This window comes from Lasioglossum baleicum, chromosome 10 (genome assembly GCF_051020765.1).
Source record: "Lasioglossum baleicum chromosome 10, iyLasBale1, whole genome shotgun sequence".
Classification (NCBI taxonomy): Eukaryota; Metazoa; Arthropoda; class Insecta; order Hymenoptera; family Halictidae; genus Lasioglossum; species Lasioglossum baleicum.
The window spans coordinates 17,305,717-17,377,805 of record NC_134938.1 but is presented as its reverse complement, the minus strand read 5'-3'; the positions used below and the strand labels follow the sequence as shown (position 1 = coordinate 17,377,805).

The window sequence follows — 72,089 nt, the reverse complement described above, 5'->3', positions numbered from 1 at the left end:
CTACTCCAAATTACACGATCGGTACCACTTAACACGTTGTCTTCAACAAACCGTCGGACATATTTCTTGTTTCGCTCGTTTCTTTTGTTTAGCATCAGCGATTCGTGTGAACACTCTTCCAAAAACATTTATTATATGGCCGATTGCTCATTCGATAGGACAGGGAATGAAGAAAAAACATAATATGCAAAATTTCAATCCTATATCTCGATCGGGAGAGTACTTATGGGGTAAATTCGGAAAATCAGTTTTTCGCCTATTTTCCCTAGTTAATCATGTTTAGAAATTCGGGGAAAAATCTCTGGCACATGTCAGGCACCCAAATACACACTCTGCAATTTGTGCTAGAATTTTAAATTGAAAATCCTGCCTGTGAAAAATCAAAAACCTCGAAAAAAATGCAGATTTCACGTGGGAGTTCTAGAGCGACAACTTTTATATTTTTACAGTACAATTAATGATATTTAAAATTTCTGAGAAAAATCTGGGACATGTCAAACACTCAAATACACACTCTGCAATTTGTTTCAGATTTTTAAATTGAAAATCCTGCCCGTGAAAAATCAAAAACATCGAAAAAATGCAGATTTCACATAGGAGTTTTAGAGCGACACCTTTTATATTTTTACAGCACCGACATATTGTTATAATTATCGTTCATAAATTTTTTCAGATTTTTAACTTGAAGATCCTGCTTGTAAAAAATGAAAAACATCAAGAAAATCAGACAAATGCAGATTTTACATTAAAGTTTTAGAGTAACAATCTATAGATTTTTACAGTACCAATATATTGTTATCAATACTGATCGTGAATTTTTTCACATTTTTAACTAGAAAACCTGCTTGCAAAAAATTTTAAAAATTAAAAAATACAGATTTCATATTAACCAATTTCAATGAAATGTTCAGAACGGATATAATTTATACGAGTTTACAAAACACATCTTTGAAATTTTCGTTATCGGCCCAGCTAAAAAAGTTGTAAAATTACATTTTTTTTATTTAATGCAATTTGAATCTCCAGGTAGATCAATTTTTACTATTGTTTTGCACAATTCCGACCAAATGCATTTTTTTAAAACATATTTATTAGACGTCATTCACTAAACTAATTCTTCTAGCCTTACAGAGAAATTGAAGTCGTTTGGTCCATTGATAAAATAGTTATTCTGATTTAAAGTGTGTGTGCGATCAGTTATGGTCCAAACTGTAATTTCCTCGACGTTTCTTGAACTTGTTCCGCTGTCTCGATTTATTGCTTATCATCCTATTGCATATTTAACAGCACCTAACGCACGGACAACGGACAACGGATGATAGAAATTAGAGTGAAACAGAAAACGACTGCCGAGTTCTATCAAATCCCGTAACCGATTCGCTTTCTAATCGTTGCGTCATCGGTGCTAGAAGTGTTGTAAACGTATAATTATCATCTGACATTCACGTTTTAATCTTCAAAAAAGATTCCGTTAATTTCCCCACGTCCTCTATACGTATGTATATTGCACATCATTAAATTTCACTTGTCACAAAAATTAGTAGATCAAAGAAAAAAGGTGAAAAGTTTGAAGAAGGTGTAAAATAATATTACTTTGAATTCGTTAAAATTATTTCAAATAGAAACGGATGAAAAACTATTGTTGTTCGAAAAAAATTCAGTAGAAAAAGTTATACTGCTTTTGCCAGCAATGCAATGGTGTCTGTATTATTTTTTCGGAATTGAAAGAGACCTTCAATCTTTCAAATGGGGTACTATTATTAAATTAAATTCACTCGTATACGATATAATGTCCTTCAAGGTCACGCAAGGTCATCGAGAAATTATGTATACTATGTACATTATTATGTATATTATTCTTGTAGACTCTAGATTGACTATTTTGAAGAGAAGTGTTGTTACATCTCCAAATATTTCCATGTTTCTAATGAAATATGATTAGACGAGCATTTGGGAAATGAAGCATTAAACAAAAATATAAGATGGTGAAAAGTGTCCTTGATCGAGCATCACAAGAAACAACGTACTGTGCAAAATTTCAACCCTATATCTCATTCTGGAGGATAGTTATGGGGTAAAATCGAAAAATCAGTTTCTCGAATGTTTTCCTTAGTTAATGATGTTTAGAAATTAAGAGAAAAATCTGACACATGCCGAACACTCAAATACATACTCTGCAATTTATTTCAGATTTTTAGATTAAAAATCCTGCTTTTAAAAAATCAGAAACCTCAAAAAAACCCAGAAAGTGCAGATTTCTACGGGTTTTTCATTTTTCACGAGCAGAGTTTGCAAACGGAAAAATCTGAAAAAAATTCATAATATGTGGCTTGGTGTCAGAAATGTCACATTTTTCAATTGTTACTCAATGGGGGAAATGGGTAGTAAACTGGTTTTCAAAAATCTCGAACAAATCGGAGAAATACAGATTTCACATGGAAGATCTAGAGTGTCCACATTTATATTTGTACAGTACTAACATATTGTTATTAGTATTGTTCATGAATTTTTTCGAATTTTTAAATTGAAAATCCCCCCCCCCCCTCTACCTGTGAAAAATTATAAAACCTCAAAAAAATCGAAAGAATGCAGATTTCAAATGGAAGTTCTAATGGTTATGAATGGGTTATTGTTCGAAAAAAGGATGTCCACGCGCGTTGCGTGGGATAAATAACAGTGTTCCCAGTTGGAAATAAGAGAAAGAGTTTGGTCTGGTGTTGGCGTGACCTTGGCTGGAATACTTTTGCGTAATGAAAACAAATATTCTTGCGAGGAACAATGCTAATAACCTGCAATGCAGTTCGTTTGTGCTGCAAACTGCTCCAATTGTGAACACCACAATGCACACATGTGCGTCACGGTCTGTATACCTCGTAGCACTATTTCCGAACAGTGTCGGCACGAAACTTTTCCATTCGAATGTATCCAGGTATAATAATTATGAGCGTTTCGCAATCGAAAATTATCAGTCCCCTATTTGTTTTATTCAGTCCCTTAGATCGTATACAGTGAACCACGAACGTATTTGAACGCACTTTTAAACAGTATAACTTTTTCATAATTGTACCAAACAACCGGATGTTTTGTAAGTATTTAAAAGCATTGGTTTATTAAACGATCTGCAAAATAGATTTTACAAAAATTATAATCCACAAGGTTGCATGCAAAAATAACAAAAGCATTTCTTAAAACTTTTTATCAAAATTTTATTGAAATCGACAACATACCCAAGAGCTACAAGTGGTTAAATGTGGCGGAAATCATCCAGTCTAGTCAATGAATGCTCATAAAGGGGGCGTAGAGGCAAATGGAAGGGACACAATTTTTAACTTCGGGACTTTGTTTGGACTAGTTAGGAGGTAAACATACTAAAAGTGCCTACTCCTAGGAGGTGAACTGGCTACAGGGGGGCACGTAGAATCACCTTTTTCGGTTTTCCACTTATATCTCGGAAACTATGTGTCCTAGCGATAATACCATTCCATACAAAATTAAAGCTGACAAAATGAACCACAAGATTGATTCCACTCAGTTTTTCGCTATCTCGCATAGTTTCCGAGATAACCGAGCTCAAAATTCACTAATTGTGAAAAAGAAATTTTTGCCTCATTTGACTAGCTAACTCTTCAGCACAATTAGTGTACTTTGAGCGCGGATATCTCGGTAACTATGCGAGATAGCGAAAAACTGAATAGAATCTATCTTGTGGCACATTTTGTCAGCTTTAATTTTGTATGGAATGGTCTTATCGCTAGGACGCATAGTTTCCGAGATATAAGCGGAAAACCGAAACAGAGGACCTTCTACGTGCCCCCCTGCACCCCGCTCACCTTCTAGGAATGGGGACTTTTAGTATGTTTACCTCCTCACTAGTCCAACCAAAGACCCAAAGTTAAAAATTGTGTTCCTTCCATTTCCCTCTACAACTTTTCGTTGACTGGACTAATAGTTTTTCCACAGAATCCACAGATTCTTACATCCTTCGATGCGTTATTATTGCCAATGCATTTTCGAATCTTTCATTAACACGTTACCGACCGGTGATTATTGCATAATTTTGAAAAATCTATGGTGCTCGGATAAACACTTTTGAATGGAACCTTCAATAGCAACAGCAGTTTTCATTATGAACTAACAAGTCACCCGCAATAACGTCATCTAATAGTTTCATTTAAGATTGCAATGTAAAAGAAAATTTCTATGCTTTCTTTTGGTACAGCACACTTATTGAAAATCCTATTAATAGGCTTCCGGTAGGTTTAGTGTTAATCTGCACCCTGCCGAGGTCCTTCAATCATTTACCAATTCAATCAATTACACATTCTCAACAAAGCAAGTATTTATTGTAATAAAAATCGTCGGAATTACAAAAATGACGCGCACTCACCCAAAACATGACATTAAATCCAAAACTTGAAATTTCCCTCAATTTAAACTTGAAATTTGCCTCAGATTACTCTTGAAATCTCCCTAAATTCAAAACTTTAAATTTCTCTCAATTTAAATCTTACATTAATTGTCTATAAAAGTTGACTTAAATCAAATTTAATACAAGAATTTTGCTTGACTTCTAAAAATTAATTTAAACTTGAAAGAAGAATTTCTTACGAAATAAAATTCTATTTTCATTCGTAAAAGCATATGTAGATTCAAAATAAATAAAAATCGTACTCGATTCTGTTGAATTTTTACAAACCATAAATGCATCACGATCCAGTCTATCTGTAAGTATATTCACGCATTTTCCAATTTTTTCTAGACAAATTTGAAGAAAGTGATACTAAATAAAATTCTATTTTCATTGGTAATAGGTAGTAATTAGTAATTTTCATTACTAATAGCACTTGTAGGTCCAAACTAAGTAAAAATCGTACTAAATTCTGTCGAATTTAATACTCCCAGCATTTTTTGAATATTTTCAAGCATCAAGGTCGAGTTTATTTGCCTGTAAGTATTTTGACGAATTTTCCAATTTTTATAGTCAAATTTTAAGTAAAGTGAATCGAAATAATATTCTATTTTTATTGGGAACAGCCTTTATATACCCAAAACAAATCAAAATTGTGTACAAAATTCCATCAAATCTTATAAATTAGCCTTTTCCAAAAATTTCCATAAACCATAAACGCACAAAGCTCCGCAGTCCAGCCACTAGAGTCCTCCATCCGAACTAACAATTATTTCTAATTCATTTTCGTATCTTTCAACCGTCATTGTGCCGAGGTCCTTCAGTTATTTCTATACACATTCTCAACAAAACAAGTAATCGACTAAAAACCGCAGTTACAAGATTGATCTTCACTCACCCAAAACATGACGTTAAATCCGAATATCACGTACTTCAGGCAGCAGCTCACTTCGCTGGTGTCCCTTCTGTACTTGCGTACGGCAGGCATGGCGACCGCACATCTATCCGTCGCTGTTTCGAATCATGCGTGCACACAACACAGCCACAGAACCGACAACCACCTTGCACACAATAAGAAAAAACAAACACTCTCCTCTTTTGGAGGCGAAGCCTGTCACAGGTGCGACGTCATGGCCATCGAAATTCAATCCTTCCGTTCACTTGCGCGTACTTTTCTCGTTCTCTGAAGAAAAACACCGGCTCTTATACTCGTTTTTGCTGGTTTAAGTGACGGAGTCGATCAGCTGATCAGAATAACGCGTCGTTTCACAATTAAAGGAACCGTCATCGTCACATCACAATGTGTAGAATCACTCTACCCGTAGCTGGCTCCAGACTGGAGCGGGCTTCGGGCTTCCTCGGGCTTTCCAATTGCTCCCCTCTACGCCCCTACAGCGGAATAAATGCCCCACCATCGCTCGATGCCTCCTTCCGCCCTTCCATATTATTTCCCTCTCTCCCTCTCTCTCTCTCCCTCTCTCCCTCTCTCCCTCTCTCTCTTTCTCTCTCGTGAGATTGACGATTTTCGTTGAACTGGAGTCCTTTTTTCCCTTTCTACACCTGATTCTTTTTAGCTTGTGTTGTACACCTGTGTAGAGAAAACTTCTGTCCTTGTCAATCGATACTGTATACTCTCTCCCTCTCTCACTCACTCACTTTCTCTCTCTCGCTCTCTCTCTCTCTCTCTCTCTCTCTCTCTGGCTCTGTCCCTCTCCTTCCTTGCGTTTATTAGCTAGCAGTAGTACCCTCTGTGTACTTCGCTTAGAAAACTGTGATAAGTAGACTGCGGATCTTTATGTAAAATAAAAAATGTATGCATTGATTGCAGGACACAGGAGCCAAATAAAAATTGTATTCTTCTTTTAATTATCCTATTAAGCTGAAACTAATACGTTGATGTCCTTAAATATTTTTAACATTTCCACTGCTTTAAATTGTACGTGTCCATTTTTGTCATAAATGCATAAAATCCGCAGCCTATTGATAAGACTAAGAAACAGAATTAACCCTTAGCAGTTGAATGGTGGCTCTGAGAAAGAGAGAGAGAGCGAGAGAGAAAGGCGCCACTACAAACTGCTGTACCATTATTCAAAATATTGTTTATATTATTTTTACCCTTAGCACTGCAGTACTGACTCTGAGGTGCCACAAAAGATTGCAAAATATTGTTTACATTATTAACCCTTAACAGTCGAATGGTCACTCTGAGGCGCCACTAAATATTGCTCTAACATTATTCGAAATATTGTTTAGATTGTTAACACTTAGCACTCGAATGGTGATTCTGAGGCGCCACTAAAAATTGCAAAATATTGTTTATAACAATTTTAACCCTTAGCAATCGAGTGGTACTTTGAGAGGTGCGACTACAAAAATTTTGTTGACATTATTGCAATATTTACAACATTCACAATATTCATAATATTCACAATATTTACACCATTCATAACATTCACGACATTTACAATATTCACAATATTTCAATTACTCGCAATATTTGTAATATTTACAATATTCACAATATTCACAATATTCATAATATTCACCATATTTACACGATTCATATCATTCACCATATTTGCACCATTCATAACATTCACAATATTTGTAATATTTACAATATTCACAATATTCACAATATTCATAATATTCACCATATTTACACGATTCATATCATTCACCATATTTGCACCATTCATAACATTCACAATATTTATAATATTCAAAGATATTTCCAATATTCACAATTTTACGTAATATTCAAAGGTATTTACAATATTCATAATATTCACAATATTTGCATTACTAGCAATATTCACGATATTTATAATATTCAAAAATATTTACAATATATATTCACAATATTTATATGCACTATTCACAATATTTGTAGTATTCAACGATATTTACAATGTATACAAAATATTCACAATATTTATAATAATCAAAGTTATTTACAATATTCAAAGATATTCATATACAATATTAACAATATTCACAATATTTTCATTACTCGCAATATTTACAATATTCACAAAATTTATAATATTCGTAGATATTTACGATATTTACATAATATTTAAATGTATTTACAATATTCATAATATTCACAATGTTTCCATTACTCGCAATATTCACAATATTAATAATACATATTAAAAAATATTTACAATATATATTCCCAATAATCACAATATTTGTATTATTCAACGATATTTACAATATTGAAAGATATTCACAATATTGAAAGATATTCACAATATTTATAATTTCAAAGACATTTAGAATATTCAAAAGTATTTACAATGTTTATAATATTCAAAATCATCTAAAACATTTATAATATTTATATAATATTCAAAGATATTTACAATATTCAAATGAGTGTTGATTCTGAGGTGCTGCTGAAAATTACTGTACCATTATTCAAAGTATTATTTAGATTGTTAAAACTAACCGTACCGCGACCGTTCAAATGACCACTTTCACATTCTTTATTCTTGAATTATTGACTTTATAAAGTTGCTTCCATTAGAAATTATTCAATTTTCTTTATTTGAGAACGTATTATACAAACTGTGAAAAATCTAAATAAATTCGGTCTTGTAATTTTTATAAAACAATTTATACATATGAACGACACATTTTGTACCCAGTACGGTTAGTATTGTTAGTGTTCAATATGCCGGATCTAGTCAATTACTAAAAATTTGGTTATTGTATGAGGTATCCCAGATAGCACAGTCTGTTCTCGTCTGTTCTACGTCTTTACGTTTACGTCTCAGTAAGACGCTTTTTGGACGACCAAAGAGGCATCTTTTCTGGGACATCGTTTTGACGCACGAAGTAAGGTGCCTTTTATGCATCTCATTTCTGCCGTACAAACGTCGTCCCAGCAAAGATGCCTTTATGGACGTGTAAAAGTTGCCTCTTTCGAGACGCCGTTTTCACGTCAGAAATGAGATGCATAAAAGGCATCTGTCTTCAAACGTCAAAACGACTGCCCAGCAAAGATGCCTTTACCCAGATAGCACAAAGACATCTTAAAGTACGTCTGAAAGTTGCCTGACGCAAGACGTACGTTACGTCTATGGCATGTTGTTTTCACGTACTTGGTACGTCTTTAACAGGTCTTTGTTACAAAACTGTGCGACTTAAAGACATCTCGCACAGGTCTTTTTGACGTCTTAAAGATGTACGTAAAGACGTAAAAAAAGTTGCCTGAAAGACGTATCTTTAACACGTCTTTTTGGACATCTTTTATGCATCTTTTCAGAGATCTTTCAGGCATCTTTTATGCATCTTTTTCAGACGCACAAAATCTTCAAATTTAAGAAAAAGTTATAAAAAAAATTAGAATCTACATTGTATATATATTAGTACTTTCATGCACTGCTTGAGAGAATATTCCACTCTCTTTGTCTTTGAAAAAACCTTATTACAATGTAGAAATTTGTATGCAGTTGGGCGGGATTCGAACTCTGGACTTACCGTTTAACTTCATGATGGCTTCCTCGCTGATCCATGCTTTTTTTTTTAAATATGTTTATTGTATAAAATTTGTACATTCTTATAACAGGTAACAACAAACAATTAAAAAAAGTACCACTTAATATTGCATAGCTGCCTAAATGTTCGCTGGCTTGCGAATCTCTTAAGCGGATCCTACACGGTCAATCGGAATGACAGTCACGTCGAAGATTGACATTCGGATTGATCGTGAAAGATTAATACTGACGGACTGATGAAATGGACTGACGGATTTCCAGATATTTCGAAATATTCCTTCGTGATTGAAGTAAGGATTGACAGTTCAATAAAAAAAAAATATATAAATATATATATATGTATATTATTTATTTTTATTGCACTATTCAGGTACTTTTAAAATTTTTTTTTTGTATAATTCATGCCGAGCTACCTGGCTGGCCGGGGGATCGCCCGGCCGTGTTTATTGCACCACTCGGCCTAGGCGCCCGAGGCCCTCGTCGCTTCGTCGCCCTAGCACAGATGATGGGCAGAAAATGTATTTGAATAAAAATTTCGAGGATACTTTCACGGATAAAACCAATAGAAACAATCCTAATTCTATCGAGTTTAGGCTTTTCTTAATCGGCAGAACGCCACAAATTGGCTCGTGTCACTTTCGTGATGGCGCGCAGCACGGAAAATAAATAAGTTCAGCATTCACTCCTTAGCGGTTTCATGCCGAGCTACCTGGCTGGCCGTCGGGTTACCCGTGTTTATTGCATTACTATTGTGTTCTGGGCTGAGGCCTCGGAACGTGTTCATTCAAGCCTCGAGCTGGCCAAAAGGATCTTGAAGGATCCGAAAGGATCTTTGAATAAGATACAGATACTATTTACAAATGTATCCATCGCTTCGAATCCTTCTGCTGCAGATAGAAAAGTATCTAATTAAATTTTGAAATCAAAATACTTTTGTATCTAAATCCTCGAGTAACTAATTACAATTTTCGTATCTATTATTCGTGATCCGAAATTTATATTTAATTACATATTTTGTCCAACTCTGCTCCAAAAGACGTCCTTTTGGGACGTATGACGTGCAGACTAGGGCTGCAGGCGAGCCGAGCTAAGCTCGAGCTCGACTGGTCGAGTCGAGTCGAGACTCGATTGGTCGAGCCGAGTCGAGTACTCGCACGAAGCGAGCGGCTCGCACGATGCGAGTAGCTCGCATCGATGCAAGCTACCCGCATCGAAGCGAGCTACTCGCGTCGACGTCATCGGCTCGCATCGGTGCGAGTTACTTGCATCGATGCGAGTCCAGTCGAGCTTACCGCGGCTCGCAGCGAGCGTGTGATTCGTACGAAATGAACGGCTTGCATGAAGGAATCGACTCGAAATAAATTCAAACGTAATACGACATTGAAGTTCTCGCAGTGCCACGTTTAAATTATTATGTTGGATGTGTCTTATCATGATTATTAATGTATATTTTTTCAGATTTTACAGACTTTGCGAACAGGTTTTAAAAAATTGGAAATTACCAAAAATTCGGAAAAATGCATATTTCCTATTGAAGTTTGGGAAATATCAGGTATATAAAAATTCAATAATGAGATATTGTTAAAACAACCGTTTTTAATTTTTTCCAGAATTTTTTATGTAGTGCATCGTACTTAAAAAAAATAAAAATAATCTTTTCCGATATTTCTTTACCTTTTGTAGGTGTATTATGTAATAGTGAACATTCTTGTATTCAGAAAAATAAAGTACAAACTTTAAAAAATGCAATGCTCTTAAAAAAATAATTTTAAAAATATTTTATTTGCCTATATTTCAATTAATATGAACAATACTTCCAGCAGATACAATTAGTGCAGACGGCAAGGTCTCCCGCTGCGAATCGAATCCCGCTTTTTTTCTTTTTTGTTAACCATATAATTGTTGTAGAGATATATTAAATATATTTTTCAAAGCACCGATCTCACCGATGCAAGAAGATAGCTTACTCGCACCGAAGCGAACGGCTTACACGAAACGAACAATGTATACAATGTATCTGATGTGTAGCCGTGAAATGAGTTTTATTTTAAAGTTTCCAGAGTACATAACTCGTTTATTTATATTAATATGTTAGTTGTGTCCCATCGTGATTATTAATGCATATGCTTTTCAGATTTTCGAATTATGCGAACGTCTTTAAAAAATTGCATATTTTAAAACATTCGAAAAAATGCATATTTCCTATTGAAGTATGGGAGATAACAGTTTTATAAAAATTCAGTAATGGGATATTGTCGAAATCATTTTTCTTAATGTTTTTCAGAATTTTATATATACCATATATATATAGTGCAATGTACTTAAAAAAAATAAAAATCAACTTTTTCGATATTTCTTTACCTTTTGTATGTGTATTATGTAATTTTGAACATTTTTAACAAACGTAAAAATGCAATATAAATATTGCTTTGACAATATATTTGAGAAATATCACTACAACAATTATATGGTTAAGAAAGAAGAAAAAAAAGTGTTTAACGAAAAAGAAAATCATTCGGTGTGGGATTCTAATCGTATCTGCTGGAAGTATTGTTCATATATTGAAATATAGACAAATAAAATATTTTAAAAATTACACTGTCCAACACCAAATTTGATTTCAATATACTGTTGGGTCCTTCTTATAGAGTTTTTTGCGCTGATTCCGAATCTGGTTTTAATTTTTTTCCTATACGTCCAGTTTTTGAGAAAATGGAGTTTTAAAAAAAGACATATTTTTCAACTTTAAACAAATATTGCGATGTTATTATAAAAGATATTGAATTGTTGTTTACAGAAAAAGATTCTGTAGACTTTCCCGAATACAGTGATATCCAATATTAATACATTATGATTGTTTAAACATGTTTAAACAATGATTAAAGACGGAGATGCACCACTTTTGCACCAATTTTTGCGGATATTTTCGAATTTATCTCAAAAAATAAGGGTCCAGCGAAAAATTGAACTATACCACGCGAAAGAGCAGACTTTTATCTTGAGAAACCCCCCTGTGAAGTTTGCATGGTCGACGTTTTTACCGAACCAGAAAGCAAAATATCTTCGCCCGACATGCGTTGACGCCAGTGGTGCTCTTCCACTAGCGCGGTCGTTCGTCGGGATACGGCGCGGCGCGCTGCGGTGAAACGGCGCGTGGCTATAAGCGCGCAATTATGTCAGCTTACTTAAATGTAATATTTTATTAAATGTGTTATACTATTGTTATTTATTATTTATTAGTATATTTATTCTGTATAAATTATTTTATGTATTTTTTAATGTTAGTCTCTCGTTTGTTACGAGCCAGGGCCGCGAGTAGCACGAGTGGCCGGCGAAGGGTTATTACCCTAGGAATATGATATAAATTTGTTAGTTAAGGAACGCGGACGAACCCAATGCGAAATTGGGGAGCCGCTAGGATTATTGACAGCGAGGACGAACCTGACGCGAAGTCAGGGAGCCTCTAGGAATGGAGTCAAACGCAGACGAACCCGATGCAAAACCGGGGAGCTGCTAGGAGGTTGTATAATAGCACAGACGAACCTGATGCGAAATCAGGGAGCTGTTAGGATGCGGACGAACCCAATGCGAAACTGGGGAGCCGCTAGGTTGGATAAATCTCTGTTCGGACAATTGGAATGTCGCGAAAGAACCTGATGGTTAATCAGGGAATTGCTAGGATAATTAGTAAGCCTCGTAACTAGTATAATTTAATTGATACAATCCGAGCGGTAAGATTGTATCATGTGGGGACGTTCAATTACTTGGTTAGGATATTGGACGATAATTATGGGTTTAATGAATTTGAGTTAATTATCAAAGAAGACAAATATATTCTTACTATAGAGTTTCGTTCTACAAGTGTACTTGTGTCGCGAATGAACTGAATTTAGAATAGGAAAGAAATTGAAAGGTGATATTACCTAAGCTAAGACGCACGGTGTTGACGCACTGGCAATGCGGGGGACTCGAAGCAACCTTGTCACTGCCTAACAGATTTTAGACCGAACTCGCGGAATCTGTACGGTTAAACTTTGATTCAAAAGGAACGAACGTCCGATCTCACTGGTAGTTGACTTCCGAGATGCAGCACGACGCGACACTATTCGTGATTACGACAGTACTAGCCCACGAGAGTAGAAATGTAAGGGCTTATATAGCCCTGCAATGACGGGTGGTACTTGTCAGTACCCTTCAAGTGAACATTCGTATTTTCTCAACGACCAGTTGGTCGTGCGTACGTTTGGGCCCTAAACTAACCTAAACAATTATGTAGATTTATCTAGGGAAAAACTCTGTTCGTTTATCTAGGACGGTTCCTGCCAGAGATGATATTGAACACCTGTTCGTCATCCGTAACATCTCCCCACCAAGAAGAAACATCGCGGTTCCCGTGATGCTTTCTCATCAGGAAGGAAACGTCCTAGATACAATAGACTTTAAGAAAAAAAAAGAAAAAAGTGGCGTGAAAAAAAAAATAAACTGAAGAGAAAAAATTTTTAACGAGTGTAGTGTAGGTGTAAGTGTACTTATTGCTAGGTGGTGCTCAGGTAGAGACTGCTGTCGGTGGAGGTAGTCCTGCTCCTTAGAAGATCGTTATGCATGGTTTCCATTTGCTGCTATATTACGGATTCGGACTATATTTGTTATTAGTTCCGATAAATAGTCTCCATATGTCTTCAAAATTGTACCGGTTGGAAATGAGGTTGGCTCTCGAGCCTGTTTACCAAAAATTAATTCATATGGTGTGAAGTTGGTAGCTTCATGAACAGACGTATTATAAGAGAACATTGCAAACGGAATTAATAAATCCCAATCCTCGTAGTTCTCCATATAGTGTTTGAGGTATTCTGTAAGAACAATATGGCTTCGCTCCAATGATCCATTAGTTTGTGGTCGGTATCCGGAGGTGGTGATTTGTTTAATCTTGAATATTTCTGACAGATTTGTCATAAGAGTTCCAACGGTGTGTCAGTGATCAACATAGGTTGACGAGTTTTCGTTCTGACTAATTTTTGCTCCTGACAACTTTTACATTTTCGGATGTAATCCTGAATTTCGTTGCGCATGTGCGGCCAATGAAATCTTGATCGAATGCGATTGTAGGTTTTTGTAACTCCTTTATGCCCTCCTGTTAGGCTATCATGTGCTTCATGGATGATTTCTTGCCTGTCTTCTACGGAAGGTGTAGTAATAACACAGTTACATATTGTAATTTGATAAGTTGAATCTGTAAAGACTTCTTTTAATGCTTTGAAAAGTTCATCAGGCGATGATTTATGATGATCTCCGGTGGCGGATATTCGAAAAGATTTGCTCCTATTTTGTTCTAAAGCAGATTGAAGAGTTTTCAATCCATTAATTATATCCAATCTTTTTGGTTTATCATAGAAGTTATCGGAAATTACAATGCTGAAGGTTTTAAATAACCCATTGTTTGAAATTATGACCTGTCCCTTTTTCGGTCGTGCAGCTAAAAGTTCTTGCTTATTTATCAATCCCGTGTCCAGTAACAGTTTTCCTACGGGGGTTATTAGGTTGCGATCAGCTGATATGAAATGTACATAATGGTCTTCCTTTGCGGTAAGGGTGTTTGAAGAAATGCTAATCCTCTGTTTCGGTTCCGGCGGCGCTTCCAGGTCAGTTTCGGTAGAAGAACCATCGGTATCGGCGTCAAAGAATGGGTAAGGGTCGGCTGTGCGATCAGGCAGTTGCCGTGCCCTTGCTTCGCGTATTATATTGTTTGGAAATCGAATCACGTTGCGTTGCAAAATTCCACCTATTTCAGGAAATGGTACCTGCGGTATGTAGGGTACATCCTGCTGTAAATTGTTCCTATTCTCTATAACGGTGTTTTCCAGTGGCTCCTCAAACGAAATTAAATCACCAGATAAGGTCGTATTCTTATCCGTAGAAAAAATTTCTGTGGAGTTTGCTGCGGGCAAAAAATGGTGTGCGTTGTCCTGATCTTCGTCTGGCATCACTATCTCTTTAGATAAACTCGGAAGAGTTCTATTTATGTTAATAATTGGTGAGCGTTGAACCTTCCCCAGGGCGGGTTGTTCCGTCTCATCTGAACTGCTGCTTGTTTGTTGATATTTCGGCCGTTTTTCTCGGTCTCGATGTAGTTGTCTGACGCGTTGTCCTATTGAAACAGCGTCGACAGCTGTTTTCGGTATTTGGATTTTAAAATCGGGGTCTTTGACTTCCCTCGGGATGAGTGGTAAACAGGTGGAAGTAGGATTACGTGATAATGCATCAGCATTCTTATTTGTTTTTCCAGATTTATGGACAACCTGATAATCATATTCTAATAGTCGGAGCTTCCATTTCATGAGTCTTGATGTCGGATCTTTCACAGAATGCAGCCAAACTAATGGTCGATGATCTGTAACCAATGTGAATTTTGTTCCGTACACATACGGTCGGAAATATTTGACGGCGTATACCATTGCTAAACATTCTTTTTCCGTGGCTGAATAATTTCTCTCTGCTTTGTTGAGGCTGCGCGATGCATAAGCGATCGGCAGATCATTTCCTATTTCGCCTTGACTAAGCACGGCTCCAACGGCATATTCGGAGGCGTCTGTTGTAACGACGAATGGTTTGCTAAAATCTGGATATTGTAAAATAGGCTCTCGACAGAGTTCTTCACGTAACTGCTTAAAACTGTTTTCCTGTTCTTCAGTCCATTTGAATTTTTTGCCCTTTCCTAGAAGGTCAATTAAAGATTTTGCTTTTGTAGTGAAATCTGGTACGAATCTTCGGTAATATCCTACTAAACCCAAAAACTGTTGTATATTTTTCTGTGAGGTAGGCGTTGGGAAATCCTTGACAGCCTTTAATTTTCGGGGATCAGGTTTTACTCCCTGTCTTGAAATAATATGTCCAAGGTATGCAACTTCTTTTCGTAAGAATTCGCATTTATTGGTTTGAAGAGTTAAACCATGTTCTCGCAAACGGTTTAATAATTTCCTGACTTTAATGTTGTGTTCGTGTAATGACGCAGCGTAAACCACGATATCATCCAGGTAAATGAAAACGTCCGTTTCCTGGAGTCCAGTTAATACCTGATCCATGAGGCGTTGAAAAGTAGGTGGTGCATTTTTCAAACCAAACGGCATTCGTGAAAATTCATAATGTCCATTAGGGGTGGTGAAAGCTGTCTTCTGTCTGTCTTTCGGATCCATTTCTATTTGGTGAAACCCACTGGCGAGATCGAAAACGGAGAAGTATTTGGCTCCTCCGAGACGATCCAATATTTCCGTAATTTGAGGCAGTGGATATTTATCGGAAATGGTCTTCTCGTTAAGCGCACGAAAATCTATTACCATGCGCCAACGTTTGTTTCCTTGCGCATCTGGTTTTTTGGGTACAATCCACAAGGGTGAATTGTACGGAGATTTCGACGGAGTAATAATACCATCGGATAATAAGCCATTGATTTGCTTTTTTATTTCCTCTTGGTGTACAGGAGGGTAGCGATACTGTCTCGTGTTAATCGGAATCTCATCAGTTGTATGTAAGGAGTGCTTGAAATCAGATGCCTTCCCTAATTTATCTCCGGGGAGATAAAATCGATCGGGAAATTCCTTTATCAATGCGGTGATGCTACACCGTTCTTCTTTGTTCAGGTGACTCAAATTTAGCGTTTCGGAGATTCCCTGTATCCTATCTTCTCTAGTTTTGAAATTACAATGTTGACGTACCTCTGAATAAATATCTTCATCTGATGTGCTCAAAATGTCGTAAGGTTCCACGATTTGTGGCTCTATTTCTACGTCTATGGCTTCCTCGCTAGTGTTGGTTGCCATAACATGACATTTTCCTCCGTCGTTCAGGACGGCGGCTTCTCCTATGTAGAGTTGTTTGTGCGTTTTTATGCGTGGTAAATAGCCTTCTTTTATCCTTGGATTAGCTATTCTTATGGCAATCTGTTGAGATGTTCGGGCATCGATGCGATGTTTGGTCCGTACATCTGAGTCCTGCTGGTAATTTGAAAATCGAATAGGCCTGATGGGCTTATTTTTTAATACCAGTGTCCCATGGTAATAAGAAATTTCTGCTTCTTCCTGTTTTAAAAATGGGCTTCCTATAAGTCCATCTGCTTCTATTGCAAGACGCTTCACTACGTAGAAAAACGCAGGAGCTTCGTGTATGTGAAGTATCGTAGTTCCTAGAGTGCGAATTGGATTTATAGTAAGACCAGTTATTTCAATTTCTTCGCGTGAAACAATTTCTGCTCCTTCTCCTAAAACGTCAAGAACGACTAAATTTACGGATGCTCCACCATCAATTAGAAATTCTCCCGTGCCTGATTCCAGTTCTGGGATTTTGATTTTGATTCGTGGTGCTGGAGCTTCCTTGATGAGGGTTTTTCCTCGAAGCGGACAGTTCTTTGGCGAACTTCTTTGTTTTCGCTCATCGTGTCGCCTGTACGGTGAGCGCGATCGAAGTTTAAAGATTTGTTCGATTCCACGGACGAATCTCGCGAATCTCTTTGGAATCGCGGACTACGCGGTCGATTCTTGCAGAATTTTCCATCGTGTCCGGATGTTCCGCAATGCCAACAATACGATTTTGACATGCGATTCCTATCGGAATTTTTTAAAATTGTATACCGTTTCTCTCCGTCTCTCACAATTGACGAATCCGAACGGTTGGAGGGGGAACCGGAGGGGCTCCTGTGACGCAAGGTCCAGGCAGACGCTCGTCCTTCTCTCTCCTCCTCAAAACCAGATGGTCTCGTGCGTTGATCCCTGTGTCGGTCATATTTGCTTGGAGATAAGGGATATGACACTTCACGATCGCGGTAGCGAGAGTCCTGGTCATATGAATCTCGGCGGGACCACCTTGATGGTGATTCACTCCGAGGCGACTGTCGTCGATTCCTTAATCTTTTATCTATCTGTAGCACGGCGTCGTAAGCATCCTCCAGATTTTTTATATCCTTCAAGATAGCCGACACCTTCAGGGAAATCCGATCCGGTAATCCATCGATGAAGTTTTCAATGACGTCCTTTTCCATCAATTTGATAAATCCTTCAGCATGTGCCTCGTATTTTTCCCTCATGGCTCCGCGCGTACAGTAGACCAAGTGGCCTGTCCTATCGATGTATTGTCGTAGGCTCTCTCCTTCGCGAATATGTAGTTTCGCGATTTCCACTTGATAATATGATAGGCTCTTGCCGGGAGCGAACCGTTTCTTCAAATGTTGAATTAACGCTTTTACGGTAGTAAACTTGTGCTCTAATGTGCATCTACGTGCTGGCCCGACGAGCTTAGTAAGAACAATTGCCAGATACTCGGTTTCCGTACCCTCCGGAATCAAAGTTAACCCGTCCTCTAAAGTTTGCGCGAAACGAATCAAAGAGGGGTCTTCCCCGTTAAAGGTCGGAATTGTCGAAGTAACATTCTGTAAGCATGTCTTTTGCGTCAACAGCGACATAGAGTTTGCAAGCGAAACCGTCAAGTTCATTATGTCAACGAAAGAAATATTTGCAGCTGAATTCGGCATTTTTAATGAATGTAACTAGAGAAAACTAGTATATTATCGAAACCTTTTAACTAGGAAAACTAGTATATTATTGGTATAAAAGCGTGACTAGCGAAAACTAGTATATTGCTAATAATATTGAGACGTAACTAGGAAAACTAGTATATTGTCAATACTCAGGTACGAGTAATTTAACGTAGTAAACCCAAAATTAAAGTGATCCTAAAATAATTGAACTATCCCACCGCTGTCACCAGTTCTGTTACGAGCCAGGGCCGCGAGTAGCACGAGTGGCCGGCGAAGGGTTATTACCCTAGGAATATGATATAAATTTGTTAGTTAAGGAACGCGGACGAACCCAATGCGAAATTGGGGAGCCGCTAGGATTATTGACAGCGAGGACGAACCTGACGCGAAGTCAGGGAGCCTCTAGGAATGGAGTCAAACGCAGACGAACCCGATGCAAAACCGGGGAGCTGCTAGGAGGTTGTATAATAGCACAGACGAACCTGATGCGAAATCAGGGAGCTGTTAGGATGCGGACGAACCCAATGCGAAACTGGGGAGCCGCTAGGTTGGATAAATCTCTGTTCGGACAATTGGAATGTCGCGAAAGAACCTGATGGTTAATCAGGGAATTGCTAGGATAATTAGTAAGCCTCGTAACTAGTATAATTTAATTGATACAATCCGAGCGGTAAGATTGTATCATGTGGGGACGTTCAATTACTTGGTTAGGATATTGGACGATAATTATGGGTTTAATGAATTTGAGTTAATTATCAAAGAAGACAAATATATTCTTACTATAGAGTTTCGTTCTACAAGTGTACTTGTGTCGCGAATGAACTGAATTTAGAATAGGAAAGAAATTGAAAGGTGATATTACCTAAGCTAAGACGCACGGTGTTGACGCACTGGCAATGCGGGGGACTCGAAGCAACCTTGTCACTGCCTAACAGATTTTAGACCGAACTCGCGGAATCTGTACGGTTAAACTTTGATTCAAAAGGAACGAACGTCCGATCTCACTGGTAGTTGACTTCCGAGATGCAGCACGACGCGACACTATTCGTGATTACGACAGTACTAGCCCACGAGAGTAGAAATGTAAGGGCTTATATAGCCCTGCAATGACGGGTGGTACTTGTCAGTACCCTTCAAGTGAACATTCGTATTTTCTCAACGACCAGTTGGTCGTGCGTACGTTTGGGCCCTAAACTAACCTAAACAATTATGTAGATTTATCTAGGGAAAAACTCTGTTCGTTTATCTAGGACGGTTCCTGCCAGAGATGATATTGAACACCTGTTCGTCATCCGTAACACGTTTATGGTATATTTAATACAAAAAATACCTTTTGTAACAAAAAAATAATTTATTCACACACTACACTATTACACTATTTACAATGCTAATATATATGTGTACACTATTCAGATATAATACACTATATCGATTTAATATGGAGCAAACTATTTTAATTATGTATTTAAGTCAATAAAAATAGTCCCGTTTATATTGTGTTTGGACTTATTTTACTCGGAAGAATCTCGAGTGTTCATTGGCACTATAATTACAATACATAGATAAGACGACAATTACTGAAAATAAAATTTTTCAGTCACCGCATTGCAGACTTTCCTTACATTGTATGTATTCCGTTGTCCGTAGACCATCATTTATTTCAAAATATGTATCGTGTTGGTTCTTAAGAAAACTGATGCCAGAGTTCAGTTTCGGCTTTGTGTTTGTTGAAATCAGTCGTGTCAAGCATTTCAAATCTGCATTGCTACGTATAAAACTTCATAAAAAACATTTATAGTTATTTATAGTATTTTAGTTGTTCTGTATATAATATATGTATTTTAGTAGTGTATTATATCTGAATAGTGTACACATATATATTAGCATTGTAAATAGTGTAATAGTGTAGTGTGTGAATAAATTATTTTTTTGTTACAAAAGGTATTTTTTGTATGAAATATACTATAAACGAGAGACTAACATTAAAAAATACATAAAATAATTTATACTGAATAAATATACTAATAAATAATAAATAACAATAGTATAACATTTAATAAAATATTACATTTAAGTAAGCTGACATAATTGCGCGCTTATAGCCACGCGCCGTTTCACCGCAGCGCGCCGCGCCGTATCCCGACGAACGACCGCGCTAGTGGAAGAGCACCACTGGCGTCAACGCATGTCGGGCGAAGATATTTTGCTTTCTGGTTCGGTAAAAACGTCGACCATGCAAACTTCACAGGGGGGTTTCTCAAGATAAAAGTCTGCTCTTTCGCGTGGTATAGTTCAATTTTTCGCTGGACCCTTATTTTTTGAGATAAATTCGAAAATATCCGCAAAAATTGGTGCAAAAGTGGTGCATCTCCGTCTTTAATCATTGTTTAAACATGTTTAAACAATCATAATGTATTCATATTGGATATCACTGTATTCGGGAAAGTCTACAGAATCGTTTGCTGTAAACAACAATTCAATATCTTTTATAATAACATCACAATATTTGTTTAAAGTTGAAAAATATGTTTTTTTTTCAAAGCCATGATTTTCAAAAACTGGACGTATAGGAAAAAAATTAAAACCAGATTCGGAATCAGCGCAAAAAACTCTATAAGAAGGACCCAACAGTATATTGAAATCACAAAAAAAGTTGAAATTTGTTGGACAGTGTTATTTTTTTAAGAGTATTGCGTTTTTTAAAGTTTGTACAATATAATAATTTAAACGTGGCACGGCGAGAACTTCAATGTCGTATTACGCTTGAATTTATTTCGAATCAATTCCTTCATGCATGCCGTTCGTTTCGTACGAATCGCACGCTCGCCACAGTGCGCCGAACCATTGACAAAAATCGAAAAAGTCACTGCTTCATATCGATTTAAAACAATGTTCATACTATGTCAAAATAAATCAGTTCTTGAGAAAAAGATTTAAAAAATTCAGTAGGAAATTAGTTACAAGCGAATCTGTACGCGAATTTTAGGAAGATCAAATAGTAGACGTTTGTTGTTCAATTAACACAGATCTACAAAGCGTATTTGTTAAATTTTCAATATAGGTCCACATGAAGAAGTTGTATAATGCAACTTTTAGTATTTCTTCCACAATTCCGATCAGTTGCTATTTATGAAAAAAATTTAATTTAAAACGAAGTTTCAGTTTCGGAAGAACTGAACTGCGAATTCATATATCTACTGAAAACCACCAATAAAACAAAATTTTGTTTATAAATATCGTTTTTTAATGTTTAAATAAATACTATATTTATAATAATATCATATTGTGATTGCTCTCAATATAAATAAAAAACCACTTTGTTTCATGTCTCTATCATAAACAGAACAAAAGTTATTGAATTTTGTCCAAGAAACAGGCATTCCGGCGCACTGTGGATCGGTGCGAGCTGAGCTAAGCTCGACTGGATTGATCGAGCCGGTCGAGTACTCGCATCGATGCAAGTAACTCGCACCGATGCGAGCCGATGACGTCGGCGCGAGTAGCTCGCTTCGATGCGGGTAGCTTGCATCGATGCGAGCTACTCGCATCGTGCGAGCCGCTCGCTTCGTGCGAGTACTCGACTCGACTCGACCAATCGAGTCGAGCTTAGCTCGGCTCGCATTTTGCGAGTACTCGAACAGCCCTAATGCTGAATATTAAATTAATTTATATTTTCATGTCCAGTTTTGCAGAAAACTCCGCAAAATATAAGTCTAAGTCTCGGGAACTTTTCTCCAAGTTGTATATTAAACAGAGAGGGAGAGAGAGAATGTTTTTAATAATTTCTCTTTCATAAAAGTGATGTGAGATCTGATCTTCTCTGGCGCGGGAGGGGGAAATCCGCTCTACCGTGCGCATGGGATTTGATCCAGGCTAAGCGTCCGCTCTACCGTCGGTCTAGGTGCTGATCCAGGCTAAAAGTGGGAGGGGGAAATCCGCTCTACCGTCGGTCTAGGAGCTGATCCAGGCTAAAAGTGGGAGGGGGAAATCCGCTCTACCGTCGGTCTAGGAGCTGATCCAGGCTAAGATTTTGGTGATGGCAGCACTATACCGGAGGCAACTCAGAACCCGGGCGTGAGCACCAGTGAGCACTCTCATATCCTCTCTGATATAGATAAAAAGCGGTAGACGGTTGGAAAAAAACTGTTTACCCCAACAGGATTCGAACCTCAGTCTACCGCTTGGCAGTCCAACTCTTTAGCCGATTGGCCCACCGACGATCTTATAAGACCATCGAAAATTTTGGTATATGTATCGCAAAGAATGACCAGAGAGTATATGAGAGTGCTCACGCCCGGGTTTTGGCCGTGCCCATATAGTGCTGCCCCCTACTCTAGTACTTAGCCTGGATCAGCTCCTACATCATCTTTAGCATGGACAAGATCCTACATCATCTTTAGCATGGACAAGATCCTACATCATCTTTAGCATGGACAAGATCCTACATCATCTTTAGCATGGACAAGATCCTACATCATCTTTAGCCTGGATCAGATCCTACATCATCTTTAGCCTAGAACAGATCCTACATCATCTTTAGCCTGGATCAGATCCTACATCATCTTTAGACTGGATCAGATCGTACATCATCATTGGCCAGGATTAGGACATACAGTTTATATTGTTTTATATCAAATATGTAACTAATATACAAATCTCTAATAATATAAATTATATTCATAGAAGTATTTTAATTTTTCCCGAGCCTTTGTTGCAAACTCTAGTTTTAAAAAATAGAAAAGCCGGAAGATTTCGAAGAAACACAGATTTTATATCGATGTTTAAAAGCCACCATCTTGGAAATTAATTTAATGATGAAATACTTACTGTCATCAATATTGTCTCCAATTTTTTTCATATTTTTAGGCACAGTTATTATTAATTAAACCAAATTGAAAACCAATTCTTTCTACGAAAATTTAGAAGAATAACTTTAGGGTTACCCTGAAATTTTCAGAATATGTTTAATTGACACAAATCTATAAAACGTATTTTTTAAATTTTAATTATACAGGGTGATTCACGCAATTGTTACAAGTCATAACTCCGTTATTATTGCATTTACAAAAAAATGCCAAAGGAGAAAGATAAATGGTTCGAAGAGAACTACATCTGTAGGTCTTTAAATTTTGTTAGATGCAGCAGTGCATGTGCAATTAACAATTGCATCATTTCTTTAAATAGGAATGCATATTGTTTTTTACACAGATCGATTCTTCTGTTCATTCTACGTAAAAAATGATTAGGGTACACATGGCAAAAAATTATTAGATATCGAGATATTTTCAAAAAATGTCTTTATTGAAGAAGATGCTCAAACGCTTCTCCATTACATTCTAAACATTTCTTATAACGTATTTTTATTGTTTGCATAACTGCGTTTAAATTATCTGCAGTTATTGCTGAACATTCCACTATGATTCTTTCTCTCAGATTCTCTACAGAATCTATGGGGTTTGAATAAATTCTATCTTTCAAATAACCCCACAGAAAAAGTCAAGGGGACTTAAATCAGGTGCACGGGCTGGCCAACGTATTGATGTATAAACGCAGTTATGCAAACAATAAAAAAACGTTATAAGAAATGTTTAGAATGTAATGGAGAAGCGTTTGAGCATCTTCTTCAATAAAGACATTTTTTGAAAATATCTCGAGATCTAATAATTTTTTGCCGTGTGTACCCTAATCATTTTTTACGTAGGATGAACAGAAGAATCGATCTGTGTAAAAAACAATATGCATTTCTATTTAAAGAAATTATGCAATTGTTAATTGCACATGCACTGCTGCATCTAAAAAAAATCGAAAGGCCTACAGATGTAGTTCTCTTCGAACCATTTATCTTTCTCCTTTGGCATTTTTTTGTAAATGCAATAAAAACGGAGTTATGACTTGTAACAATTGCGTGAATCACCCTGTAGATAGACCCACATTAAAAAGTTGTAAAACGCAACTTTTAGTATTTTTTCTACAATTCTGATCAATTGCAATTTTTTAAAAAACTTCTTTTCACATCCTGCAGTAAACTAATTGCTCTAGTTTCCAAAAAAAGTTCAAATCGTATAGTATATTAAAATAGTGGTAAATCTACGCTACAGACAGGGATTGGAACGGTTATGAAAATAACTGTTTATACTGTTATTTTTCGGTTCTGATTGAAATAGTTATTAAGAACCGAAATGATGTTATGTTATAACACTTATAACTGTTACGAGAATATCGGTACTGGCTGGCAGTTCTGGCTTATATCGGTTACGGTTACGATTTTGGAGAACCGATATTATGTATTTCGGTTCAGGATTTCGGTTCCGGATTTCGGTTCTCTGTCATTCTGTATTCTATATTGTGTTCGACCTAATATTTATTATTTAAACAATTTATAAATAAATAAATATTTATAATTTGTTTCTATATTTATTGTTTGAAATACCATTTCAATAATTTAAAACAATTGTTTAAATAAATAAATTTTTATAATTTGTTTCTATAGTAATTATTTGAATTGTTATTTCAATAATAATTTATTGTTAAAATAATTGTTTAAATAAATAAATTTTTATAATTTGTTTCTATAGTAATTATTTGAATTGTTATTTCTCAATAATAATTTATTGTTAAAATAATTTAAATAAATAAATTTTTATAATTTGTTTCCATATTCATTATTTGAATTGTTATTTCAATAATTTATTGTTAAAATAAATAGATTTTTATAATCTATACAAATTTGTTATTTGTTTTTATTTATTTAAACAATTATTTTCACAATAAATTATTAGAATAATATAATTCACAAATAGAAAAATATATAAATTTATTTATTTAAACCAGTGTGATGAGCAACCCCCGCGGACTGCAGTGGGCCAAAAGTGAAAACATAAGAATACGCGCGGGCCGCAACCGGCAACGGACGCAATTGTTGGAAGTAACAATTGAAAATCGGCGACGAAGGCCGCCTCGCCGCGCCACTGGTGGTTCATGTCGGGCGAAGTTATTTTGTTTTCTGGTTCGAAAAAAACGTCGACGTTACAAACTTGAAAGGGTGGTTTCTCAAGATGGTATGGTATGGTATGGACATGATATTTGGTCCCCTCAGGGTTTCAAATTCATTTACCAATCCTCTCCTTTTTCCACTCTCACCATCGCCTTTTCAGCGGGACCTACTGTTTATGGTGGGTTCCGAACCACCTTTTGCCAACAACACGTGAAAAACACCCCGGGTGGGTCACTTTCCGGTTTTTGACCAGACGGTCACCCATCCTAGTGCCGGTCACGTTCCACGTTGTTTAACTTCGGTGATCTAACGAGAACCGGTGCTTTCAACGGGACTACGGTTGTTGGCGGTTTCTCAAGATAAAAGTCTGCTCTATCGCGTGGTATAGTTCGATTTTCCGCTGGACCCTAATTTTTTGAGATAAATTGAAAAATATCCTCAAAAATTGGTGCAAAAGTAGTGTCTCTCCGTCTTTAATCATTGTTTAAACATGTTTAAACAATCATAATGTATTAATATTGGATATCACTGTATTCGGGAAAGTCTACAGAATCTTTTGCTGTAAAGAACAATTCAATATCTTTTATAATAACCACAATATTTGTTTAAAGTTGAAAAATATGTTCTTTTTTCAAAGCCATGTTTTTCAAAAACTGTGCGTATAGGAGAAAAATTAAGGACAGATTCGGAATCAGCGCAAAAAACTCTATAAGAAGGACCCAACAGTATATTGAAAACAAATTTGGTGTTGGACAGTGTAATCGGTTCTCCAGAACCGTTAGGCCTGTTGCACAGTCGAGCGCAATTTTCCGGTCTCAAATACGTTCTAAAATTCTAAAAAAAATGTTACATATTTTGGATCCTAAGACGCATTTTATAGAATTTTTTCAGATTTTTTGGTTGCAAACTGTGGTCGTAAATAATGAAAAACCCCCCAAAAATCGGAAAAATATAGATTTCTAGAAAATATGAAAACATGCTTTTTACTGTTTGGTTCCTCGATAAAGTACTACAGCAGGCAGTGTCGTCAATTTTTTTCAGATTTTTTTATTGTGGGACATCATTGTAAAAATTTTTTCGACGTTTCTGCTGTGAGGAGGAAAGTTATACTTATTGATTTTACCGCGGGTGTATATTAAGTAATTTTTAACGTTACTACATGTTATTATACATTACAAAACGCAATTGTTTGACCTAAGAAATGCGATTTAATAGAAAGAAGAATTGTGTTCTGTGCGCGATATATGTACATACTGTGACTCGCAAAAATTTTCGGACGCTCTAAAAATGATAACTTTTTTAATATTATACTATACGATTTGAACTTTTTGGGAAGCTAGAACAATTAGTTTAGTACAGGATGTGAAAATAATTTTTTCAAAAATAGTAACTGATCGGAATTGTAGAAAAAATGAGAGACACTTGGGGAAACTAAAACACCTGGCAGACGACTGTGAAGGGGTAGAAAGAATTAACATAGGTATAGAAAAGATAGTACAGGAGAAAAGAGTGGGAAAAATTGTAGAATGGGTTAGGAGTATAGAGAAAAAAAGGAAAGAATTAATCACAAGGGATAATCAAGAGAGAGGCAGGATTAGCGGGGAGACATTGGGATAGATCACATAGACAATAAGGTATTTGATGTGGCATGGGATATGGATGGATGGGTGGAGGAACGGATGAATGGATAAATAGAGGGATGAATGGCTTCGAGAATTATAATCCATGTCCAATTTCTGGGCCACGAGGCTGAAATAAATAAATAAATACGTATTTACTTACTTACAAAAAATTGCATTTTACAACATCTTTATATGGGCCGACATTGAAAATTTAAAAAATACGTTTTGTAAATCTGTGTCAATTAAACATATTCTGAAAATTTCGTCAAAATCGGTCGACGTTGCAATGAGCTACAAACGTTTTAATATAAAATAATAATTCTTAAAAAATATTCTGTTATTTTACACCGATATACCCGACCCGACCCGTATCATGTTACAATGTTTCACTCCACTCCACGGCGACCGAAACCCTCGAGCTTCAGTTCCCTTTTCTCCGTTCGTCATCATAGAATAGTGTTTCCTGAAAATTGAATGTCTCTAGCCAGACTCGAGTTTTCGACATTTATAGCAAGCTTGCTATAATCGTATCTTATTTGTCAAAATTTAGTTTTCCATTTAAAATATTTTGTTGTTAAAACTCATCAATAGTTTTAAATAGTACTTGAACAATATTAAAAATGATACTGAAATATTGGAATATTACAATTTGGAATGAAGGGTCTAGCCGGACGAGGTAGTCCTCCGAATTATTTAAACAGCCGTTGCGCCATTCAATTTTCGGTCAATTTTTCCCATTTACTTGCATTAATTTAATCATATAATTGCATTTAATTGAAATTGATAATTGAGATTTTTTCCCGATTTTTTGGTTCAAAATGTTAATTACACAAACTGAAAAACACGCAAAAATTCGACAAATGCAGATTTATTTGAGAAACTGAAAAGTAGCATTGATCATATTTTTAGACTAGCGACATACCAGAACTTTTTTTACGACAGCGCGTAAACGACAAAGAGGGACTTTTCAATGACTCCAAGAAAAATGATAAACTTAATGACTCCGAGAAAAATAAAGAACTTAATGACGCTGAGGAAAATGAAAAATTTAATAACTCCAAGAAAAATGGAAACTTCAATGACTCTATGAAAAAACTTGACGGCACTGAGGAAAATGAAAAATTTAATAACTCCAAAAAAAAGGAAAACTTAATGACTTTGAAAAAAATAAAGAACTTACTGACTCTGAGGAAAATGAAAAATTTAATAATATCCCAGTTAACAAGCAGTCTTCAATGCCTCTTAAAAATGCAATTAATCATGTAGGGATTGATCAGGTGTTTCTCGCTATATTAAAAAATATTTACAAATCCTTTGACAAATTCTGCTTTGTGGCGTCAGGATACTGCTTTCGACATTCCATCACAGTTTGTATAGTATACATATATTATTTCTCCTCTTTGTTTCTAGATAAAATTTTATTATGATCCTCCATTAGTTTAACGCCCCGTTCAGCGGTATCATTGACCACCTTCAGTCCATGTTTCAGTCAGACTACTTATTACTCATAACAACTTCTTTTTCCGATATTAGAACTATTTTTACCACGTTTTTATTAGCTCGCTTTCTTGTTCTTCTGTAGATTGGAGCGTATTAATGAATTTATTTATATATAATATCTCTGTCAGTTATGTATACATATATGAAAAAACTCTTCAAACAAAAGTTGTAGTATATAAGGAGGTGGATATAGTATCAAAGAAAAAAAATTTTTTCAAAGTCATTATTTAAAGTTTCCAAGGTCACGGATGTTTTTTCTATCAACAACTGTTTATGCTATATATGGATTCTTAAAGAGAAAAAAGACAAATTCAACGATATATCATAACGTCTATTTATGTCATGATTTAAAAAATTCTCATTTTCCATTAAAAACTCATTTTCCCATGATCCAAACGGCCCCAAAATTTTTCCAGACCATTTTCTCAACATTTGTCACAATTCTGGTTTACGGGACCAAAAAAATTTCATGGTCGAAAAATAAGGTCCACCTTAATGTTGCATATACGTAAATTACGAGAAGCAGTAAAGAGTGCTTAACGTCGAAGAAGAAAATCCGGGTAACTAAAACTTAATATGTACTACATTCCACGTTATTAGAATAATTGTAGTTTAATTATGATATATTTTAAAATTGATATAATTATATCAACATTTTTTATTTACACCTAAAAACGCCACTGTCTCGGAAGGAAATGGACATTCGAGAGAAGCAATGAAATTAGAGCATCATTGCGAAAAAAGATGAGTTTGCAATAACCTCAATATACATTTTATGAAATTCTATTATAATTATAGTTATGACTGTATTTTTTAATAAATAAACTTGTGTATGCTAGTATAAAATCAATTTATATATATTATACAATTTATTTTATTATTTGTTTGACAACTAATAAATCTACAAATTGATTTATAAACTAAAAAATACTTCCTGCATTTTCGTATACTCCAATCAGTCCAAATAAATACCATCAACCTGTTCTCGATCATATACCAATTTTTATTAATGCAATTATGACAGTAACAAAACGTTTCTATTTAAAATGAATACATATTTTGAACATAGTTTTTACATTTTTAATTTTTTGGAAGGTTAAAAAATGTAATTAAAAAAGTAATGAAAAATAAAAATTAAAAAAAAATCCCCGCTGCACGGGGACTCGAATGCTAGCTCCAGATTGCGATTCATACGCTCGACGGCTCGACAGCCGAATTTCATTTTCGCTTCCGCCGTAAAGCAATAGAACATGGCAACATGGCAAGTGCTAAAAATAGATTGTGGCTGGCATAAGCGCACAAGCAGCGCACACGGATATAGTAAAGGTACGTTGGTGAGTGTAGCGCGCGGGCGCGTTGCTAACACGATACAGTGTCTTCTGTGGTGGCCTCTGGTGGCCTCCTGTTCCTCACTCCAGTCAGAATATATCCTAGAGAGCGTAAGAGAAATATTCGAGCGACACAGATGTCGTCAGATGTGCTAACAGTAAAGTGGGTTCTGTTTCTTGCTAAAGATGATGTAGGTTCTGTTCCATGCTAAAGATGATGTAGGAGCTGTTCCAGGCTAAACATGATGTGGAGACAAAAGCGGCACGGCCAAAACCCGGGCGTGAGCACTCTCATATACTCTCTGGAATGACTCTCGTATAGCTTCTGGGCGATAGGCATACGCACGCAAAAACTGCAGCGACACCAACGCCGCCTATGAACCGGGGGGCAACATAGTGGTTGAAATATTTCCATTACAGCTTGCACCCCCTGGTGAGCACTCTCATATACTCTCTGGTATAACCAGGTATAACCAAGTATAACTCTCTAGTTGTAGAAATATAGAATCAGAGAGTATATGAGAGTGCTCACGCCCGGGTTTTGGCCGTGCCGCTTTTGTCTCCACATCATGTTTAGCCTGGAACAGCTCCTACATCATCTTTAGCATGGAACAGAACCTACATCATCTTTAGCAAGAAACAGAACCCACTTTACTGTTAGCACATCTGACGACATCTGTGTCGCTCGAATATTTCTCTTACGCCCTCTAGGATATATTCTGACTGGAGTGAGGAACAGGAGGCCACCAGAGGCCACCACAGAAGACACTGTATCGTGTTAGCAACGCGCCCGCGCGCTACACTCACCAACGTACCTTTACTAGATCCGTGTGCGCTGCTTGTGCGCTTATGCCAGCCACAATCTATTTTTAGCACTTGCCATGTTGCCATGTTCTATTGCTTTACGGCGGAAGCGAAACTGAAATTCGGCTGTCGAGCCGTCGAGCGTATGAATCGCAATCTGGAGCTAGCATTCGAGTCCCCGTGCAGCGGGGATTTTTTTTTAATTTTTATTTTTCATTACTTTTTTAATTACATTTTTTAACCTTCCAAAAAATTAAAAATGTAAAAACTATGTTCAAAATATGTATTCATTTTAAATAGAAACGTTTTGTTACTGTCATAATTGCATTAATAAAAATTGGTATATGATCGAGAACAGGTTGATGGTATTTATTTGGACTGATTGGAGAATACGAAAATGCAGGAAGTATTTTTTAGTTTATGAATCAATTTGTAGATTTATTAGTTGTCAAACAAATAATAAAATAAATTGTATAATATATATAAATTGATTTTATACTAGCATACACAAGTTTATTTATTAAAAAATACAATCATAACTATAATTATAATAGAATTTCATAAAATGTATATTGAGGTTATTGCAAACTCATCTTTTTTCGCAATGATGCTCTAATTTCATTGCTTCTCTCGAATGTCCATTTCCTTCCGAGACAGTGGCGTTTTTAGGTGTAAATAAAAAATGTTGATATAATTATATCAATTTTAAAATATATCATAATTAAACTACAATTATTCTAATAACGTGGAATGTAGTACATATTAAGTTTTAGTTACCCGGATTTTCTTCTTCGACGTTAAGCACTCTTTACTGCTTCTCGTAATTTACGTATATGCAACATTAAGGTGGACCTTATTTTTCGACCATGAAATTTTTTTGGTCCCGTAAACCAGAATTGTGACAAATGTTGAGAAAATGGTCTGGAAAAATTTTGGGGCCGTTTGGATCATGGGAAAATGAGTTTTTAATGGAAAATGAGAATTTTTTAAATCATGACATAAATAGACGTTATGATATATCGTTGAATTTGTCTTTTTTCTCTTTAAGAATCCATATATAGCATAAACAGTTGTTGATAGAAAAAACATCCGTGACCTTGAAAACTTTAAATAATGACTTTGAAAAAATTTTTTTTCTTTGATACTATATCCACCTCCTTATATACTACAACTTTTGTTTGAAGAGTTTTTTCATATATGTATACATAACTGACAGAGATATTATATATAAATAAATTCATTAATACGCTCCAATCTACAGAAGAACAAGAAAGCGAGCTAATAAAAACGTGGTAAAAATAGTTCTAATATCGGAAAAAGAAGTTGTTATGAGTAATAAGTAGTCTGACTGAAACATGGACTGAAGGTGGTCAATGATACCGCTGAACGGGGCGTTAAACTAATGGAGGATCATAATAAAATTTTATCTAGAAACAAAGAGGAGAAATAATATATGTATACTATACAAACTGTGATGGTATGTCGAAAGCAGTATCCTGACGCCACAAAGCAGAATTTGTCAAAGGATTTGTAAATATTTTTTAATATAGCGAGAAACACCTGATCAATCCCTACATGATTAATTGCATTTTTAAGAGGCATTGAAGACTGCTTGTTAACTGGGATATTATTAAATTTTTCATTTTCCTCAGAGTCAGTAAGTTCTTTATTTTTTTCAAAGTCATTAAGTTTTCCATTTTTCTTGGAGTTATTAAATTTTTCATTTTCCTCAGTGCCGTCAAGTTTTTTCATAGAGTCATTGAAGTTTCCATTTTTCTTGGAGTTATTAAATTTTTCATTTTCCTCAGCGTCATTAAGTTCTTTATTTTTCTCGGAGTCATTAAGTTTATCATTTTTCTTGGAGTCATTGAAAAGTCCCTCTTTGTCGTTTACGCGCTGTCGTAAAAAAAGTTCTGATATGTTGCTAGTCTAAAAATATGATCAATGCTACTTTTCAGTTTCTCAAATAAATCTGCATTTGTCGAATTTTTGCGTGTTTTTCAGTTTGTGTAATTAACATTTTGAACCAAAAAATCGGGAAAAAATCTCAATTATCAATTTCAATTAAATGCAATTATATGATTAAATTAATGCAAGTAAATGGGAAAAATTGACCGAAAATTGAATGGCGCAACGGCTGTTTAAATAATTCGGAGGACTACCTCGTCCGGCTAGACCCTTCATTCCAAATTGTAATATTCCAATATTTCAGTATCATTTTTAATATTGTTCAAGTACTATTTAAAACTATTGATGAGTTTTAACAACAAAATATTTTAAATGGAAAACTAAATTTTGACAAATAAGATACGATTATAGCAAGCTTGCTATAAATGTCGAAAACTCGAGTCTGGCTAGAGACATTCAATTTTCAGGAAACACTATTCTATGATGACGAACGGAGAAAAGGGAAGTGAAGCTCGAGGGTTTCGGTCGCCGTGGAGTGGAGTGAAACATTGTAACATGATACGGGTCGGGTCGGGTATATCGGTGTAAAATAACAGAATATTTTTTAAGAATTATTATTTTATATTAAAACGTTTGTAGCTCATTGCAACGTCGACCGATTTTGACGAAATTTTCAGAATATGTTTAATTGACACAGATTTACAAAACGTATTTTTTAAATTTTCAATGTCGGCCCATATAAAGATGTTGTAAAATGCAATTTTTTGTAAGTAAGTAAATACGTATTTATTTATTTATTTCAGCCTCGTGGCCCAGAAATTGGACATGGATTATAATTCTCGAAGCCATTCATCCCTCTATTTATCCATTCATCCGTTCCTCCACCCATCCATCCATATCCCATGCCACATCAAATACCTTATTGTCTATGTGATCTATCCCAATGTCTCCCCGCTAATCCTGCCTCTCTCTTGATTATCCCTTGTGATTAATTCTTTCCTTTTTTTCTCTATACTCCTAACCCATTCTACAATTTCTCCCACTCTTTTCTCCTGTACTATCTTTTCTATACCTATGTTAATTCTTTCTACCCCTTCACAGTCTTCTGCCAGGTGTTTTAGTTTCCCCAAGTGTCTCTCATTTTGTCTACAATTCCGATCAGTTACTATTTTTGAAAAAATTATTTTCACATCCTGTACTAAACTAATTGTTCTAGCTTCCCAAAAAGTTCAAATCGTATAGTATAATATTAAAAAAGTTATCATTTTTAGAGCGTCCGAAAATTTTTGCGAGTCACAGTATGTACATATATCGCGCACAGAACACAATTCTTCTTTCTATTAAATCGCATTTCTTAGGTCAAACAATTGCGTTTTGTAATGTATAATAACATGTAATAACGTTAAAAATTACTTAATATACACCCGCGGTAAAATCAATAAGTATAACTTTCCTCCTCACAGCAGAAACGTCGAAAAAATTTTTACAATGATGTCCCACAATAAAAAAATCTGAAAAAAATTGACGACACTGCCTGCTGTAGTACTTTATCGAGGAACCAAACAGTAAAAAGCATGTTTTCATATTTTCTAGAAATCTATATTTTTCCGATTTTTGGGGGGTTTTTCATTATTTACGACCACAGTTTGCAACCAAAAAATCTGAAAAAATTCTATAAAATGCGTCTTAGGATCCAAAATATGTAACATTTTTTTTAGAATTTTAGAACGTATTTGAGACCGGAAAATTGCGCTCGACTGTGCAACAGGCCTAACGGTTCTGGAGAACCGATTACACTGTCCAACACCAAATTTGTTTTCAATATACTGTTGGGTCCTTCTTATAGAGTTTTTTGCGCTGATTCCAAATCTGTCCTTAATTTTTCTCCTATACGCACAGTTTTTGAAAAACATGGCTTTGAAAAAAGAACATATTTTTCAACTTTAAACAAATATTGTGGTTATTATAAAAGATATTGAATTGTTCTTTACAGCAAAAGATTCTGTAGACTTTCCCGAATACAGTGATATCCAATATTAATACATTATGATTGTTTAAACATGTTTAAACAATGATTGAAGACGAAGAGACACTACTTTTGCACCAATTTTTGAGGATATTTTTCAATTTATCTCAAAAAATTAGGGTCCGGCGGAAAATCGAACTATACCACGCGATAGAGCAGACTTTTATCTTGAGAAACCAACCTTTCAAGTTTGTAACGTCGACGTTTTTTTCGAACCAGAAAACAAAATAACTTCGCCCGACATGAGCCACCAGTGGCGCGGCGAGGCGGCCTTCGTCGTCGATTTTCAATTGTTACTTTCAACAATTGCGTCCGTTGCCGGTTGCGGCCCGCGCGTATTCTTATGTTTTCACTTTTGGCCCACTGCAGTCCGCGGGGGTTGCTCATCTCACTGGTTTAAATAAATAAATTTATATATTTTTCTATTTGTGAATTATATTATTCTAATAATTTATTGTGAAAATAATTGTTTAAATAAATAAAAACAAATAACAAATTTGTATAGATTATAAAAATCTATTTATTTTAACAATAAATTATTGAAATAACAATTCAAATAATGAATATGGAAACAAATTATAAAAATTTATTTATTTAAATTATTTTAACAATAAATTATTATTGAGAAATAACAATTCAAATAATTAATATAGAAACAAATTATAAAAATTTATTTATTTAAACAATTATTTTAACAATAAATTATTATTGAAATAACAATTCAAATAATTACTATAGAAACAAATTATAAAAATTTATTTATTTAAACAATTGTTTTAAATTATTGAAATGGTATTTCAAACAATAAATATAGAAACAAATTATAAATATTTATTTATTTATAAATTGTTTAAATAATAAATATTAGGTCGAACACAATATAGAATACAGAATGACAGAGAACCGAAATCCGGAACCGAAATCCTGAACCGAAATACATAATATCGGTTCTCCAAAATCGTAACCGTAACCGATATAAGCCAGAACTGCCAGCCAGTACCGATATTCTCGTAACAGTTATAAGTGTTATAACATAACATCATTTCGGTTCTTAATAACTATTTCAATCAGAACCGAAAAATAACAGTTTAAACAGTTATTTTCATAACCGTTCCAATCCCTGTCTGTAGCGTAGATTTACCACTATTTTAATATACTATACGATTTGAACTTTTTTTGGAAACTAGAGCAATTAGTTTACTGCAGGATGTGAAAAGAAGTTTTTTAAAAAATTGCAATTGATCAGAATTGTAGAAAAAATACTAAAAGTTGCGTTTTACAACTTTTTAATGTGGGTCTATCTACAGGGTGATTCACGCAATTGTTACAAGTCATAACTCCGTTTTTATTGCATTTACAAAAAAATGCCAAAGGAGAAAGATAAATGGTTCGAAGAGAACTACATCTGTAGGCCTTTCGATTTTTTTTAGATGCAGCAGTGCATGTGCAATTAACAATTGCATCATTTCTTTAAATAGAAATGCATATTGTTTTTTACACAGATCGATTCTTCTGTTCATCCTACGTAAAAAATGATTAGGGTACACACGGCAAAAAATTATTAGATCTCGAGATATTTTCAAAAAATGTCTTTATTGAAGAAGATGCTCAAACGCTTCTCCATTACATTCTAAACATTTCTTATAACGTTTTTTTATTGTTTGCATAACTGCGTTTATACATCAATACGTTGGCCAGCCCGTGCACCTGATTTAAGTCCCCTTGACTTTTTCTGTGGGGTTATTTGAAAGATAGAATTTATTCAAACCCCATAGATTCTGTAGAGAATCTGAGAGAAAGAATCATAGTGGAATGTTCAGCAATAACTGCAGATAATTTAAACGCAGTTATGCAAACAATAAAAATACGTTATAAGAAATGTTTAGAATGTAATGGAGAAGCGTTTGAGCATCTTCTTCAATAAAGACATTTTTTGAAAATATCTCGATATCTAATAATTTTTTGCCATGTGTACCCTAATCATTTTTTACGTAGAATGAACAGAAGAATCGATCTGTGTAAAAAACAATATGCATTCCTATTTAAAGAAATGATGCAATTGTTAATTGCACATGCACTGCTGCATCTAAAAAAATTTAAAGACCTACAGATGTAGTTCTCTTCGAACCATTTATCTTTCTCCTTTGGCATTTTTTTGTAAATGCAATAATAACGGAGTTATGACTTGTAACAATTGCGTGAATCACCCTGTATAATTAAAATTTAAAAAATACGTTTTATAGATTTGTGTCAATTAAACATATTCTGAAAATTTCAGGGTAACCCTAAAGTTATTCTTCTAAATTTTCGTAGAAAGAATTGGTTTTCAATTTGGTTTAATTAATAATAACTGTGCCTAAAAATATGAAAAAAATTGGAGACAATATTGATGACAGTAAGTATTTCATCATTAAATTAATTTCCAAGATGGTGGCTTTTAAACATCGATATAAAATCTGTGTTTCTTCGAAATCTTCCGGCTTTTCTATTTTTTAAAACTAGAGTTTGCAACAAAGGCTCGGGAAAAATTAAAATACTTCTATGAATATAATTTATATTATTAGAGATTTGTATATTAGTTACATATTTGATATAAAACAATATAAACTGTATGTCCTAATCCTGGCCAATGATGATGTACGATCTGATCCAGTCTAAAGATGATGTAGGATCTGATCCAGGCTAAAGATGATGTAGGATCTGTTCTAGGCTAAAGATGATGTAGGATCTGATCCAGGCTAAAGATGATGTAGGATCTTGTCCATGCTAAAGATGATGTAGGATCTTGTCCATGCTAAAGATGATGTAGGATCTTGTCCATGCTAAAGATGATGTAGGATCTTGTCCATGCTAAAGATGATGTAGGATCTTGTCCATGCTAAAGATGATGTAGGAGCTGATCCAGGCTAAGTACTAGAGTAGGGGGCAGCACTATATGGGCACGGCCAAAACCCGGGCGTGAGCACTCTCATATACTCTCTGATAGAATAACATTTTTTCATGTGAGGCTTTGTTTTCGAAAAAATCGACTTTGAATTTTCGCCGGGTACGCGTGCACTTCAGTGCACTTGAACTGAACACGTCTCGTTATAAAGCGGCCCTGAGCGGCCCCTACACTATTTAAGTATTTACACGGTCAGTCAGAAAAAGGTTATGTTTAAAATAAAACTCTATATAGAAAGAAAATATTGTATAAAAATATGAGTACACAAAAAGGGAATTCAAATCGATCAAGACCACAAAAATATATAAACCAGACTGTTTTTAAAAATGATTTACACGATAAATCGCACAAGATGAAAATGATCAATAGCATTGAAGTAGCGAATGTATGTGAAAGATGTAAAGAAATAATTGAATGGAAAATTAAATATAAGAAATATAAACCATTAAAGACACCTTCGAAATGTATAAAATGTGCGCAAAAATCAGTAAAGCAAGCCTATCATAACATCTGTTCACCTTGCGCTAAAGAAAATAAAGTTTGTTCCAAATGCGGTGCTCAAAGTGAGATTATCGAAGGAAAACCTAGCAAGGAAGAATCTATGAAGTTAGACGCTGAATTACAAAATCTTCTTAAAGAATTACCTGAACGAAAACGCAGAACGTTCATACGTTATATGAACCGAAATGGTACAAATATTTCAAACTATACTAATCTAAATACTTTTTATATACCTATGGCCTAAATATATTGGGACTCCATTTATTTCAGTACGCAATTCAGGGGGTAGTCTCGTTTCCAGGATTGCAAGGGTGCGGGATGCGCCTTCTCATTTCTTGATAATACAAAGATAAGATTTTTGGTAGTCAAAAGCAATAGATACAGGTTTTCCACTCCAAATTCGCCCTGTTGCACATCAATTTCACCTTTCTGTAAATCAATTTCTCCGTTTTACAAATCAAATTCAACCTTCAGCAAACCAATTTCTCTCTCACCCATTAGGAATATTTAAAATTATTTATTTCGATTAAATTATATATTTATAAGAGGCTCAATTCTCAATACACTTCAATAAATACATATTTACTTTCATTTTCAAAATTGATTTGCATAAGATTGAATTTGACTCGCAGAAGGGTGAATTTGGAGTACAAAACCTGTAAAAAATCAATCTAGGCAGCAATCGCCCTCGAAAGTCCTATTTTTACGTTTACTAGGTATAATTTGCATCATTCAGCAGCACATAACAGTCGCAGCTTTATGAAAATAGCTACATGCGCAGCTTTATGCTTCCAAACAATGCAAATTACACCTCATAAACGTAAAAGTAGTATATTTTTTATCTAGCGCTTTTGACTACTGAAAAACCCCATCTTTGCATTATTGAGGAATGAGAAGGCGCATCCACACCCTTGCAATCCTGGAAACAAGTCTACCCCCTCAAGTGAACTCAGATTCAACTGTTCAAATTCAACTTGTAATTAATTTTTTTCATAATTAATATAACACATGTTAAAAGTATCAGACAAATGATTTTTCTGAATACTTTTCTTACTTTTGTTAAGACTAAGCATTTCTCAATACATTATATATGTATTATATATTAAATATATATTATATATATTTATATATATATATCAATATATTATATATTGTTCTCAATATACATATATATAATCAATCATATATATATAATACATATATTATGTTATAAAGAATTAATTTACTAAGAAACACGAAGGAGGAAGATGGAATGGATGTGAATTGTTTCTACTCTGATGGATTCCTATAAATGGAGTTCTATTGTACATATATTAGTATGTTTTTCATTAATGAGTATCTCTTTTACAGCCGCAAATAAGAAGAACAATTCAAGAACAAATAATCATCGAAGTAAGTGCGAAAGTGAACAAAATGAAAGTACAGAAGAAAGGAAGGATGAGCCTGATGCAGTGTCCATATCTAAAGACGATTTATTATTGAAGTTAAAATTACTGGTAGTTAAAAATGATGATGATGACGAAAACGATTTTGAACATGATGATAATTGGGACTCTGACTCGCTCACATAACAATAAGTTATGACATGTTTTCTATTGTTAATTATACCTTGTTATAATACGATATTTTAATATATTTTAGTATTCATAAATATGAAAAAAATTGTAGAACACATTGATTGTAACTTTAATACTTAAATAATTACATTAACTGGAGCAATTTAAATGAAACCACCTAGATATGTCTATGTTATTTATAAATGCATATTCTTCCATTTCTCAATCAGGAGGTAAAATAGTGCCCTTATCGGCGTAGAGGTGAACTACAAGAAGTAAAGTGGCGCCTCTATCGGCCTAGAAAAACAATTTCTTCTATAAAAACATACACTTTTGTTGTTTATAAAGTTTCAACAGCCAAATTGCAAGAAGGGCGCTGTACGAAGATGTGGAATAATACAGAGAATATTTCCGCACAAAACTTATCAAAAAATATTGCTTCTTCACTCCACGAAGTTGTAAATTCATCGAAAAATCAAGCTGATTCGTAATCTCCATCTTTGTCTCTCCTGCGAGTGACATATCTCCGTCTCTCCAGTCTCTCCTTCCAGGCTGTTCCAGGCAGTGATTGGCAGTGAAGTGATGTCGTAACCAGTCGTAACACCTCTATAATACACCGTGGTCTCTACTATTGAAATTCATCCAAATTTACTAAATGTTAACATTTAAAAACATCAATTGATCTAGGTTTTTTGCTGAAAGTCGGTTCCTTCTTTCAGACATAATCTGTCCAGCCTTTGAAAATATTCTTTCTGATGGGACAGAAGTTGCTGGAATACAGAGGTACATATTTTTCTGCTATTTTGAAAAGCTGTGGCATTGTGTAATTGTGTTTATTCCAAAATGCGACTTCACAGCTCTTAATATTTGCGTACAGTAAATCTACATACATATTGACGAATGATGGTTGTTGCATTTTCTATAAGTGTGGATTGGTTTGTCAACTGTGATACTTTTGTTACAAGAAGATTCCAAAATCATTGTTTTCTTTAGATGATTCTTGATTTTCTGCTGCGGCTCTATTTGTATTGGTTTTACGACTATTGGCTATTCTGCACAAGGAACTTATTTCATCTTTTAACATATTCTGCGCTGTCTGTGCAATCCTATCGACTTCAAATACAGCTGTTTTGAATCTTGGACCTAATAGTGTGGCTATTAGAGTAGTATTATTTTGTTCAATGTAGTCAAATCTTATCTCAATATTATTTAAAATGTTATTTTGTAAATGTAGTCCTGCTATGGTTTTTGATATAATGATGTTTATAGCATTTTGAATTCCTCTTATTACAGGAATAATTTTGGATGCTGTGGGATATTTTTCTGCTGATAATTCAATTGTAACATACTCTAGTGGTTTCAATAACGGTATGATATCTCCCTGTGTTCAGCTATAAGTGATGTGGGACTTGTGGCTAATGAAACTGTGACAGCAGACAAAGGCACTTTTATTTCAAACAGTCTTTCCAGCGTCATGAAAGAAATGTTTAATTTTAAGTTAATGTATAATTTTCTCTATGGCGATGCTATGTTGCTGTAATTGTTTTTTTATTTTTATTTGATTTAATTTTATGTATGCATATTGGGTTTTACCTGTATAATAAATAAATAAATAATCCTTTTGGTGTTATCGATATTACATAATATTATAGGACAGAATAAATATAATAATAAAATATCAATTTTGTATTGAATATAATAAATATTTTATTAACATAAATGAAATGCATAAATGTCCAGCTGCATCGATTGATGTAATAAAAAATACCTCATTCCATTTAAAAAGAGAAGTTGACCTTCATATGTCCTTTACGCGTCCATCATCAAAAAAGCTACTAACATCTGATTAATGCCCCCTCGAAACCAAGCAAGTTCCATCTGAGATGCATTTCTTTCTAACACCAATAGCAGCTGAGTTATTCAGGAGGCCTGTTTCTGGCGCCTCACCCTGTATATTAAAATTAAAAAATATAAAAATTAAAATAAAATATAAAAGTGAAAATAAAATATATTACTGATAATATCTATGGTTGTAAGGAAAAACGCTGCATGTCACAATTTCAAAAATTCGAGTTTATATGCATTCATTGAGCTTTAGACTTTATTTAGAGTATAGGATTTACAGTAGCGGGGGGGGGGAGGACAAAAGTTTAAGACCGCTCTAAAGAAGACGATAACTTTTTTAATATTGTACTATACGATTTGAACTTTTTTGGGAAGCTTTGGCTTTCTCCGCTGCACCTTGAATAAGAATTTCTTTGTTTATTAATTTGCACATGAATAATCATTATAATAATAATATTAAAATAAGGGTGATAATTACATATAACAAGGCTGGCCGTTCGATAATTTGCAAACGGTTTTTTGCCCTTTCGGCCCAAGGCCCAATCAGCTATAGCAGACCGCCAGCACGTCAGTCATAGTGATATCTAGACTTTCCTGGCGAAGTTGTATTTAGCTGTTGTGCTCCCCGTATTGTGCACTTCTGCTACCTAAAATAAAAAATTGTTATATAGCATATCACATTCTGTTAATTTAATGAAAATGAAAGATAAATGTCAGCTATTTTAAGTGTATTTTTATTAAACAAGTCGCTGGTCTCTTCAGCCTCCTTTGCTTTTCTTCTAACCTTCGCGTAGTCGTCTAGAAGCATTATATAATTATTATTTTAATTGTACATGTATGGTGTGTAACTACTTTAACCAGAGAGTATATGAGAGTGCTCACGCCCGGGTTTTGGCCGTGCCGCTTTTGTCTCCACATCATGTTTAGCCTGGAACAGCTCCTACATCATCTTTAGCATGGAACAGAACCTACATCATCTTTAGCAAGAAACAGAACCCACTTTACTGTTAGCACATCTGACGACATCTGTGTCGCTCGAATATTTCTCTTACGCCCTCTAGGATATATTCTGACTGGAGTGAGGAACAGGAGGCCACCAGAGGCCACCACAGAAGACACTGTATCGTGTTAGCAACGCGCCCGCGCGCTACACTCACCAACGTACCTTTACTAGATCCGTGTGCGCTGCTTGTGCGCTTATGCCAGCCACAATCTATTTTTAGCACTTGCCATGTTGCCATGTTCTATTGCTTTACGGCGGAAGCGAAACTGAAATTCGGCTGTCGAGCCGTCGAGCGTATGAATCGCAATCTGGAGCTAGCATTCGAGTCCCCGTGCAGCGGGGATTTTTTTTAAATTTTTATTTTTCATTACTTTTTTAATTACATTTTTTAACCTTCCAAAAAATTAAAAATGTAAAAACTATGTTCAAAATATGTATTCATTTTAAATAGAAACGTTTTGTTACTGTCATAATTGCATTAATAAAAATTGGTATATGATCGAGAACAGGTTGATGGTATTTATTTGGACTGATTGGAGAATACGAAAATGCAGGAAGTATTTTTTAGTTTATGAATCAATTTGTAGATTTATTAGTTGTCAAACAAATAATAAAATAAATTGTATAATATATATAAATTGATTTTATACGAGCATACACAAGTTTATTTATTAAAAAATACAATCATAACTATAATTATAATAGAATTTCATAAAATGTATATTGAGGTTATTGCAAACTCATCTTTTTTCGCAATGATGCTCTAATTTCATTGCTTCTCTCGAATGTCCATTTCCTTCCGAGACAGTGGCGTTTCGAGGTGTAAATAAAAAATGTTGATATAATTATATCAATTTTAAAATATATCATAATTAAACTACAATTATTCTAATAACGTGGAATGTAGTACATATTAAGTTTTAGTTACCCGGATTTTCTTCTTCGACGTTAAGCACTCTTTACTGCTTCTCGTAATTTACGTATATGCAACATTAAGGTGGACCTTATTTTTCGACCATGAAATTTTTTTGGTCCCGTAAACCAGAATTGTGACAAATGTTGAGAAAATGGTCTGGAAAAATTTTGGGGCCGTTTGGATCATGGGAAAATGAGTTTTTAATGGAAAATGAGAATTTTTTAAATCATGACATAAATAGACGTTATGATATATCGTGGAATTTGTCTTTTTTCTCTTTAAGAATCCATATATAGCATAAACAGTTGTTGATAGAAAAAACATCCGTGACCTTGAAAACTTTAAATAATGACTTTGAAAAAATTTTTTTTCTTTGATACTATATCCACCTCCTTATATACTACAACTTTTGTTTGAAGAGTTTTTTCATATATGTATACATAACTGACAGAGATATTATATATAAATAAATTCATTAATACGCTCCAATCTACAGAAGAACAAGAAAGCGAGCTAATAAAAACGTGGTAAAAATAGTTCTAATATCGGAAAAAGAAGTTGTTATGAGTAATAAGTAGTCTGACTGAAACATGGACTGAAGGTGGTCAATGATACCGCTGAACGGGGCGTTAAACTAATGGAGGATCATAATAAAATTTTATCTAGAAACAAAGAGGAGAAATAATATATGTATACTATACAAACTGTGATGGTATGTCGAAAGCAGTATCCTGACGCCACAAAGCAGAATTTCTCAAAGGATTTGTAAATATTTTTTAATATAGCGAGAAACACCTGATCAATCCCTACATGATTAATTGCATTTTTAAGAGGCATTGAAGACTGCTTGTTAACTGGGATATTATTAAATTTTTCATTTTCCTCAGAGTCAGTAAGTTCTTTATTTTTTTCAAAGTCATTAAGTTTTCCATTTTTCTTGGAGTTATTAAATTTTTCATTTTCCTCAGCGTCATTAAGTTCTTTATTTTTCTCGGAGTCATTAAGTTTATCATTTTTCTTGGAGTCATTGAAAAGTCCCTCTTTGTCGTTTACGCGCTGTCGTAAAAAAAGTTCTGGTATGTTGCTAGTCTAAAAATATGATCAATGCTACTTTTCAGTTTCTCAAATAAATCTGCATTTGTCGAATTTTTGCGTGTTTTTCAGTTTGTGTAATTAACATTTTGAACCAAAAAATCGGGAAAAAATCTCAATTATCAATTTCAATTAAATGCAATTATATGATTAAATTAATGCAAGTAAATGGGAAAAATTGACCGAAAATTGAATGGCGCAACGGCTGTTTAAATAATTCGGAGGACTACCTCGTCCGGCTAGACCCTTCATTCCAAATTGTAATATTCCAATATTTCAGTATCATTTTTAATATTGTTCAAGTACTATTTAAAACTATTGATGAGTTTTAACAACAAAATATTTTAAATGGAAAACTAAATTTTGACAAATAAGATACGATTATAGCAAGCTTGCTATAAATGTCGAAAACTCGAGTCTGGCTAGAGACATTCAATTTTCAGGAAACACTATTCTATGATGACGAACGGAGAAAAGGGAACTGAAGCTCGAGGGTTTCGGTCGCCGTGGAGTGGAGTGAAACATTGTAACATGATACGGGTCGGGTCGGGTATATCGGTGTAAAATAACAGAATATTTTTTAAGAATTATTATTTTATATTAAAACGTTTGTAGCTCATTGCAACGTCGACCGATTTTGACGAAATTTTCAGAATATGTTTAATTGACACAGATTTACAAAACGTATTTTTTAAATTTTCAATGTCGGCCCATATAAAGATGTTGTAAAATGCAATTTTTTGTAAGTAAGTAAATACGTATTTATTTATTTATTTCAGCCTCGTGGCCCAGAAATTGGACATGGATTATAATTCTCGAAGCCATTCATCCCTCTATTTATCCATTCATCCGTTCCTCCACCCATCCATCCATATCCCATGCCACATCAAATACCTTATTGTCTATGTGATCTATCCCAATGTCTCCCCGCTAATCCTGCCTCTCTCTTGATTATCCCTTGTGATTAATTCTTTCCTTTTTTTCTCTATACTCCTAACCCATTCTACAATTTCTCCCACTCTTTTCTCCTGTACTATCTTTTCTATACCTATGTTAATTCTTTCTACCCCTTCACAGTCTTCTGCCAGGTGTTTTAGTTTCCCCAAGTGTCTCTCATTTTTTCTACAATTCCGATCAGTTACTATTTTTGAAAAAATTATTTTCACATCCTGTACTAAACTAATTGTTCTAGCTTCCCAAAAAGTTCAAATCGTATAGTATAATATTAAAAAAGTTATCATTTTTAGAGCGTCCGAAAATTTTTGCGAGTCACAGTATGTACATATATCGCGCACAGAACACAATTCTTCTTTCTATTAAATCGCATTTCTTAGGTCAAACAATTGCGTTTTGTAATGTATAATAACATGTAATAACGTTAAAAATTACTTAATATACACCCGCGGTAAAATCAATAAGTATAACTTTCCTCCTCACAGCAGAAACGTCGAAAAAATTTTTACAATGATGTCCCACAATAAAAAAATCTGAAAAAAATTGACGACACTGCCTGCTGTAGTACTTTATCGAGGAACCAAACAGTAAAAAGCATGTTTTCATATTTTCTAGAAATCTATATTTTTCCGATTTTTGGGGGGTTTTTCATTATTTACGACCACAGTTTGCAACCAAAAAATCTGAAAAAATTCTATAAAATGCGTCTTAGGATCCAAAATATGTAACATTTTTTTTAGAATTTTAGAACGTATTTGAGACCGGAAAATTGCGCTCGACTGTGCAACAGGCCTAACGGTTCTGGAGAACCGATTACACTGTCCAACACCAAATTTGTTTTCAATATACTGTTGAGTCCTTCTTATAGAGTTTTTTGCGCTGATTCCGAATCTGTCCTTAATTTTTCTCCTATACGCACAGTTTTTGAAAAACATGGCTTTGAAAAAAGACATATTTTTCAACTTTAAACAAATATTGTGGTTATTATAAAAGATATTGAATTGTTCTTTACAGCAAAAGATTCTGTAGACTTTCGCGAATACAGTGATATCCAATATTAATACATTATGATTCTTTAAACATGTTTAAACAATGATTAAAGACGAAGAGACACTACTTTTGCACCAATTTTTGAGGATATTTTTCAATTTATCTCAAAAAATTAGGGTCCAGCGGAAAATCGAACTATACCACGCGATAGAGCAGACTTTTATCTTGAGAAACCAACCTTTCAAGTTTGTAACGTCGACGTTTTTTTCGAACCAGAAAACAAAATAACTTCGCCCGACATGAGCCACCAGTGGCGCGGCGAGGCGGCCTTCGTCGTCGATTTTCAATTGTTACTTTCAACAATTGCGTCCGTTGCCGGTTGCGGCCCGCGCGTATTCTTATGTTTTCACTTTTGGCCCACTGCAGTCCGCGGGGGTTGCTCATCTCACTGGTTTAAATAAATAAATTTATATATTTTTCTATTTGTGAATTATATTATTCTAATAATTTATTGTGAAAATAATTGTTTAAATAAATAAAAACAAATAACAAATTTGTATAGATTATAAAAATCTATTTATTTTAACAATAAATTATTGAAATAACAATTCAAATAATGAATATGGAAACAAATTATAAAAATTTATTTATTTAAATTATTTTAACAATAAATTATTATTGAGAAATAACAATTCAAATAATTAATATAGAAACAAATTATAAAAATTTATTTATTTAAACAATTATTTTAACAATAAATTATTATTGAAATAACAATTCAAATAATTACTATAGAAACAAATTATAAAAATTTATTTATTTAAACAATTGTTTTAAATTATTGAAATGGTATTTCAAACAATAAATATAGAAACAAATTATAAATATTTATTTATTTATAAATTGTTTAAATAATAAATATTAGGTCGAACACAATATAGAATACAGAATGACAGAGAACCGAAATCCGGAACCGAAATCCTGAACCGAAATACATAATATCGGTTCTCCAAAATCGTAACCGTAACCGATATAAGCCAGAACTGCCAGCCAGTACCGATATTCTCGTAACAGTTATAAGTGTTATAACATAACATCATTTCGGTTCTTAATAACTATTTCAATCAGAACCGAAAAATAACAGTTTAAACAGTTATTTTCATAACCGTTCCAATCCCTGTCTGTAGCGTAGATTTACCACTATTTTAATATACTATACGATTTGAACTTTTTTTGGAAACTAGAGCAATTAGTTTACTGCAGGATGTGAAAAGAAGTTTTTTAAAAAATTGCAATTGATCAGAATTGTAGAAAAAATACTAAAAGTTGCGTTTTACAACTTTTTAATGTGGGTCTATCTACAGGGTGATTCGCGCAATTGTTACAAGTCATAACTCCGTTTTTATTGCATTTACAAAAAAATGCCAAAGGAGAAAGATAAATGGTTCGAAGAGAACTACATCTGTAGGCCTTTCGATTTTTTTTAGATGCAGCAGTGCATGTGCAATTAACAATTGCATCATTTCTTTAAATAGAAATGCATATTGTTTTTTACACAGATCGATTCTTCTGTTCATCCTACGTAAAAAATGATTAGGGTACACACGGCAAAAAATTATTAGATCTCGAGATATTTTCAAAAAATGTCTTTATTGAAGAAGATGCTCAAACGCTTCTCCATTACATTCTAAACATTTCTTATAACGTTTTTTTATTGTTTGCATAACTGCGTTTATACATCAATACGTTGGCCAGCCCGTGCACCTGATTTAAGTCCCCTTGACTTTTTCTGTGGGGTTATTTGAAAGATAGAATTTATTCAAACCCCATAGATTCTGTAGAGAATCTGAGAGAAAGAATCATAGTGGAATGTTCAGCAATAACTGCAGATAATTTAAACGCAGTTATGCAAACAATAAAAATACGTTATAAGAAATGTTTAGAATGTAATGGAGAAGCGTTTGAGCATCTTCTTCAATAAAGACATTTTTTGAAAATATCTCGATATCTAATAATTTTTTGCCATGTGTACCCTAATCATTTTTTACGTAGAATGAACAGAAGAATCGATCTGTGTAAAAAACAATATGCATTCCTATTTAAAGAAATGATGCAATTGTTAATTGCACATGCACTGCTGCATCTAAAAAAATTTAAAGACCTACAGATGTAGTTCTCTTCGAACCATTTATCTTTCTCCTTTGGCATTTTTTTGTAAATGCAATAATAACGGAGTTATGACTTGTAACAATTGCGTGAATCACCCTGTATAATTAAAATTTAAAAAATACGTTTTATAGATTTGTGTCAATTAAACATATTCTGAAAATTTCAGGGTAACCCTAAAGTTATTCTTCTAAATTTTCGTAGAAAGAATTGGTTTTCAATTTGGTTTAATTAATAATAACTGTGCCTAAAAATATGAAAAAAATTGGAGACAATATTGATGACAGTAAGTATTTCATCATTAAATTAATTTCCAAGATGGTGGCTTTTAAACATCGATATAAAATCTGTGTTTCTTCGAAATCTTCCGGCTTTTCTATTTTTTAAAACTAGAGTTTGCAACAAAGGCTCGGGAAAAATTAAAATACTTCTATGAATATAATTTATATTATTAGAGATTTGTATATTAGTTACATATTTGATATAAAACAATATAAACTGTATGTCCTAATCCTGGCCAATGATGATGTACGATCTGATCCAGTCTAAAGATGATGTAGGATCTGATCCAGGCTAAAGATGATGTAGGATCTGTTCTAGGCTAAAGATGATGTAGGATCTGATCCAGGCTAAAGATGATGTAGGATCTTGTCCATGCTAAAGATGATGTAGGATCTTGTCCATGCTAAAGATGATGTAGGATCTTGTCCATGCTAAAGATGATGTAGGAGCTGATCCAGGCTAAGTACTAGAGTAGGGGGCAGCACTATATGGGCACGGCCAAAACCCGGGCGTGAGCACTCTCATATACTCTCTGCTTTAACTTACCAAAGGTACTGTTTTTGAAGATCTTTACTGGGAATGGCTCAGAGAGGATAAGAGAGTGCTCACCAGTCACCAGCTCACGCCCGAGTTTTCGTTGCCACCGGTTTACTGCTGCCCCCTCTAAAAACCTTAGCCTGGATCAGCTCCTATGCGTACAGTAGAGCGGACGCTTAGCCTGGATCAGATCCTATGCGTACAGTAGAGCGGACCAGTGAGCACTCTCTTATCCTCTCTGGTTACACATAGCTGCACATAGCCTGACCTGACATAGCCTTAAACTTTGTTGAGAGTCCATATTCTGATTATATTGGATTATACATCTGCTATTTAGTAAACAGACGCTGTGCAACGTTATATCTCAAATTTGGAGTAAACAAATAGATTATTTCTTTAGAAAATATCTAGATTTTTATAACTGTTTGAATAATGACATCGGCTATAGAATCCATGGTGGTAGATGAAAAACAGTTGCCAGAAAAACCCATTGATAGAGAAAAGGTATGCAAACATTCGTGGATATATTATTATAGATCATTTGCAAACTGTTATGTTGTTTACTAGTAACATTAATTTTGGATACTTCATTTCTAGACATGTCCGCTCTTACTGCGAGTATTTTGTAACACAGGTAGACATCATAATATAATGGAATATAGTAGAGGGAACGTTCCTTCAAATGAATTGCAAATATATACATGGTAATATCTTTAAAATATTCATAAGCTGAAAAATGATAAATAAACAAATAAAAGGCAGACATTTATACTCTAAACATGTGAAGCAACAATTTTCGTATTTTTCGTTCATAGGATGGATGCAACATTAAGAGAGATTACAGGATTAGTTAAAGAAGTTAATCCAGATGCTCGAAGTAAAGGAACATATTTCGATTTTTCATTGGTAACTCCTGAACTACGTAATTCTGGGTATCGTATGCGTGAAATAGGTGTTACTTGTTCGGGACAAAAAGGTGCAGACGATAACAAAACTTTAGCGCAAGCGAGGTAACTGTATTCTATCAAGTAAGCACGAATCTAAGAACATATTAAATCATGTTCTTTTTGCGTATGATTACAGGTTCACAATTGGTGATTACTTAGACATTTCTATTACACCGCCGAATCGGCAACCAGCAATTAGACGTGGTGCACTACGTCAATATTGATTTAAATCAATAAAATCACTTAAGTGATACAAATGTTAATATTTATATGCTACATTAATAATTAATTTCTTACGAATAAATCATTTAAATTTACAAAGAGATAATAAAACTGATAATGCTATGTATAAGTAATAAAAAGTTGCTAATGTAAGAATAATTTACAGTATACTTTGTTTACAATTATCATTTTATTTTAAAACAGTCAAGCATATAATCATTTCTATTGCTTTTACTTCACATTGACGAGGTTTTGGAATTAAAATTCACACGCAATGTTGAAGCAGAGAGTATATGAGAGTGCTCACGCCCGGGTTTTGGCCGTGCCCATATAGTGCTGCCCCCTAGTCTAGTACTTAGCCTGGATCAGCTCCTACATCATCTTTAGCATGGACAAGATCCTACATCATCTTTAGCATGGACAAGATCCTACATCATCTTTAGCCTAGAACAGATCCTACATCATCTTTAGCCTGGATCAGATCCTACATCATCTTTAGCCTGGATCAGATCCTACATCATCTTTAGCCTAGAACAGATCCTACATCATCTTTAGACTGGATCAGATCGTACATCATCATTGGCCAGGATTAGGACATACAGTTTATATTGTTTTATATCAAATATGTAACTAATATACAAATCTCTAATAATATAAATTATATTCATAGAAGTATTTTAATTTTTCCCGAGCCTTTGTTGCAAACTCTAGTTTTAAAAAATAGAAAAGCCGGAAGATTTCGAAGAAACACAGATTTTATATCGAAGTTTAAAAGCCACCATCTTGGAAATTAATTTAATGATGAAATACTTACTGTCATCAATACTGTCTCCAATTTTTTTCATATTTTTAGGCACAGTTATTATTAATTAAACCAAATTGAAAACCAATTTTTTCTACGAAAATTTAGAAGAATAACTTTAGGGTTACCCTGAAATTTTCAGAATATGTTTAATTGACACAAATCTATAAAACGTATTTTTTAAATTTTAAGTATACAGGGTGATTCACGCAATTGTTACAAGTCATAACTCGGTTATTATTGCATTTACAAAAAAATGCAAAAGGAGAAAGATAAATGGTTCGAAGAAAACTACATCTGTAGGTCTTTAACTTTTTTTGGATGCAGCAGTGCATGTGCAATTAACAATTGCATCATTTCTTTATATAGAAATGCATATTGTTTTTTACACAGATCGATTCTTCTGTTCATTCTACGTAAAAAATGATTGGGGTACACATGGCAAAAAATTATTAGATCTCGAGATATTTTCAAAAAATGTCTTTATTGAAGAAGATGCTCAAACGCTTCTCCATTACATTCTAATATTCTATATTAGTTATTTTGTTTTCTGGTTCGAAAAAAACGTCGACGTTACAAACTTGAAAGGGTGGTTTCTCAAGATAAAAGTCTGCTCTATCGCGTGGTATAGTTCGATTTTCCGCTGGACCCTAATTTTTTGAGATAAATTGAAAAATATCCTCAAAAATTGGTGCAAAAGTAGTGTCTCTCCGTCTTTAATCATTGTTTAAACATGTTTAAACAATCATAATGTATTAATATGGATATCACTGTATTCGGGAAAGTCTACAGAATCTTTTGCTGTAAAGAACAATTCAATATCTTTTATAATAACCACAATATTTGTTTAAAGTTGAAAAATATGTTTTTTTTCAAAGCCATGTTTTTCAAAAACTGTGCGTATAGGAGAAAAATTAAGGACAGATTCGGAATCAGCGCAAAAAACTCTATAAGAAGGACCCAACAGTATATTGAAAACAAATTTGGTGTTGGACAGTGTAATCGGTTCTCCAGAACCGTTAGGCCTGTTGCACAGTCGAGCGCAATTTTCCGGTCTCAAATACGTTCTAAAATTCTAAAAAAAATGTTACATATTTTGGATCCTAAGACGCATTTTATAGAATTTCTTCAGATTTTTTGGTTGCAAACTGTAGTCGTAAACAATGAAAAACCCCCAAAAATCGGAAAAATGCAGATTTCTAGAAAATATGAAAACATGCTATTCTACTGTTTGGTTCCTTGATAAAGTACTACAGCAGGCAGTGTCGTCAAGTTTTTTCAGATTTTTTTTATTGTGGGACATCATTGTCAAAATTTTTTCGACGTTTCTGCTGTGAGGACGAAAGTTATACTTACTGATTTTACCGCGGGTGTATATTAAGTAATTTTTAACGTTATTACATTTTACATTATTATTACATGTTATTATACATTACAAAATGCAATTGTTTGACCTAAGAAATGCGATTTAATAGAAAGAAGAATTGTGTTCTGTGCGATATATGTACATACTGTGACTCGCAAAAATTTTCGGACGCTCTAAAAATGATAACTTCTTTAATATTGTACTATACGATTTGAACTTTTTGGGAAGCTAGAATAATTAGTTTAGTACAGGATGTGAAAATAATTTTTTCAAAAATAGCAACTGATCGGAATTGTAGAAAAAATGAGAGACACTTGGGGAAACTAAAACACCTGGCAGAAGACTGTGAAGGGGTAGAAAAAATTAACATAAGTATAGAAAAGATAGTACAGGAGAAAAGAGTGGGAGAAATTGTAGAATGGGTTAGGAGTATAGAGAAAAAAGGAAAGAATTAATCACAAGAGATAATCAAGAGAGAGGCGGGATTAGCGGGGAGACATTGGGATTGGGATAGATCAACATAGACAATAAGGTATTTGATGTGGCATGCGATATGGATGGATGGGTGGAGGAACGGATGAATGGATAAATAGAGGGATGAATGGCTTCGAGAATTATAATCCAAGTCCAATTTCTGGGCCACGAGGCTGAAATAAATAAATAAATACGTATTTACTTACTTACTAAAAGTTGCATTTTACAACATCTTTATATGGGCCTACATTGAAAATTTAAAAAATACGTTTTATAGATATGTGTCAATTAAACATATTCTGAAAATTTCGTCAAAATCGGTCAACGTTGCAATAAGCTACAAACGTTTTAATATAAAATAATAATTCTTAAAAAATATTGTGTTATTTTACATCGATATACCCGACCCGACCCGTATCATGTTACAATGTTTCACTCCACTCCGCGGCAACCGAAGCCCTCGAGCTTCACTTCCCTTTTTTCCGTTCGTCATCATAGAATAGTGTTTCCTGAAAATAATGTCTCTGGCCAGACTCGAGTTTTCGACATTTATAGCAAGCTTGCTATAATCGTATTTTATTTGTCAAAATTTAGTTTTTCATTTAAAATATTTTGTTGTTAAAACTCATTAATAGTTTTAAATAGTACTTGAAATATTTAAAATGATACTGAAATATTGGAATATTACAATTTGGAATGAAGGTTCTAGCCGGACGAGGTAGTCCTTCGAATTATTAAAACAGCCGTTGCGCCATTCAATTTTCGGTCAATTTTTCCTATTTACTTGCATTAATTTAATCATATAACTGCATTTAATTGAAATTGATATTTGAGATTTTTTCCCGATTTTTTGGTTCAAAATGTTAATTATACAAACTGAAAAACACGCAAAAATTAGACAAATGCAGATTTTTTAGAGAAACTGAAAAATAGCATTGATCATATTTTTAGACTAGCAACATACCAGAACTTTTTTAACGACAGCGCGTAAACGACAAAGAGGGACTTTTCAATGACTCCAAGAAAAATGAAAAACTTAATGACTCCGAGAAAAATAAAGAACTTAATGACTCTGAAGAAAATGAAAAATTGAATGACTCCAAGAAAAATGGAAACTTCAATGACTCTATGAAAAAACTTGACGACACTGAAGAAAATGAAAAATTTAATAACTCCAAGAAAAATGGAAAACTTAATGACTCCGAGAAAAATAAAGAACTTACTGACTCTGAGGAAAATGAAAAATTTAATAACTCTCAGTTAATAAGCTGTCTTCAATGCCTCTTAAAAATGCAATTAATCATGTAGGGATTGATCAGGTGTTTCTCGCTATATTAAAAAATATTTACAAATCCTTTGACAAATTCTGCTTTGTGGCGTCAGGATACTGCTTTCCATCACAGTTTGTATAGTATACATATATTATTTCTCCTCTTTGTTTCTAGATAAAATTTTATTATGATCCTCCATTAGTTTAACGCCCCGTTCAGCGGTATCATTGACCACCTTCAGTCCATGTTTCAGTCAGACTACTTATTATTCATAATAACTTCTTTTTCCGATATTAGAACTATTCTTACCACGTTTTTATTAGCTCGCTTTCTTGTTCTTTTGTAGATTGGAGCGTATTAATGAATTTATTTATATGTAATATCTCTGCCAGTTATGTATATATGAAAAAACTCTTCAAACAAAAGTTGTAGTATATAAGGAGGTGGATATAGTATCAAAGGAAAAAAATTTTTTCAAAGTCATTATTTAAAGTTTTCAAGGTCACGGATGTTTTTTCTATCAACAACTGTTTATGCTATATATGGATTCTTAAAGAGAAAAAAGACAAATTCAACGATATATCATAACGTCTATTTATGTCAAGATTTAAAAAATTCCCATTTTCCATTAAAAACTCATTTTCCCATTATTCAAACGGCCCCAAAATTTTTCCAGACCATTTTCTCAACATTTGTCACAATTCTGGTTTACGGGACCAAAAAAATTTCATGGTCGAAAAATAAGGTCCACCCTAATGTTGCATATACGTAAATTACGAGAAGCAGTAAAGAGTGCTTAACGTCGAAGAAGAAAATCCGGGTAACTAAAACTTAATATGTACTACATTCCACGTTATTAGAATAATTGTAGTTTAATTATGATACATTTTATATCAACATTTTTTATTTACACCTGCTAGAAACGCCACTGTCTCGGAAGGAAATGGACATTCGAGAGTAGCAATGAAATTAGAGCATCATTGCGAAAAAAGATGAGTTTGCAATAACCTCAATATACATTTTATGAAATTCTATTATAATTATAGTTATGACTGTATTTTTTAATAAATAAACTTGTGTATGCTAGTATAAAATCAATTTATATATATTATACAATTTATTTTATTATTTGTTTGACAACTAATAAATCTACAAATTGTTTCATAAACTAAAAAATACTTCCTGCATTTTCGTATTCTCCAATCAGTCCAAATAAATACCATCAACCTGTTCTCGATCATATACCAATTTTTATTAATGCAATTATGACAGTAACAAAACGTTTCTATTTAAAATGAATACATATTTTGAACATAGTTTTTACATTTTTAATTTTTTGGAAGGTTAAAAAATGTAATTAAAAAAGTAATGAAAAATAAAAATTAAAAAAAAATCCCCGCTGCACGGGGACTCGAATGCTAGCTCCAGATTGCGATTCATACGCTCGACGGCTCGACAGCCGAATTTCAGTTTCGCTTCCGCCGTAAAGCAATAGAACATGGCAACATGGCAAGTGCTAAAAATAGATTGTGGCTGGCATAAGCGCACAAGCAGCGCACACGGATATAGTAAAGGTACGTTGGTGAGTGTAGCGCGCGGGCGCGTTGCTAACACGATACAGTGTTTTCTGCACCGACGAAATGCCGTCGGTGGCCTCTGGTGGCCTCCTGTTTCTCACTCCAGTCAGAATATATCCTAGAGGGCGTAAGAGAAATATTCGAGCGACACAGATTGTCACAGATGTCGTCAGATGTGCTAACAGTAAAGTGGGTTCTGTTTCTTGCTAAAGATGATGTAGGTTCTGTTCCATGCTAAAGATGATGTAGGAGCTGTTCCAGGCTAAACATGATGTGGAGACAAAAGCGGCACGGCCAAAACCCGGGCGTGAGCACTCTCATATACTCTCTGGTTGAAGCAAGTGTGGATTTACCAATTCTGTCTAGAATTGTCTACATAGACATCGTGTCTGGGTTAGGACTTTCGAGGGCGATTGCGGCCTAGAATGATCTTTTATCTTAACTACTGAAAAATCCCATCTTTATATTATCGAGAAATGAGAAAGCGCATTCCGCAGCCTTACAATCCTGAAAAAACAAATACGCATCGATCAGAGTAGTGATGGGCATTATCGACTAAATTCAACTATCGACTAATTACTATTTAGTTACTACTGTTACGTCGCAGTGTGGTGGGATTAGGGAATTTATAGGGTTCGGGTGCCCGTGGAGCGCTAAAGCACTCTGCTCGTGGAAGGTTTTCAGAACAAACTCTTAGCAAGAAGATGTAACGAAAAATAGACTTTATTTAATAGTGAAACGTTGTTGACTCTAAGATCTCAGACAAGAATCTGCTCGTATCCTCGTGTATCTGCTTCGTATTTTCCTCGTCCTGAAGTTTTCTCCTTCCAGGTTCCTTTTCCTTAGCCAATAGGAAAATTCGGATCTTCCAGCTGGACGTTGATTCGTCGGGTGGCTCGTCCTCGGTTGCAGCTCGATGGTGATTGGTGGTGGAGGTGCCCCAATAGCGCGCGCACGAGAGTGGGGTACGCGCGAGGGTGAAAGCCCGCCAAAACAAGGGTCGTGGGACCGAGCGAGAGAGAGGTCCGAGGGAGTCCCAAGAGGTCCTTGACTGTGAATTTACGACTTCCTGTCCTCGACCGATTCTAGACTTCGACTGTCTCTTTATGCGAAATTGGAGAACTCCTCCAAGAGGTTACGTGACTTTACCCAAATTCCTCGATTAGTCTCGCCCATCTGGTTTCGTCAAGGATCTCTGTGGAAGCCCCTTGTTTCCCTTACTTATTCTAAGCCTAAGCTATCGTGCCTGAATAAAATATATGTATATGAAATATACGGTTTTGAAACATTACGTTTTATATTCAAATTTCCCTCTCAGCGCCATTAATGGAACATACAGGGCAGTAGCGCTATTCGCGGCTATGTTCGCGTGATCAACGGGTCACGCTACACCTCCCCCCTTATTGAAAAGGTGTTTCCTATGGGAACAGCTTTTACTACTCTATGCTATTTGTATAAATAGTTAATTACACGGCGTGTGATTTGAATCTACTGTAAAATTTCCAATAACCTACGTTTGAAAACTGCATACGAACGTGTGTGTGAGAATGCATGTGTACCTACGACTCGGAATTCCTGGTGTACATATATTTATGTATGTTTGCATTACAATTATTTAGGTGAGGTTAAGTTTATTCGTAAATACAATCATTTCTATTAATCTAATCGTATGCAGGCTAGTTTTAATTTGTTCGCATGTACGGTTTTAAATTTATTATTACCTATTTCTATCTCTATTGTTAAATCGTTGTATACATTAGTTATGCGGTATGGTCCTGTCCAATCGGAGTCGAATTTTGATGTTTTTGGTTCCCTAACTAGATAAACATACTCTCCTACATTAAACTCACGAGGGTTAACATTTTTATCATACAATCGTTTACTTTTCTCTTTTGCTTGGTTTAAATTGTTTGCCGCCATCGCTTGAGTAGTAGTAATCTTTGTAAATAGTTCGTTCAAATAATGGAAGAATGTACGAGGGATTTTCTGTTTGCTGAATTCAGAAGGGATCAAGGCCTTGACCCCAAATACTAATTCGTGCGGGGTAAATCCTGTGGCTTCATGTACCGAAGTATTATATGCGAACATCCCAAATCTAATCCAATCATCCCAATCTGTTTTTGTGCAATAGTATTTTAAGTATTCTACGAAGACTCTATGGGCACGTTCGAGGGACCCTAATGATTGTGGATGAAACGCGGTGGAGGTGATCCTTTGGATCTTGAAGATTTTGCAGAAGGTCTTCATAACTTCACTCGTGAAGTTTCGTCCCTGATCTGTATGAATAGTCCTGGGACATCCAAATCTACTAATAAATTGTTCTGCCAGGGCAGTGGCAACGGTTATTGAATCTATTCTGGCTAATGGAATGGCATCTGAATACTTCGTCAAATTATCCTGTAGAGTGAGTAAATATTTATTGCCTTTGTTGGTAATGGGCAGTGGACCTACGATATCCATTTGTACCTTTTCGAAAGCTCTACTTGGGGTATCAGTGATGCGCATGGGTTGTCTAGTTCTCGCGGAAAGTACTTTGTTCTGTTGACAAGAAGGGCAAGATCTCACAAAATCTTCGATTTCTTTTCCCATCCCAGGCCAATAGAAGTTTTCCCTAATACTGTCACGTACCTTGGTCATGCCATGATGACCACCGATGGTATAATTGTGGTGTTCCTCGATGATTTTTAATCTATCTGATACTGCGGGGGTGATTATTTCTCCGGAACAAATGGTTATGACGTATTGGGGGTCAGTAAATATGGATTTTATTGACTGTTCTAGAAGGTCCCAGCCGATAGGTTCTAGTCCATTGTATTTTCTAGAAATGCTGAGAGTTTTTGTGTTTGTCCTGTCTACGAGCCATTTGAGGGATTTTAATGAGGCTACGATGTTCTGAAGGTCAGATCTTTCCTCAGAGGTAGCTTTTACGAACAAGTGAAATATGTGAAATCTATCTCCGGGTATGGTTAAGGCGTCTCCAACATTGACATTGTACTGTTTTAAACTTTGGATGAGCGATTTCTCCCGTTTCATGATATCTTTGGTAGTTTCTGTAGCACATGAATAATCTGTGGGGATGAAGTGTATAAGGTTGTCCTTACGCATGTAGAGGTAATCCTTAGAATATTTCAAAGTTGGGAGAGGAGTGGGGTGAGGGTTGAGTATACTGTCCGTGACTCTAACAGGTAATACTTCATTCGCCTTTGGCGTTGTATCATAAAGATTCTCCATTTCTATCTCAGGTTCTAATGAGGTCGTCCCTATTCCGGATTGCGTCCCTATTACAACCGGCTCGTCAGCCCAATAAACCAGCGCTTTACCACGCAACACACCACCAACGATGGCTCCCTGAGACGGGGTCAGGGGGTTTCCCGGAGAGCCGATTTTCTCAGGGTAACCAGAGCATTGATCAGAAAGCATCGGACTTGTCCCTAACGGGTCCTGGAACGGGGTCAGGGGGTTTCCCGGAGAGCCGATTTTCCAGGCGCCCGAGTCGCGGCAAGCCAACGATGCCCGAGACGGAATCCGAATATCTACACTCTCTTCACGGTTGCCGTGTCTTTCAACGACCTCGTCCAGATCAGAGAGTGGTTCCTTCCCTCCTACGTGAAATTTCATTGGGGGCAAAGGCGTCTCGTCTTCGTCAGCAGTATGGTAATCGTCACTGTCGTCATTATCACTGTCTTTATTATTGAATTTACTGCAACTGTCTTCGACCTCATTTCTAACTACTGCTTCCCCGCGCGCAAGGAAAACAGAAGCAACCCGTTCTTCACAGTACCACTCTAAGCTTTTGTCTGGGTTTGGATTTGTCTGAAGGTTCGTGAGCAGCACCTCGCCGGCGCCTGCGAGGGCCACCCCCGAATTCTCCGGACAAGGATCGGTTGAGTTCGTTTGGGGAGTTGGATTATTTTGGAGGTCAACAGGGTTTCGGGACAATGCGTCAGCGTTGGAATTCACCTTACCGGGTTTGTACACGATGTCGTAATCGTATTCATTTAATTTAATTCGCCATCTCATAATCTTTGATGTGGGATCTTTGACGTTGTGTAACCAAACCAACGGGCGATGGTCGGTTACTAGAGTGAATTGATGACCGTAGAGATAAGGTCGAAAATGATCTACTGCGAATAAAACTGCTAATAGTTCCTTTTCTATGGTAGAATAATTGCATTCTGCTTCATTTAGGGTCCTGGATGCATACGCGATGGGGAGGTCTTTCCCTATAGGCCCTTGGCTCAATACGGCTCCTAACGCGAAATTTGAAGCGTCTGTGGTAACTACGAAGGGTTGTGAAAAATTTGGAAACTGGAGGAGTGGCTCAGAACAGATAATGTCCCGGAGGGTTGCGAAGGCAGTCTGAGCTTTATCGTCCCATACCAGATGAACATCTTTTTTTAATAGCTGAGTAAGAGGTTTGGCGATTTTCGCCATATCCTGAATGAATCGTCTATAATAACCTACGAGGCCCAAAAACTGTTTGATATTCTTCTTAGTTTTAGGTATGGGGAACCGTTTAACAGCATCGATTTTTACTGGATCAGGTTTCACACCATCACTAGTAATGATGTGGCCTAAATAGGTAACTTCTTTACGGAGGAACAAACATTTTTCCGGTTGAAGGGTTAAACCGGCGTTTTGCAGTCGGGCTAGCAAGTTCCGTAATTTCCGGGCATGTTCTTCGAGGGAATCAGCATAGATGACGATGTCATCCATGTATACGAAAAGTTCTACCCCTTGCAGACCGGACAATACTAAATCCATCATTCTCTGGAACGTGGCTGGCGCGTTTTTTAATCCAAATGGCATTCTATTGAATTCGTAATGACCGTAAGGGGTTGAAAATGCAGTCTTTGCTTTAGCCTTTTGGTCGATGGGAATTTGGTGGAATCCAGAAGCTAAATCTAAGGTACTGAAATATTTTGCTCCACCAAGTTGATCTAATATATCGGTGATGTTAGGGAGAGGGTACGCATCACTAATTGTTTCCTCGTTTAGCTTACGGTAATCGATTACCATGCGCCAACGAGCTTTGCCGGAAGAATCAGGCTTTTTGGGAACAATCCATACAGGCGAATTATAAGGGGACATTGAGGGTTGAATTATTTCGTCTTTAAGTAAACTATCCACCTGCTTAGTAATTTCGTTTCTATGGGCAGGAGGGAACCTATATTGTCTAGTGTTAATGGGCTTTTCACCGGCTGTTATTATAGCGTGTTCAGCCGCATTAGTACAACCTAACTTATCCCCAGGGAGATGGAACTGATATGGGAAGTCGCCTATTATCTCTAAAATGCTATCCTTTTCTACTTCGTTTAGATGGTTTAAATTGAGGCCTTTGAGTAGTTCGGCAACTCTTCGACCATGGGCTCTAGATCTTTCCGTATCGGGGTCTCCTTTCCGAGCAGATCGCGGAGATGGGGATGCGATATCAAAATCCTCCAATTCTACGGGAGGTAATTTAAGAGAAACATGGCTGGGAGTAGTATTGATTGCGAAGATCCTTGTAAATCCACCTTCTTGCCTGGCCAGGACTTCCCCGATGAAGATTCCTGGTCCAGCGTCTATCCTACGAATGTAACCGAATTCTCTATTTGATTTTACAGTGACTGTTACTAAAACTTTAGTGCGAGGAGGCAATTCGACGGACGCAGAGGCAAGAGGGTAACGTCTGCTTCCGAGTTGCAAAATATTGGGGTATTTCTCCCTAAATATCAAGGTGCCCTCGTGCTTTACTAAGAACGACACCCCTAAAATTCCAGTTTCCCCGACAGGAAAATTGTCGTCAACAATCTGGAACTCCACTGGAATGTTATGAATGGGAACGCGAATTTGTCCGTGGGTACGTAATACTCCAGATCCGACTCCGGTCAAATCGTATACAATATCGGGGTCAACTAACGTTCCTTTACCTATTCCTTTCCGTTTAATTAGATTTATCTGAGCTCCTGTGTCTATGAGGAAAGAAGCCGTTCCTTCGTTAAAAGATTCGTGCTTCAACGTAATGACTGGTGATTGGACAATCTCGTTGGTGTCTAGGTTTAGACAGATTCGGGAGGACCGGCGCGTGCAATAAGGGCTTCGCTCCGCGGTGCGCCTCGACGCGGTGGCCCTTGCCAGTTTAAAGGCCGCGAGTTTTTGTTAATCCCGGATGTTGAGAGTTGATTGTACTTATTCGCGCGACACTGGGACTCCACATGACCGGTCTTCCTACATGCGCGGCATCTAATTTCCCGGGAATTCCGTGCGTGGTTGGGAAGGTTAGTGGTGCAATGAGCGCGATCATGCCCCGGTTGATCGCATCTAAAACACCTTCTGTCGGATCGCGAATTTGTCACGTACAATCCGGCGTCGCGCACGGTGAGTTTAGAAGAGGTATATCGACGTTCCTCAGAAATTTCGCTTTCCAATCGAATTGCGGTTTTTATAGCGGATTGCAAGGTCTTTGCATTATCTGTCAAAATTATCATTCGCGCCACACGGTCTCTTAACCCTTTTGTGAAACCCGTTATCGCGGCTTGATTGAGGACAACTTGCGCGCCTATAAATTCTTCCGCGGTATATTTCTCTTTCGCCGCCTCGATTCCCCTGTTTAAAATTTCGCTAACCCGGGCTCCATAAACTTAGACTCTCTCATTATCTACTTGTCGTATTTCTCTTAGTTCGTTGTGAATCAAATCTACCTTGAAAAATCGCGGGAATGTTTCCTTTAAGAGATTTATTAGATCATCTAAACTATTAACTTCGCGGTGATCCGAAACTAGGAAGTCGGCATGCCCTACGATTTTATTCCTAATCAGGGCAAGAAGATTAGATTTATCGGCGGGTTTGACTCTATCGTTGGCAAGTTTGCATTGCCTTATAAATTTCATGACCGAACAAGATTGTCCATCAAATTGGGGTATAAGATCAATAGCAAGTTTTAATGGCATAAAAGAGTGTTCGGGTAAATTAACAGGAGAACTTGTTCCGATAGCTGCGGGGCTGTTGATATTAGGGGAGGCGCTTATACCGTAAAAGGTAGGAGAATTAATTGGGGTACTCTGTATTGGAAAACTATTATCGGGTGGCGAAATGCTCATTTGAGGAAGAGCAACTGTAGATACTATTGGGGGTGACACAGGAGCTATGTCGTCAACAATAAATGAACTACCACTACTACTCAAGTTCATCTTACGTACTTTCCTACCTCTACGCGACATTTTGAAGCTACGCGACATTCTACGCGAGGTGAAACAATGTAATTTTATCTTATCGACTTACAGGGGCTGCGCTGCTCGGATTATGCTAATATGGTCCACCACCAATCGTAATTTCCTGGTTTCTTGCTGTTGAATTCTCCGGCTGGATTCTCCTCGTCGTTGGCCGGATTCTCCTCGTCGTTGGCCGGATTCTCCTCGTCGTCGGCTGGATTCTCCTCGTCGTCGGCTGGATTCTTCTCGTCGTCGGCTGGATTCTTCGGGGGTGCGTGTGACAGGCAGGGTGTCTTGCACGGCCGCTGACGTCACTCGCTCTCTGGTATTTACCCAAGCTCCTGGGGAAACCGTGCGAAAACCCAGGAGAGAGAGATGCACCTTTCCAGGGCCTTCCACAAGCCGGCAGTATTGTCTCGTTGTTGATGGTCCAGTTGATCTCCGAAATTTTCTTCAAATCCCACCGCTGTCACCAAAAACTGCTATGTTACGTCGCAGTGTGGTGGGATTAGGGAATTTACAGGGTTCGGGTGCCCGTGGAGCGCTAAAGCACTCTGCTCGTGGAAGGTTTTCAGAACAAACTCTTAGCAAGAAGATGTAACGAAAAAAAGACTTTATTTAATAGTGAAACGTTGTTGACTCTAAGATCTCAGACAAGAATCTGCTCGTATCCTCGTGTATCTGCTTCGTATTTTCCTCGTCCTGAAGTTTTCTCCTTCCAGGTTCCTTTTCCTTAGCCAATAGGAAAATTCGGATCTTCCAGCTGGACGTTGATTCGTCGGGTGGCTCGTCCTCGGTTGCAGCTCGATGGTGATTGGTGGTGGAGGTGCCCCAATAGCGCGCGCACGAGAGTGGGGTACGCGCGAGGGTGAAAGCCCGCCAAAACAAGGGTCGTGGGACCGAGCGAGAGAGAGGTCCGAGGGAGTCCCAAGAGGTCCTTGACTGTGAATTTACGACTTCCTGTCCTCGACCGATTCTAGACTTCGACTGTCTCTTTATGCGAAATTGGAGAACTCCTCCAAGAGGTTACGTGACTTTACCCAAATTCCTCGATTAGTCTCGCCCATCTGGTTTCGTCAAGGATCTCTGTGGAAGCCCCTTGTTTCCCTTACTTATTCTAAGCCTAAGCTATCGTGCCTGAATAAAATATATGTATATGAAATATACGGTTTTGAAACATTACGTTTTATATTCAAATTTCCCTCTCAGCGCCATTAATGGAACATACAGGGCAGTAGCGCTATTCGCGGCTATGTTCGCGTGATCAACGGGTCACGCTACAGCAGTATATATAGATATAAAGCGGTAGACGGTTGTAAAAAAAACTGTTTACCCCAACAGGATTCGAACCTCGGTCTACCGCTTGGTAGTCCAACTCTTTAGCTGATTGGCCCACCGACGATCTTATAAAAGCATTGAAAATTTTGGTATATGTATCGCAAAAACTGCAGCGACACCAACGCCACCTCAGTACTAGGGTCGAACTACATATACTGGACCAACTATTTCCTTGGCTGTGGTTGGCTTCCGCTTGGTGACGTCGCGTCGTTCATGATCAGTGCGCATGCGCTGGCATGCCATCAACGCCACCTCAGTACCAGGGCCTGCTAGGGCCGAACTGTACCCTGATAGCACAGTTTGGAACTGCCAGGGACAGTCCAGAGCGTGGAGTGAATTTGGAGGGCAGTACGGTTCCAGACGCCGCTTATTGGCTGCTCGGAGCAACGGTTGGAGTACATCTAGAAAGAGTGTGGAGTTCATGCCACCTGGGCTTCCAGAAATGCGCATAGATGTAACAAAGTCCGCCGTCCACCGCCGTCACAGCATCTAGAGGGCAGCTTCTTCCGTCCAAATGGAAGGCAGCTCGTGGAGTCTGCGTGGAGCGGCGGATGCCGTTATACAGGGCAGCACCGTCGGTGAGGTTATGTCAGTAATGTTGGTAATGTCGGTGAAATGAATTTCTACATATTGTACAAATATGTAGCAGTCTTCCTTTTTACCGACAATTCCAAATACCGATTCTGAATGAAAACGAAATAATAAACCCGATATAAAAAAATATTAAATTTTATTTATTTCTATTATATCTATATTATTTTTCCTAGACTGCGGATCTTTGTGCAAAATAAAAATTGTCTGCATTGATCGCAAGAGAGATGGAAACTATATGTACAAATTGAATGTTACGTTCTTCCCCCCTCGCCGTAATTTTCTTTACAGTTACATTAAGAGTAAACCTACACATAAATCAATAAACTAGTAATACATTAATTATCCCCTAATACGTACAGTTACGCGAATTAATATTCGGACGATCTAAAGAAGATGATAACTTTTTTAATATTGTACTATACGATTTGAATTTTTTGGGGGAGCTGGAACAATTAGTTTACTGCAGGATGTGAAAAGAAATTTTTTCAAAAAATGCATTTGGTCGGAATTGCAGAGAAAATACTAAAAGTTACATTTTACAACTTTTTCGCGAGGGCCTATATTGAAAATTTAAAAAGTACGTTTTGTAGGCCTGCGTAAATAATGTGCACTGTGAAAGTTTCATCGAAATCGGTTGATGCGGGAAAAAACGACAGGCCTTGAAAGATGTAAGAATTCTTCGATGTAGGCTGAAAATCTGCGATTTTTACCATCTTCAAACGTTTGTAGCTCATTGCAACGTCAACCGATTTTGACGAAATTTTCAAAATATGTTTAGTCGACACAGATCTACAAAGCGTATTTTTCAATTTTTCAATATGGGCCCACATAAAAAAGTTGTAAAATGCAACTCTTAGTATTTTTTCATACAATTCCGATCAATTGCAATTTTTGAAAAAATTTCTTTTCACATCCTGTAGTAAACTAATTGCTCCAGCTCCCCAAAAAAGTTCAAATCGTTTAGTACAATATTAAAAAAGTTCTCGTCTTTTTTAGAACGTCCGAATATTAATTCGAGTAATTGCAGTTCCAGTATAGCCTTTTTCCAGGATTGCAAGGGTGCGGGATTCGTCTCTTCTCATCTCTCGATAATAATACAAACACGGGGTTTTTCACTAGTTAAAAACGCTAGATAAAAGATCGATCTAGGACACTATCTGCCTCAAAAGTCCTATTTTCCGTTTACGAGGCGAAATTTGCATTAGTCGTCACCGTAATTTGCATTATTCGGAAGCATACAAGCTATTTTCATAGCTACATGCTGCCGAATAATGCCAATTACGCCTCGTAAACGAAAAAATAGAACTTTTGAGGCAGATAGTGTCCTAGATCGATCTTTTATCTAGCGTTTTTGACTAGTGAAAAACCCCGTGTTTGTATTATTATCGAGAGATGAGAATAAGAGGCGAATCCCGCACCCTTGCAATCCTGAAAACGAGTCTACTTCCTTTTAATAAACTAAAGCAAGAATTTGAAACCAAGGAGTATGTTCGGTTGCAGGTAGCTACGGTATAAAGTTTAGTACTTTAACGGTATAAAAGGTCCAAATACATCTGGCTACATCGGCTGTGCTTCTTTCGGCTGGCTAAAAATCACTTTGTTGGGAGGTACATCTGGAAGGTCTTTAGCTGAATGTTTTATGACGGCCTCGCCTGTGAATTCGGACTCGCGCTTGTTCCTTCGCGCGGAGGGTTTTACGACGGAACATTAAGTGGCCTGTAGTTCCTTTTTCATTTGGAACAACCTAAGCATTGGAAAAACCGAAAGAATACCGGTATTATTTCGGTTTCGGTAGAAAATTGATTGTGCCGTTATTCGAAGACTTTGAATAAATCCACTATCCACAGTCCAAATTCTATCTTGAGATTAGTCTTTTTTTAATCGGAAGAACGCCACACGAAGCAGCTAGCGTCATTTACATGAAACAATTACGAAAAATAAACAAGGTCTGCAATTAACTTGTTAGTGGTTTCATGCCGATATGTCTGGCTGGCCGACGCGCGTCGGGTTACCTGGCCGTGTTTATTGCACCACTTGGCCACGGCGACCGAAGTCTTCGCCGCCCTGGCAGAAAATTATTCGAAGCTACACCGTTTCGATAGTTTCCAGATGGCTGGAAAACCCCAAGGTTTGGTTGCCACATCTGCGGTCTTGCCGAATCCCAGGGTCCGCTTCAAGCACTAGCTTAAAAGTTCCGTTCACCCCCAAATGGGACTCTCACCAACATGTTCAGTCGCGTTTTTAACACTTTTTAATGGGTTGTTAACATTTTTTTTTCTTATTAGGAATTTATTTTAGTTAGTGATCATATTCATCGATAAAAAAAGATGAGTATACGGTACTATTTATATTGAGTCCTACAAAATATTGCAATTAGAATTACGATTTCAATTATGTCTACTTGTTCTTTGAATACAGTAGAGACTCCCGTATCCGTACCCCCATTATCCGAATACATACCCTAATATAAGGACGTCCTATTGTCCGTATGTTCTGTTATCGCCGCGTCGCTCGCTGTGCCGGGATTCAAATGCGCGCCGCCTCCAGATTCCGACTTTTCGCCTCATGCTTCCGAAACTTCGGCAACGTGAAAATCGAAGGAACGCGTCGGCGTCGATCAGTCGAGCAGGTAGTTCACACAGACAGAGTAGAGGTACGCTTGTGTGTAGCGCGCAAGCAATTGAACAGGCACTCAGACGGGCTGAGTTTTCACGTTACCGAAGTTTCGAAAGCATGAGGCGAAAAGTCAGAATTTGGAGACGGCGCACAGTGTGACCTTTCGTCCAAATCGGAGACAAAATCGAAGAACTTTTGATAGAAATAAGGTAGAGCGATGAAATTTTTTAAAAATTAAAGTTGAAACATTACAGAATATGGGAAAAATAGGGAGATTATGGTAAGAACGTTTTTTAACGTTGAGAAAATTCGTTAAACTTGCACAATTTCGAGAAAATTGTGGTTTTTCCAATACCACGCGCGGAAAATTTTTTTAAAATTTTTGCTATATATCATTTCCCGTAGATTTTTTCACGCCGATTTCAAATCTGGTCTCAAAATTTGTCTACGACCTCAGGACATTGCAAAATCGATTTCTTTAAATTCTACATGTTTAACGAATTTTCTCGGTTAAAAAACGTTCGTACCATAACTTCCCTATTTTTCCCATATTCTGCAAAGTTTCAGCTTTCATTTAAAAAAAATTTCATCGCTCTACCTCATTTCTATCGAAAGTTCTTTGATTTTGAATCGAGTCTGGTCCAAATTTTCCACTGTGCGCCGACGCGACGAAATCTCTCCGTATTTAATCATTGTTTAAACATGTTTAATCAATCATAATGTATTAATATTGGATATCACTGTATTCGGGAAAGTCTACAGAATCTTTTGCCAGAAAGAACAATTCAATATCTTTTATAATAACATCACAATATTTGTTTGAAGTTGAAAAATATGTTTTTTTTCAAAGCCTTGTTCCTGAAAAACTGTGCGTATAGGAAAAAAATTGAAAACAGATTCGGTATCAGCGCGAAAAACTCTATAAGAAGGACCCTTCAGTAATTGGGGAACATAAAAAAAGTTGAAATTTGTTGGACAGTGTAATTCTACTCCATTCAATAAAAATAGATCAGTTAATGAAGCCTCGTTTCATTTAATTCATACATGTTAAGAAAGACACGCTAAAAATATGTGTATAAAGAAATGGAATTTCTAATGTTTCATAAACAGAAATTTTGTACGCAGTTCGCACGGTCTGGGATAGATACGGGCCTGAGCTGTCTCGAGGATAAAGGCCGTTACGGAGAACGAGACGTGCGGCCGGTGAAAGGAGGCGGCCTGAAAAGTCTCATACGTGCCGACCACTGAGTTGACAATTTCAGAATTTCCAAGAACAGCAAGAAAAGAAATTCGAACCGTTTCACGATATCTAAATTGCTTTCGCTGCTTTATACCAGGGTACGCGACGAAGTAATAAAACGTCGATAAAACTGGGCAATTACTTTGACCGTCGCGAGGGCCAATAAGTCCTGGGTAGTTACCAAAACAACTCTGGATTTTCTGCACGAAATTACCTGAACCTTTTCCCAGAATGTTCGTTTGACAAGCAAATTTTCACATAATCATCCATTTCATTTCCAAAGTACAGTACCAGGACCTCGACGAACCGGCTTGATCGAGAGACAAACAGCCCGGACAAATTAAGGCCCGATGGATAATTGAGACCCGAGGGAAACCACGTCTTACCCTGCCATAGTCCGGCCACTCTAAGCGACCGTGATTATCCTTACGGGCACCGTCGCGTCGGTTCTTCCACGCCATAATTAATCCTCCGGCAACCCTCCCTCTCTTCCCAGTTTTCCCCGAAATTCTATACTCTATACAATTGTACTTGCAGCTTGCAGCTATTCCTTCTGACGCGATAACGGTAACGTTAGCGTATCTGCTTTATAATATTTGTCATTGTTGTAATATCCTGCAATTTCTACCATCTTTAACCCTTAGCACTCCAGTGGTGACTCGAAATCACCACTAAAAATTGCTGTCCCATTATGCAAAATATTGTTTACATTGTTAAACATGTTGGTAGCTAATCAATTACTAATCCTTTAATTATTGTATGAGGTATTACAATCAATTTCATATCCATCAAATGAAAAGAATCGTATAGAACGAAATTATTCTACCTAGAACGAGATGTTTCATTTTCGAGTTAAAACAGCTTCGAAATTAAAACAGCTGCAAATGGTTAATTATTATAACTATCTTTTAAATTTTCAATATAGGCCCCACATAAAAAAGTTGTGAAATGCAACATTTAGTACCTATTTTCTCTACAATTCCGGCCAACTGCAATTTCTGGAAAAATATCTTTAGGATGACGGGTAATTCAGTGTCTATGATGTTTCGCGTGGTTAACAGACAACGATATAGATATTTATTAAAACAATAACACGTAACAATAACAAAACAAGATGTAATAATAATAACAATAACGAGAAAACTAGATTATAAACGTTAATGACTATCGAGTACTAACAAAGTACAGAGATATAAATTAACGTAGCGCGGGCAACTCTAGAGCGATGCGTTCTCAACGAGTGCCACAAGCTTTTTTTCCACTGGTAAAAATCCGTTTTGGTGGGAAGATTAGCAACGTGAGAAAGACCGTTAAAATAAGGGGAGGAATTCTCCGTTCCTCAAGAGTAAGGAGAAAGTTTCCTTCCCCAAAACAATTCAAAGTCGTCGCTGCCAAGGACATTGCAACGGTTGAGTCAGGGTTCTGGTAATCGTCACTTTTACGACCGAACCCTCAACGCAACCGTCTACAGCGCGCACTTGAGAAGGATGCGTCCGGAAAGTCCCTCTTTCCAACGCGCCATGTCCACTACATATCTTTTCACATCGTGCAGTAAACTAATTTCTCCAACTTCTCACGAAAAGTCCAAATCCATATAGTCCAACATTAAAAAATAACTTTTTTACTCGAATTAATACAACCCCTGGCAGAAAGTTTCCGATCCGGAGGCATTGATACGGATTTTACAGAAAACTATTACTTTATGGAGTTGAAACTGATGGGAAATTAAAAGGGGCTTATTAAAGAATGAAGAACAACAAATTAACATAAGCTTCCATTTATTATAACAAAGAAACGAGACAATAAACAAAATGTTACACGGAAAAAAGTTAATAGACCCATTAATAGATCTGCTGGAAGAAAGTTTCCCATTTGATTTACAGTCTCCGCAACACCAAATTTCTTCAACAATTACTGTTGGATGATTCTTATAGAGTTTTTTGCGCTGATTCCGAATCTGCCCTTAATTTTTCTCCTAGATACAAATTTCGGATCACGAATAATAGATACATAATTTGTAATTAGTTACTCGAAGATATAGATACACAGGGGACCACCTGTAGCGGTATTTTCGAATACCTCGAAACCATTCTGCACTTCGCAATCATAACTTAAATTGTGTTTCTTTTTTTTCAATTACAGAAAGTGGACAGCGAAAGTCGACAGCGCGAACTGCATCAATTCTTTAAGTTGAAAATAAATGTAGACAATTAAAAAATGTTTTTGGTTAAACTTTTCATTAAAACTCGAAGCAATAAGTATTTACCGAACAAAACGATTATAGATGCGGGATTCGATTCGGGGCCAGAAGATTCCTAGCCGTATATATGTACTTGTTTTGTTAACGGCTACCCAACCTCTAAAAAATTATAAAAAAATTAAGAACGGTTGCTTCAATAATATCCAAGTACTGAATTCTTATAAAACTGGAGTCTCTAACACTTCAATACAAAACATGCATTTTCTTGGAATTTTTGGAGGTTTTCAATTTTTTAAAACATGTTTCCGTAATCCGAAAAATCTGAAAAAATACACATTAATAATCAGGATGAGACACAACTAACGTAACAATATAAATGTGGTCAACTGAAGACTTTGATGTATGTATATACATAAAATCGGCAATTTTATGTTTTCCGATTTGTTTAAAAATCGATTTTGCAACCAAAAATTTTGAAAAAAATCTCAGTAGTGTATGCTATTCGGTAGAATATTCATGAATTTTTTCATAATTTTCTGTTGAACATGACGTGACTAAAAACAAATTTGGTTGGATACTTCTGACCATCTTTTCCGGCTATACCTTAAGAATCAACGAAAACATTATTTAAAAAATACAAAATATATTTCTTTTTACATCGTTAAAACCGATTTTTCAAAAAAAATTAGGCCTAATTTCTCTTCGATATCTCTTTTAGATCAAAAGTTATAGCAAAATGTGCGTCGCGCCGCGTGCTGTGCCCGAGATTCAAATGCGCGCCGTCTCCAGATTCCGACTTTTCGCCTCATGCTTCCGAAACTTCGGCAACGTGAAAATCGAAG

General features: G+C 35.9%; 3 protein-coding genes and 1 long non-coding RNA gene across 7 annotated transcripts in view; 2 read left to right on the top strand and 2 right to left on the bottom strand.

The window, feature by feature from the left end:
- Tsp26a (Tetraspanin 26A) overlaps positions 1–5,795 on the bottom strand; it is a 60,737-nt gene extending 54,942 nt beyond the window's left edge. For 2 of the 4 annotated variants that reach the window (XM_076432764.1, XM_076432763.1), the window contains exon 1: positions 5,307–5,792. In XM_076432764.1, the coding sequence (XP_076288879.1) occupies positions 5,307–5,396 (90 nt within the window). In that variant the 5' untranslated portion in view covers positions 5,397–5,792. Of the gene's footprint in view, positions 1–5,306 lie in introns of all 4 variants that reach the window. The other 2 variants (XM_076432762.1, XM_076432761.1) reach the window with 2 other exon arrangements.
- Positions 5,796–37,590: 31,795 nt separating this feature from the next.
- LOC143213173 (uncharacterized) lies at positions 37,591–39,796 on the top strand. The gene is made up of 2 exons (XM_076432791.1): positions 37,591–38,254; positions 39,417–39,796. Exons 1-2 carry the CDS (start codon positions 37,822–37,824, stop codon positions 39,635–39,637), a joined length of 654 nt encoding a protein of 217 aa, XP_076288906.1. The 5' UTR covers positions 37,591–37,821; the 3' UTR covers positions 39,638–39,796.
- Positions 39,797–41,689: 1,893 nt separating this feature from the next.
- On the bottom strand, positions 41,690–49,606 carry LOC143213176 (uncharacterized). The gene is made up of 3 exons (XR_013009895.1): positions 49,417–49,606; positions 41,946–42,265; positions 41,690–41,863 (listed from the first exon to the last, which is right to left on the bottom strand). It is a non-coding gene; the product is annotated as an uncharacterized LOC143213176 (long non-coding RNA).
- On the top strand, positions 49,486–50,675 carry Bin1 (histone deacetylase complex subunit SAP18). Its single transcript, XM_076432792.1, has 4 exons — positions 49,486–49,911; positions 50,005–50,111; positions 50,223–50,417; positions 50,491–50,675. The coding sequence occupies exons 1-4, from the start codon at positions 49,840–49,842 to the stop codon at positions 50,576–50,578; spliced, it is 462 nt and encodes a 153-aa protein (XP_076288907.1). The 5' UTR covers positions 49,486–49,839; the 3' UTR covers positions 50,579–50,675.
- Positions 50,676–72,089: the final 21,414 nt, after the last annotated feature.

What these genes read in the sequence shown, in the direction of transcription:
- Bin1 (XM_076432792.1), top strand. Translation starts at nt 49,840, where the DNA reads ATGACATCGGCTATAGAATCCATGGTGGTAGATGAAAAACAGTTGCCA. An exon ending in GAATTGCAAATATATACATG is followed by an intron (nt 50,112 to 50,222) that starts GTAATATCTTTA and finishes TTTCGTTCATAG; the next exon opens with GATGGATGCAACATTAAGAG. An exon ending in AAAACTTTAGCGCAAGCGAG is followed by an intron (nt 50,418 to 50,490) that starts GTAACTGTATTC and finishes GTATGATTACAG; the next exon opens with GTTCACAATTGGTGATTACT.
- LOC143213173 (XM_076432791.1), top strand. Translation starts at nt 37,822, where the DNA reads ATGAGTACACAAAAAGGGAATTCAAATCGATCAAGACCACAAAAATAT. An exon ending in ACGTTATATGAACCGAAATG is followed by an intron (nt 38,255 to 39,416) that starts GTACAAATATTT and finishes TCTCTTTTACAG; the next exon opens with CCGCAAATAAGAAGAACAAT.